General features: G+C 38.3%; 2 pseudogenes; both read left to right on the top strand.

Moving 5' to 3' along the window:
- Positions 1-4,900, top strand: part of LOC128123996 (glyceraldehyde-3-phosphate dehydrogenase-like) — an 8,128-nt pseudogene extending 3,228 nt beyond the window's left edge.
- Positions 4,901-32,714: 27,814 nt separating this feature from the next.
- On the top strand, positions 32,715-39,075 carry LOC128123997 (glyceraldehyde-3-phosphate dehydrogenase-like; annotated as a pseudogene).
- The last annotated feature ends 33,014 nt before the right edge of the window (positions 39,076-72,089 follow it).

Here is a 72,089-nt window from a genome sequence, read left to right on the forward strand (position 1 = left end):
AAAACTAAAACAACTTTTCATTTCATGGCACCTAGGCAGAATACTTAAAATGCTTATGAGATTCATAGATAAAAGACTGAACCTAGAAAATATTATCTTGAGTAAGGTAACATTTTCTGTAAAATAAATTTTCATTCTTAAATGCTGCTACATTTGACAATTTAAAGTATAATTAAGAAAACGTAATATGCGCATGTTAAAGAAATGCATAGTTCAATAAATTTGCTTGGATAAATATAACTACTTTACTCAAAACCAAATCAAGACACAAAATACTTCCTTGCCTCTGTGAGTTCCCTCTGTTCCTCCAGTCATAACTCTGTCTTGGAGGTCAGTACTGCCCATATTTGCAATTTAATGTAAATTTGAGGGTGCAAAATAAGAGTATATCATCATGTTGTGTGATACGTGATAAAATAGTTGTTAAAAGTGAACACACTAACATATAGATGTATTTACACCCAAATACATACATATATATATATATATATATATATGTACATATGTAAATTTCCTTTCTGTCAATATAGTAAGAGCTGCTTTATGAGAAAGTTCTAAATGCAATGCATTATTAACACATAGAGATCCTGTGTTGTAAATTATTTTTTTCATCTTATATATTTGTTACTTCATATTTTTACGTGTTTTTCCATTTTCTGTTACCACAAAAGTTTAGTAACCACCATCATATTATGCAGTCTGTCTGTATGTATTGACACTTTACAATAAATTACACATGTAAATGAGGTTTTAGAACAGTTTTCTCCTTATGTTGATCTTACTTCCACTTGAGTCAAATGGTAACTCCCTTTAAATTAAAACTCCATTAATATATGTATCTATTTTAGGAAGTAGTAGGTTTCAAAACAGTTTTCATAAGGCCTATAGTGTCATACTTAACCTTTCCCAAATTCCATCCTCTACCCTGCCTTCCTATTGAACTTGGGCTTTGAAACAGTGTTGGAAATGTAAGTATTTTGTGATGCTTGAAGATGGACTATCTGAGTTTTACATTATGAAATGTGCGTGACACTTCGGGATGCAGTGCGGAATGTCAAAAGTCTTCATAGACTTCTGCTTTAAGTATTTATTATTATTATTATTATTATTATTATTATTATTATTATTATCCAGCTAGTGGTTGATTATACAAACTTTAGTGCATAACTATTGGGCAGAACTCCACCCATATTTTATCCAAGGAAAAGAACTCTGCACTTTTGACAGTTGAGGAATAATGTGCTGTGTATCTGTCTCAATTTTACAATCCATTTATCTGTTGTATCATGGCTAGGTCTCCCATGTACTGAATCCTGTAACTAATGCCCCAAAAAACATACAACACTTTCTTTTACTAGCGAAAGATAGGTCTTTGTCAATTATTTTATTTTAATCTCATATGTCTTTATTTCATAGTGGGCTTCTGGCCACAATATGAATTTAGTGTGTTTTTTATTTCATTATACTTAAATTCAGTTCTCCAAGTCGCTCTGTTTCAATTATCATGTGATATGAAGAGAGGATAGAATATTGTGTCTGATGGTTTGAGTGCTTGATAAATAGCTTAATGGCTCTACAACTCTATATATAATATAATGGAGGTGGGGATGTATGGAAAGGGGGAAAGCTCACATGAAGACAGAAAACAAAATGTGGCAGGAAAAGACAAGAAATATGTATTGAAGGACACTTTTTCAGAGTCTATCACTTGAAAGAATTCATGGCAGGAACTCAAGTAAGAACTAAAATACTATGGGGTGGACACTGCTTGCTGGCTTCCCCCACTTGGCATCTCTGAGGCAATCGTTTAGATAACTTACTTATAGAGCTCCAGACCACTAGCAGAGAGAATGTCAAAACCAAAAGTAGGCTGAGTCACCCTACATCAATTAACAATTAAGATAATCCCTCAGAGATATCTTCATATGATAAACTAGGAAAGATTTTCAATTAGGACTTCTAAAGGGATCGTATTTGTATCAATATGCCAGTTTGATAACTAGGACATTCCATTTGTCAACTTACAACACAAACACTTCATTTAAAGCAATAATTTTTCTATTCCTTGTCCCTGAGCTCTCATTTTAACATCACCACATAAAATACAATCAAAATTTCAAAGTCCCATAATCTTGAAGTTTTTAAGCAATTAAAAATGGAGGGGGGAGAAAAAGGGAATCCGTGGCTGATATGTAGAACTGAATTGTATTGCAAAATAAAAAAAAAGAAAAAAAATTCAAGAACTTTTCTAAATCAAAAGTTCCTTAACTTGAAGCTCTTACAAAATAAAGAACAAACAATATGTGTCTTGCTCCAAAATGAAAGAAGTAAAGAATAGCAAAATAAATTAAAAAAATCTAGCAGTGTAAATGCAAATAATGTAGCTCCATATTCAGCATCTGGAATTCACTCAATGTATAGTTGTCTAGCTCCAAAAAAATTGTGCAGGCCCATTCTCCAGCTCTGCCATTTACAACAAACACAGTTTGTTTTGTATTCTCTATCAATTACAGCAAACACAGTTTGTCACATAGACTCAGGCTTTCTGCCCTCCACACCTGCCTTTGTCCTTGAAACCATCTGATGCCTGGCACTGTCATTTCTGATATGCTAGGGAGCATGATGGAAGAGAAGTGCCTTAGTTAAGGTTTCTAGTTGCTGTGAAGAGTTACTATGACCATGGCAACTCTTATAAAGGAAAACATTTAATTGGAGCTACCTTACAGTTCAGAGGTTTAGTCTATTATCATCATGTTGGAGAACATGCTGGGAAACATGTTGCTGGGGAAGGAGCGGAGAGCTCTACATCTTGACCCACAGGCAAAAGGAAGTGAACTGTGTGTCCCACATTGAGCATAACTTGAGCACATAAGTCCTCAAAGCCCACCTCCACAGTGACACACTTCCTCCACCATGGCCACACTTACTGTAACAAGGCTATACCTCCTAACACTGCAACTCTCTATAGGCCAAGCATTCAAACACACAAGTCTGTGAGGGCCATACCTATTCGAACCACCAAAAGAGGGGTCAAAAACAACCACAATATTAGGAAGTCTGCTGTGAAGCTGGCTTTCCAAGAAATAAGTACATAAACAATACCAGAACAATGACAATATTAGTGGATATGATAACACAGAAGGTAAAAATTTCAAAGTTCCACCCCTAGACAAAGAAAGACAGACAACTAATAAGTTCTGGCAGGGGCAGAGTTAGCTTCTCACAGGGTTAAGCCCAGAGTGGTCAGCCCTTATTTTAGTTAGGGTTTCTATTGCTCTGAAGAGACAACATGATCACAGCAACTGTTATAAAGGAAATAATTTAATTGAGGATGGCTTATTGTCATCATGGCAGGAAACATGGCCACATGCTTGCACACTTGGTGATGGAGAAGGAGCTGAGAGTTCTACATCTGGATCAGCTGACAGCAGGAAGAAAGAATAACACTGAACCTGGATTGAGTTTCTGAAACCCCAAACTCTGACTCCAGTAACATACTTCTTCCAATAAGACCACACCTACTCCTACAAGGCCATACCTCCTAATAGTGACCCTCCCTATGAGCCTATAGTGACCATTTTAATTCAAACACCACATTATACCTTTTGGCCCCCATAGACTTGTGGCTATATCAGATACATTCAGTCCAACTTCAAATATCCCTGTAGTCTACCAATCTCAACCTTGTTTAAGAATCCAAAGTTCAAAGTCTCTTCGGAATCTCATTTAATCTCTCAACTATAACCTCTTGTAAAATCAAAATGAAAAAGCAGATCACATCCTTCCAACATATAATGGCACAAATAAACATTACTCTTCCAAAATGGAGGACAAGGATGATAGTGAGGAAACATTGTACCAAAACAAGAATGAAATCCACCTGAACAAACATTACTCTTCCAAAATGGAGGACAGGGATGATAGTGATGAAATACTGTACCAAAACAAGACTGAAAACCAGCTGAGAGAACTCCAAACTCTGCATCTCATTGTCTGATGTCAAAGAGCTCCTGAGAACTCCACCTCCTTTCAGCCAATTTGACAGCAATGCACTTCTTTCCCTTTGTTTGGGGTCCACTTCCTGTTAGCAGTCAAGGTTCAGAATAGAAAGCTTGTTATCAATGGGAAGTTCATCAGCATCTTCCAGGAGCAAGATCCCACCAACATCAAATGGGATGATGCTGGTACCAAGTATGTTGTGAAGTCTACTGGTGTTTTCACCAGTAGAGAGGCCTCAAGCCACTTTAAAATTAGGGACCCAAGGATGATCATCTCTGCCCTTTGTGCTGATTCTCCCATGTTTGTGATGGGTGTGGACCATGAGAAGTATGATGATTCATTCAAGATTGTCAGCAATGCTTCTTACACACTCAACTGCTTAGCCCCTCTATCCAAGGTCATCCATGTCAAATTTGACATTGTGGAAGAACTCAAAATGACAGCCCATGCCATCACTACCACCCAGAAAACTGTGGACGGCCCTTCTAGAAGCTGTGGTGTGATGGCCCAGAACATCATTCCTATATTCACTGTTGCTTCCAAGGCTGTGGCAAGGTCATCCCAGAGCCCAACCAGAAGCTCACCTGCATGGCCTTCTATGTTCCTATCCAAATCGATCTGACATATCACCTGGGGAAAGCTGCCAAGTATGATATGATGACATCAGGAAGATGGTGAAGTGGGCAACCAAGGGTCCACTAAAGGACATCACAGGCTATCCTGAGAACCAGATTGTCGCCTGCAACTTTGAAAGTGATACCTACTCTTGTTTCTTTGATGTGGGGCTGGCAGTGCTCTCAATGTCAATTTTGTGAGGTTTGTTTCTTGGTATGATAATGAATACTATAGCTACAGCAACAGGGCAGTGGATCTCATGGCCTACATGGCCTGCAAGAAGTAAGAAGCCCTGGACCACCTACCCCAGCAAGAACACAAGAGCAAGAAAGGTCCTGGACTGTAAAGGAGTCCCTGTCCCAGGTCAGGCCCCAACACTAAGCATCTCCCTCACAGTTCTCATTCCAGAACACCAGCAGGAAGGGAGGGGCTTAAGGATCCCTATTCTCTTGAATGCTGTTAACAAAGCTCACTACACCCAAAAGAATGTGTTTGTTACTATATTGTAAATAATTATGGAAAGTTGAATATGCCTAATTATCCAGGAATAAGAAAATAGATACCTAAATTTGAGGATATTCATTCAACAAAACATATAGCGCTATAAAACAATGAACTATATCTATATACCTCATTAGGAATAAAAACATAAATGTACTAATGAGCATGAAAAGGTATTATAGAACAAAAGAGATAATATAATATAAACATGTCACTTCTTTTTAATATTTTTTATTTAAAACAATTTTTAATTCTCTTTCTTGATTGCATCTTTGTGTGTTTTTGGTATCAGGGTAATGGTAGCTTCATAAAAATAGGTTGGTACTGTTCCTTCTGTTTCTATTATGTGGGATAATTTGAAGAGTACTTGTATTAACTCTTCTTTGAAATTCTGATAGAATTCTGCACTGAAACCATCTGATTCTGGGCTTTTTATGATTGGGAGACATTTAATGACTGTTTCTATTTCCTTGGGTGTTATAGGTCTATTTAAATTATTTTTCTGGTCTTGATTTAATCTTGGTATGTGATACCTATTCAGAAAAATGTTCATTTCTTTTAGATTACCCAATTTTGTGGACTACAGAAATCTAAAAACATTTCTTTTAGATTACACAATTTTGATGTATGACCTGATGATTCTCTGTATTTCCTCATTGATTGCTGTTATGTCTTCCTTTTCATTTCTGAGAGAATTACAGACTATTCCCCCTCAAGAACATTGATGCAAAAGTACTCAATAAAATACTGACAAACTGAATCCAAGAACACATCAAAAAATCTTATCTAACATGATCAAGTAGGCTTCATCCCAGAGATGCAAGAAGGGTTCAACATATGAAAATCTGTCAGTATAATACACCTTATAAACAAACTGAAAGAAAAAAACAACATGATCATCTTATTAGATGATGAAAAAGCCTTTGAAAAATCCAACACAGCTTCATGGTAAAGGTTTTGGAGAACTCACAAATACAAGGAACATACCTAAGCATAATAAAGGCAATTTACAGCAAGCAGACAGCGAGCATCAAATTAAATGGAGAGAAACTCAAAGCCATTCCTCTAAGATCAGGAACAGGAAAAGGCTGTACACTCTCCCTGTATGTATTCAATATAGTACTCGAAGTTCTAGCTAGAGCAATAAGACAACAAAAGGAAATAAAGGGAATACAAATTGGAAAGGAAGAAGTCAAACTTTTGCTATTTGCAGATGGTATGATAGTATACATAAGTGATCCCAAAAATTCTACTAGGGAACTCCTACAGCTGATAAACTCCTTCAGTAATGTGGCAGGATACAAGATTAACTCAAACAAATCAGTAGCCCTCCTGTACACGAATGATAAATGGGCTGAGAAAGAAATCAGAGAAACATCACCCTTTACACGAGCCATAAATAATATAAAATACTTTGGGGTATGTCTAACTAAGCAAGTGAAAATACCTGTATGGCAAGAACTTTAAGTCTCTGAAGAAAGAATTTGAAGAAGATATCAGAAAATAGAAAGATCTACATGCTCATGCATAGGTAGGATTAACATCGTAAAAATGGCAATCTTACCAAAAGCAATCTAGAGATTCAATGCAATCTCCATCAAAATACCAACACAATTTTTCTCAGACCTGGAAAAAATAATACTCAACTTCATATGGAAAACAAAAATCCCAGGATAGCTAAAAACAATCCTGTACGATAAAATCACCACTGGAGGCATCACCATCCCTGAACTTAAATTCTACTATAGAGCTATAGTAATAAAAACAGCTTGGTATTGGCTTAAAAACCAGCATGTGGACCAATGAATTGAACTGAAGATCTTGACATTAAAGCACACACCTATGAACACCTGATTTTTGACAAAGAAGCCAAAACTGTACAATGGAAAAAAGAAAGCATCTTCAACAAATGGTGCTGGTATAACTGAATATCAACATGTAGAAGATTGCAAATGGATCCATTCTTTTTTCAAGCACAAAAGCTCAAATCCAAGTGGATCAAAGACCACAATATAAATCCAGCTACACACAACCTGACAGAACAGAAAATAGAAAGTAGTCTTGAAAACATTGGCACAGGGGACCACTTCCTAACTATAACACCAGTAGCGCAGACACTGAGAGCACAATTAATAAATGGGACCTCCTGAAACCGAGAAGCTTCTGTAAGTCAAAGGACATGGTAAATAAGACAAAAGAACAGCCTACAGAATGGGAAAATAATCTTCACCAATTCCACATAATAGATGAATCATCTCCAAAATATATACAGAATTCAAGAAACTAGATAACCATGTACCAAACAATCCAATAAAAAAAGTGGGGTATAGAGCTAAACAGAGAATTCTCAACAAAAGTATCTCAAATGGCCAAATGACATTTAAAAGAATTGCTCAACATCCTTAGTCATCAGGAAAATGCAAATCAAAATGACCCTGAGATACCATCTTACACCTGTCAGAATGGCTAGGATCAAAAACACTGAAGACAGCTTATGTTGGAGAGGATGTGGATCAAGGGAAACACTCCTCCACTGTTGGTGGGAATGCAAACTTGTACAGCCACTCTGGAAATCAGTATGGCAGTTTCTCAGAAAATTGGGAATAAGTCTTGCCAAAGAACCAGCTGTACCACTCTTGGGCATATACCCAAGGAATACTCAATCATACCACAAGGACACATCTTTAACTATGTTCATAGCATCATTATTCCTGCAAATAACCAAAACCTAAAAACAACCTAGATGCCCCTCAACTGAAGAATAAAGAAAATGTGATACATGTACACCATGGAGTACTACTCAACAGTAAAAAAAAAAAAAAATGACATCATGAAGTGTTCAGGCAAATGGATGGAACTAGAAAATAAAATCCTGAATGAGGTAACCCAGACTCAGAAGGACAAATATAGTATATACTCACTCATAAGTGGATACTTGATGTAAAGCAAAGGATAACGAGACTACAACCCAGAGCTCCAGAGAAGCCAGCTAACAAGGAGGACCCTAAGAGGGATGCATGGATCACACTGAGAAGGGGAACTAGATGAGATCTCCATGAGTAAACTGGGGATGAGGTGGGGCAATAGAGGTTAGGGAATGGGGGATAAGATCGTAATGAAATGGGATAGTTGAACTGGAACAGGAATGAAGTGGGAGAGCAATGAAAGATTGCTCTTTCATTGATACCATGATACATGGAGGCATCATAAGGATAGGAAGAAACTGGGTCCTAGGGACTTTCCCAGGACTCCACAAGAATTACTTCAATTTAGACTGCTACCATTATTGGAGAGGGTCCCTGAACTATTGTACTCCAGTAATCAAATTGGTGAATACTCTAAATGTCATCATAGAGCATTTCTCCAGTAACTGATGGAAGCATATGCAGAGATCCAGAACCAAACACAATGCCAAGTTCCCACAGTCCAGTTGAAGAGACAGAAGAATTCAATGAGTAAGGAGCACCAAGATTATGGTGGGGAAACCTACAGAGACAACCAAACCAAACTAATGGGATCTCATGAACTTTAGACCTATAGCTATGGAGCCTCCATGGGTTTGGACTTGGGCCTCTGCATAGGCAAGACAGTTGTGTAGCATGATCTGATTAAGGAGCCCCCTGGAAGTAGCATGAGGATCCATCCCTGATTCATGAGCTTGATTTTTTGGAGCCCACTACCTACAGTGGGACACCTTGCACAGCCTTCATGCAGAGGGGGAATCGGGGGGCTTGGACCTGACTCTAGTGAATGCACCAAGCTCTGCTGACACTCATGGGAGGCCTTACTTTCTTGTAGGAAAGAATATGGGATATGATGTGGGGGGGGGAGCGGTATGTGGAGGGTTGGGAGGAGGGAAGAGAGGTGGATCTGTGTTTGGAATGTAAAATGAAGTAAAAAATTCTCAATTAAAAAAATACAAATTTTAAACTTAAATATATTTGATCACACTGTTCCCCTACCTCAAAGTCCTTCCAGAGCCTCTCCTGTTCCTATCCACCTTTAAGTTCTTTTTCAAAAAACAAACAAAAACACAAAACCCTCTGAAACCAAGGAAACAAAAATTTAACTTCAGTGTGGCCATGAAAGGTGTTGAGTAGACCAATGATATATTTATTACTTAGTCATAAAGCCTTTGAGTGCAAGTTTATAATGCTTGATGTTCCTACCTATGATGGGAGTGCAATCAGAGAAAAGCACTTACCTAGAGGAATTATCATAGCTGGACTTTTCCTGTGTCCTGCCTGGGCCCTGCAGGTGGGATGAATCTCTATATCTCCTACTGGTGTCCCATAGCCACTTGATCCCATATAAACACACTGAGGCTTATATTATTTTCAAACTATATGGCCTAATGGCTCAGGCTTCTTGCTAGCTAGCTCTTACATCTTAAATTAACCACTATAAATCTATACTTTGCCACATGGCTTGTTGCCTACCGGTACTTTTACATCTTCCTTCTCCTGGCAGCAGCTAGCAGCATCTCTCCTGCCTCTCCTTTCTCTTCCTGTCTATCTATAATTTCCTGCCTACCTATAACCTGACTTGCCTTAGGACAAATGACATCAGATTTGATAAGTCCTTGGAAGGTCTCCAATGACACCATGACCCTGGTGATCCAACATCCAGAATAGCTTCAGGGCGATTGGCTCAGACAATGCAACCTCACAGACTATTCCAGTCATGACTTGACCATAACTCTTAATTTTCTCAGTATCAGCATTAGATTGCCAGCTCCCTCAACCAGCAGGAAGTAGTATGAGAAGCTATGCACAAATTCCCAAAACATTGTTTATAAATGTTTATTTTTATTTAAATGGGTTTGATTATAAATACAATCTCTTTCTAAAGCAAAAAAGGGGATAATATAGATATGATACAATATAAGGGTAGATTATTGAAACTACTTTTAAAAAGCAACAGCTTGTTTGAAATGTTTTACATTGCTATAGATTTTTGTTTATTATAAATTTAATGTTAATTTTGTTATATTGTATTTATAGTTCTACTCTTGTTTAGGATATTATGTTTATGCAACTCATTGAAAATTCTAGTTTACAATTATGAAATAGACTAATAATTAGTCATCTATGATAATCACACTTATACTCATGTCAGTTAAGTTTTCTAGGTGTAGATAAATATATTTCAATTAGGTAGGTAATCTTCAAACACTTCAAAAACCTACAGAATATGGCATTTAAAATGTTTTAAGAACTTAGACTTTCTAGACAATGAGACATGATTGCTCCTGGCAGCACCAATTTACTTCAGAGATGAGGATGGGCATCGAGGACACTCCATATGGAGTTTATCTTCTTCTTGGCAAAAATAACCATTTGGGCAAGAAACTGTTCTTGCCTGGACTTCTTGACAAAATGTTGCATTGACTGGACATGCAGGAACCATAGGAAGGTGACCACTGAACTTTGCAAGTCGAGATGGTTCTTCAGGGTTCTACTTCACAGAGGAGACTGCCAGACAGTCTACAGGACACAGAGAGAAGCAACTGAGAGACTCTAGACCTATAGGCTGAAGATGGATGCCCCAACATTAGTGAGGAACTTTGAGTGACTGTCCAGGTAGCCAGCTGTCTCTGTCATTCCAGATTTTCATAAGTTGCTTACAATGTTCTTCCTGTTTATATAGGTAATATTATATCCTTCTAAGGTCTTTGATGTAGTTGAAGACTAGATAGTTATAGTTATAATTTTCCTTGGTTATAATAAAGGATAAATTAGATATGAATCTTTAGACTCACAAATATAGGATAAATAGAATATTTTCTTTAATTTTGCTGAATACAAATAGACTAGATATTATAAATATAATTCTTGCTTGATAACTGTTTTTTATATGTGATTTTACTATGTTAAAATTAAAACCTTCCTTTTTGATTAGACAGAAAAGAGGAAGTGCTGTGGGATGTTATTTTGCTTGCTTTAAATGTGTTGGTCTGATTGGTGGATAAATAAAATGCTGACTGACCAGTAGCCAGGTAGGAAGTATAGATGGGGTAAACAGACAAGGACTTCTTCATCACTTGGTCTGTGCCTATTCTAATTTTTATTTTCTACATAACTTAAATCAACCAGCACTATAAATCTACATATATAAATTCATTTCTAAAAAAGAGAATACTAAGTCCTAACACAAACTAAACATGAAATTGTAAAATCATTCCCATCTTGAATTTCTGATACTCTATGAGATGTTTCCTTGTTTTTTTTTAAAGTATGTACTGTATTATATTAAAAAGAGAAACTGAATGATTCCTTTCCTTTCTCTTGATGTGTTACTTTCACAGTTTCAAAAAATGGTGAAGAAAAAAGGGATGAAGAGATGTGCTTATGTTACTCTTCATGTTAAGAGTTGATGTCATTCAGTAAGCTGCTGGCTATAATATATCACATTTACCATCTTTGGGTATCATGTTCCTGTTCCCAGTTTCTTCAGAGTGTTCATCCTGAGAAGACATTCATTTTTGCCCATGTTATTTTTTTTGGAACTTTTGAAACTATTAAATGGGTTTCTTTCTTCATTTTATTTATATATTATGTTATATTTATTAACATTTTTATGTTGAAGGATCAATACATTCTTTGAAAAAAATTATTCATTGTGTATACTTTTATCTATTTTTTAAATCCTAATCATACCTGTTGTTACTTTATTTTCAATTTCACAAGTGTAAACAATTCATTGTGAGCACATTCACTATTACTCTCTGTCATCCCCATGCTTCTGCTGATCTCTTTCTTCAACCAGTCTCTCTCCTTATTTGGTGTCATATTTTTATAATTCATTGATCATACAATCTTTATGTCTTTGCATGTTTTCTGCTGCTTCTTTGGTTGTTCATTTCTAATTGTATTTGATGTTATAAGACAGGAAGCATTTAAATTTGTTGGCCTTTATGAAGACTGTTTTATGAGCTAAAATATTTTAGAGGCATATAATCGTTTGTGTATTGCTGAGAAGGATATGTGCTCCAGAGTTGTTGGATGGAGTGCTAGGTACTTGTATATTAAGTCTTTTAGCTAAAGTGGTTTATCTTTGAAGCTTCCTTGTCAACTTATGTTATGAATAATTCATTAATAAATGTTGGAATCATTTGTAATAGCACTTGGTGTAATCCCAGTGTTCTAGAGGCAAAGACAGGTATATTTCCATTAGTTTAAGGCCAGCATGGCCTACATAGTGAGTGTCAAGCTAGCCAGGTCTACACAGTGACATTTTGTTTTGATAAAACAAATAAAGAAGTGAAAAGAAGTTGTATGTTAAGCCACCATTATGCAGTTGAATTACTGGCATGTGAATACATACAGACACACATGCACACACACATACACATACATACACAAGCATATGTAGATATTACTTCTGAGAAGGTCAAACAAATACCATGACAGGTTTCTAATAGCTCAGTTAAAAACTACGCCTCAGTTCCTACACTTACTAAGCCTGGGACAAACCCCTCCTCCCACAGGTAATATCAAAATAAGGATGAAGTCTGGGACTTGTGCATACTTGCCCAAGAATGGAAAAGCTATAGACTTAGCCCACTCTTGCTAGTACTAACCAATTAGAAATGAACTTATATGATTGTCACTTGCATACACCAATCCTAAATAGAATGTTCTCACTGCCTTAGGAATTCCTTCAGCTGTGTATAAAAGAAGCCTGGGAGCCTCTCTCAGGGTCACCATTTTGCGTTTTTGTAGGCTGTGCAGCCCCAGTACACTGATATTTTTCCTCTTGAGATAGAAAAAAATGCTCTTGTTGATTGCATCCATGCATGGTGCTCTTTTGTGGGACTTCTCGCAGACCCTACTACTTCTTGATGAATGATCCATTTAGTAGGATGCATCATTATTACTTCTGTTTTTGAACTTTATTGTTCCAAATAGGAGCACAGATACTCTCATTCTTTCAATTTCCATTCATTTAGAATATTATTTTCACCCCTTTGCTTTCATTCTATATATGTTCCTGTCAGTAGAAATGTGTTGCTTTCAGACAGTGAACAGCTGGATGCTTTGTCACCAAGTCAAGCAGAGTTAAAACAATTTACATTGAAGGTTACTATTGAGAGATATGTGTTAATCCTACAATTTGGAGGGTTCCTGAGCCAACCCAATTAAATACTTTCTTTATGATAGTTGCTGTGGTCATGCTGTTTTTCACAGCAATAGAAACCCTAACTAAGACAGAAGTTGGTACCAGGGACTTGGGCACAGCTGTGGTAGGCTGGACCATGCCTTTGTTGGAAGGAATTTAGGTTTTGGTACTTTGGGTTAGAAAATCAGTGGAATGCATTAAGCACTGCTCAATGGGCCATACTACTAGGAACATGAAACACAGTGGTGCTAAGGGTTATTTGAACTATTGGGGGCTCACTTAAAAGGATTCAGAAGGAAAGAATTTTAGTAAGTTGAACGGAGATCATTCTTGTGATATTTTGGTGACGAAGGTGGCTAACTTTTGCAATTGTCCAAAGAGTCTACCTGAGACTAAAGTGAAAAGGTTTGAATTAATTCCATTGTCAGAGGAAATCTTAAAAGAGCCTAATATAGACTCTGTAGAATAGTTATTAGTTATAATTCTAGTGAAGATTTATAATGAAAAGGAGCACGCTAAGCAGAATTAATTACCAAATGTAAAATTTAAGGAGTAAAGGAACAGCAAAAAGTGGAGTGGAAATAAGTATGGGCTCAAGGATATGAACAGATTAGAAATGCAACAGAGTAGCAACCTTAAGACAAGATCCGATCCAGCTAAGTTTCCAACTTGTGGAAAGAAACTAAAGAAAAGCTTAGTGCCAGATGTGATGGGGCACACCATTAATCCCAGCACTGGGAAAGAGAGCTTGGAAATATCTCTGAGTTTGAGGCCAATCTGGTCAACAGAGGAGGTTGCAGAGCAGCCAACCTTCAACAGCAAAGGACAGAAAGCAGGGGAAGACATAATTGAATTAGGGGCCATGGTCCATGACAAGCAAGTAGCAGAACTTTGCAGCTTTGGTCTTGTGGTTCTGGCTTTAGAATTAAGGACTAAAGAAATGGGTTATTGAATTTGTCTCCATGCCTAAGGAGAAACACTGGGGCCAGGAATGTGAAAGGGGTGTCTGTGAATGGAGGTCTAGTAGGAGGCCATTTTGTGAAGCTGTGAAATTGAAGCCTAAATTTCCTTGGAGAACCCAAGATGTTAGCGATGCCAAGTTGTGGAATACTTGCCACAGAGAGCTGGTAGCAATGAGTGGAACCAGCCCAAGAGAAAGTAGTGTGTTGTAGTCAACAAAGCTGAACAGAGTTCGAAATCTGAACTTCATTTTGATATCAGATATGGAGATAAGAGTTTGGAATTTGCCCACTTGTCTTTCAGTCTTGCTTTGGTCCAATATTTCCTCACTATGCTCCCTTCCCTGCATTTAGGAATGGTAATCATGTACCATTATATATTGGAAATATGTGATCTGCTTTTTGATATTGCTTTTACAGGTGAATATACTTAAGAGGTTGCATTAATCTCAGAGGAATCTTTGAACTTCAAACTTTTAAACATTGTTGGGACTGTGACAGACTATGGTTCTTAGGAAGTTGGACTAAATGAAATTTGCATTACGATATTGTTACAACCTTATGGGGGCCAGGGAGTGGAATGTGGTTAGTTTGAAAGTAAATGGGACCCGCTATCACTACTAGGAGATGTAGCTTTGTTAGAATGGGTATGGCCTTATAGAAGAAAATGTGTCACTGTTGGGAGGGCTTTGACATTTCTTATGCTCAGGATACCACTGAATATGTCAATTGACTTCCTGTTGCCTACAAGATATAGCACTCCCTGTTCCAGTGCTATGTCTTCCTGCATGTTGCCCTGCTCACCTCCATGATGACAATAGGCTGAATATCTGCAACCGAAAGCAAGCCACCCCAAGTAAATATTTTCTTTATAAGAGTTTCTGTGGTCATGGTGTCTTTTTCACAGCAATAAAAACCAACCTAAGACACAGGCCAAAGACTGTCCTTCAAAAGGAAAATAATTGCTGCATATGATGGTAGAGCCTTGCTCCACAATCCAATAGGTCCATATTTCTTCATACAGAGATGTGGTAGGCCTATAACAGGAAAACACCAGCACCTGGGACCAATTTCTTTCTGACTTAGCATTGCTATTTCTGTGAAGAGACACTATTACTACAGCAACTCTTATAAAGGAAAATGATTAATTGAGGTTGGCTTACAGTTTCAGAGATTTAGTGCATTATCATCATGTCACAACAAGGCAGCATACAGACAGCCATGGTGCTAGAGAAGTACCTGAGAGCTCTACATCTTGATCCACAGGCAATAGGAAGTAAACTGTCTACAACACTGAGCATAGCTTGAACAAAGGAGACCTCAAGGTCCATCCCTACAGTGACAAACTTCCTCCCACAAGGCCATACCTACTCCAACAGAGACATATCTCCTAATAGTGTCACTCCTTATGGGGTCCATTTTCTTATAAGCCAAAACATTCCATTCCCTGGCCCCCATAGGCTTGTAGAAATATCAAAATGTGAAATGCATTCAGTCCAACTTCAAAAGTCCCCATACTCTATATCAGTCTCAAACTTATTAAAAGTCTAAAGTTCAAAGTCTCTTCAGAGATTCCTGCAACCTCTTAACTGTAATCCCTTATAAAATCAAAATTCAAAAGCAGATCACATACTTCCAACATATAATGACACAGGATATACATTACGTTTCCAAAAAGTATGGAAGAGAGCATTGTAAGGAAATACTGGACCAAAGCAGAACCAACTAGGTAAACCCCAAACTGTATTTCCACAGCTGATGTCAAAACACTCTTCAAATCTCCACCTATTTTCAACTTTGTTGACTGCAACACACTTCTCTGTAGATGTAACCAACGGTCTTATAAAATAAGAAACACAGAGCCAATTCAGAGAAGAAAGCCAAGAGGTCAAAGCTAAGAGCCTCACCCTTCCTGATTCAGGGATCCTCTCCAGCCAAGAGAGCTCTCCGAAAAAGACCTACTTCCTGTGTATGTCTTTAAAGTCTTCCTGTTCTGCCTTCTCATTGGTTGTAAACCCAAACATGTGACTGCCTTGTCACTGTCTGAATGTACCACCCTCCAGGTCCTTAAAGGAGTGCGCCACCGCTGCCACGTACTTGCTATGGCTCTAATAGCGCTGACCCCCAGACAACTTTATTTATTAGCATACAATTAAAATCACATTTCAGTACAAGTAAAATACCACCACATATCCCCTTTACTATTTTAATAAAAAGGAAAAAAATGAAAAAGGTTATAACTAACAAAAGAAAAACTATATACAAAAGTACAATGACTATATACAATATATACAAGTAATAAATGTCTAAACAATGTCTAGTCCATTTGTATTTGACAAATTCAGAGAAAATAATTTCATTATCTATCCTATTTTGTTAAGTCCAAAATGTATCTAATTCACTTTCTATCCTAATTAATCTTCAACTATAACTAACTAACCTTCAACTATAACTAACTAATCTTCAACTCCCTCAGAGACACAAGAAGGAAATAATATTACCTAACAAAAATAAAAACAGAAAGTGCATGCAAGCAACTTCCAAAAAATTTGTGAGTTGACAGAAACAGCCAGCTGCCTGGACAGTCACCTGAGGTTTCTCCGCAATGCTGGGGCATCATCTTCAGCCTACAGGCTTAGCATATCTGACAGACTCATTTGTGAAGTAGGATGTACACAAGGTTACCAGTTCAACCTCATATTGGGTGAGAGCAGTCCATGTACCAGAAACATCTGAATTCCACTAGTGTCATGTCATGATTCAGGATTTTAAATTCTGGAAATTGCTGATGGTTTTTTAATTCAACTGTCCATTCTTCTTGGCTGTGTATATATGGCTTCATCTCAGCATCCCGTTCTTCTCCACATCCCTCTGTCAAATTCCAGTTTACTATTGAGAGGCGTGAGCTTAGTTACTCTTCAAGAATAACTGTTTCAGCTGCTGTTCCATTGCACATCAGAAGCCATCGGCCCACTGCCTATTCAGCTGCCTTCAAAGAAAAGGGCACTGTACCTTTTCCGAATTGTGAAGGCCATTTCAGGGATGGTGCCATATTGTCCTGGCCTCAGAAGATGCCTTTTGATAAAGCCATAACCACACTTGTTTTGGCAAGAATCAGTAGTTTTTTGTTTCGTGTCCTGTCTGTCCATTTTGTCAGCAGTTGATTCGAGGATACTTTGTTGTCCAGTGGCTAACTTTTGCCACAATGAAAGTTAACTCCATATGTAGTTTCTTCAATGCCCATATTTTCTCTGAAGTAGATTGGTACCTCCAGGAGCCGACATGTCTCATAGTCATAACAAAAAAGAAAAATTTTCTAAGTTATTAAAACATTTTAAATGCCATATTCTGTAGATCTCTGAAGGGTTTGAAGATGACCTGTCTAAAATATATCTGCTCAATTTTTAAAACATATCTAATATGGCTACAAGTTCTATTGTAATGTCTAACTACTAACTTTCATTTCTTTATATCCTAATAGTTGGTAATAATAACATTCAAGGATCAGAAAATTGCATTGTTAAATGAACGGTATAAGTACAATTAGAAATATACATATAGCATTTTCTAACAATATAAATTTCAGTATATATATAATTTGTATACAATATAAACAATCCAATCCAATGTAAAGTATTTAAAACTAGTAATTGTCTTTTTCTTCTTTTCTTTCTTTCTTTCTCTTTTTTTAAACAAGAACTTTAAATCTAATCTACTTTGCTTAGCCTTTTTCCTAACCCTTGACAACAACTTGTAACCAACCCCCTAAACAATTATCCCAGACCCAAAACCCAATAAAAAGACCAAAAAACCACCTGCCCCACACCACCTCTTTGGTAATGTGGGCATTGTATTCTTAAAATTGCTTCCTGCTGGGTATGGGCGAAGTTATCTTTATCCTGAAAGAAAAATTTTAGGTTAATTGTCAAATTCTAGGAAAGGTAACTATGTCCTTCATTATCCAGTCTGTGTATAATGCCAAAGTTCAGGGTTTATCTCAAGTCTTTATTCAAGTAGTCTTTGAGACTGGATCATCTCAGCTAGTCATCTCAAAATTGCTCTGAGCACCTTGTAGTTCAAAGCTGATCTGTAGATGATGTTTGTCAGCTTAATGATGTTATTATTGTCCACGAGGAATTGTTGTTGTTGTGGGGCCCCAAATTCACAAAGACATATATATGCAGCTAATTGAAGCCTTTTTTCTAGAATTAATTAGTACTCTATATGACCATTCATATCTTAAAGTTTAAAATGTATATATAACTATATATCTATATATATATTAATCTTGTAAATTTTGATATAAAATTTATACTTTAAGAAAAGTTTTAAAGAATCAGAATACAATCAAAGAGTTGAGATTAGTAATAGAATAGTCCCTTACTTAATTTGGCTTTTCTCCCGTCCCATAGCAGAAGATGGCTCTTTTATTCTGGCATGATACAGGGGGTTTGCATTTTCCTTTTAACAACATGCTTGAGTTTAAAGAAGGAGAGAGCCATTCTCCAACTCTAAAGTCAGCTTTAAATTTTAATAGAACTGGGACTATTAGAAGACCAATAGTGTTAAATTTTTAGAGAAAAGCAGAAACAAACATTTAGGAAGACATAAAATTTTTTAGATAATATATACCCATACGCTGCTTCACTCTGTTTCCTGGGATAGATGATTTGTCCCTTTTCTTCAGTTGTCTCATTTGTTCAGTGTTCTTCAGATTCCTTAACCTTCATTCTCCTAAAAGACAAAAACAAAAACCTTTCCCCAAGACTAATTTTGGGGATGTTCCTTTTTGGCTTGTTATTATCTGATTAAATGAAAAGACATGTATTACTGGTAAGTTAGTTTAATTTGGATGTTCATGCTGGTTGATGAACTATCACCTCCTCTAATTAAGAGGTTTCTCTTGTTCAAATCGAACCTTTATCAATTTTGATGGTACCCACAGTTTATCTTCTCCTGTAGAAACAAAAGCAAAACCTCGTCCCCAATGTAACACATACCCTGGTTTCCATTCTGAGGTCAGCACATCCTTAAAGTATATAGGCTGATTTAATTCTGTAGTTTTTTCTATTATCCAATGTCTCTCTGCAGCTGTTGTTCCTTTCTCATTGGCATTAAGAAAATTCAAAGTTAATAGAGCATTATGCAGTCTGTTTCTGGGGGTTTTTGTTACCCCTTTCTGTTTATTTAGCATATCCTTTAGAGTTCTGTTTGATCTTTCTATAACTGCTTGACCTGTAGGATTATGTGGTATGCCTGTAATATGCTTTATATTGTTATAAGCAAAAAACTCTTTCATTTTAACAGAGACATATGATGGAGCATTATCAGTTTTGATTTGTGCAGGTATACCCATGATGGCCATAACTTCTAGCAAATGTGTAATTACAGAATCAGCTTTTTCAGAACTCAAAGCAGTTGCCCACTGAAATCCTGAATAAGTATCGATAGTGTGGTGTACATATTTCAGTTTTCCAAGTTCTGCAAAGTGAAACACGTCCATCTGCCAGATTTCATTCCTTTGAGTACCTTTTGGGTTACATCCAGCTGGTAATGGCGTTTGATTGTAGAAGGAACAAGTAGGACATTTCTTTATTATTTCTTTGGCTTGTTGCCAGGTTATGGAAAAATCCTTTTTTAAACCTTTACTATTGACATGATATTTTTTATGAAATTCTGAGGCCTCCAGCACATTTCCTATCAATAATTTATCAATCTCATCATTGCCTTGTGCAAGAGGGCCTGGCAGACCAGTATGGGATCGAATGTGAGTTATAAAGGATGACTCCTTTTTCTGATTGTATCGTGTAATTGAATAAATAGTGAAGTTAATTCTGAAGCATCGTGGATAAATTCTGCAGTCTCAATATGTAATACTACTCTTTCAGCATACTGAGAGTCAGTTACTATGTTGAGAGGTTCTGAAAAATCCATTAATACCAACAGAATAGCATACAATTCTGATTTTTGAACTGAATTATAAGGACTTTGAACCACTTTACTTAAATTTTCTGATTTGTATCCTGCCTTTCCTTGTTTGTTGGCATCTGTATAAAATGTACGAACTCCAGATATGGGTTTTTCCTGTACAATTCGAGGCAAGATCCAATCAGCTCTCTTTATAAGATCAATTCTATCGCTTTTGGGATATTTGCTGTTAATTTCTCCCAAAAAATTACTGCAAGCTCTTTGCCAAGGTTCACTTTCTGTTCATAATTTTTCAATGTCCTCCTTAGTTAAAGGTACGACAATTTGTGCTGGATCTATTCCTGCTAATTGACGAAGTCTCAATTTTCCTTTCCAAATCAAGTCAGAGATTTTTCCACATAAGTTTTTAATTTTTTATTTGGTTTATTTGGTAAAAATATCCATTCTAATATAATATCTTCCCTCTGCATTAATATTCCTGTAGGAGAATGTCTAGAAGGTAAAATAACCAAAATGCAATCCAGCTTTGGATCAATACGATCCACGTGTCCTTCATGTACTTTCTTTTCTACCAAGGCCAATTCTTTCTCAGCTTCAGGCGATAATTCTCTTGGACTATTTAAGTCCTTGTCACCTTCTAAGGTTTTGAACAAATTATGCAGTTCATCATTTTTTACCCCAACAATAGTTCGTAGATGAGAAATATCTCCAAATAATCTTTGAAAGTCATTAAGCGTCTGTAGTCTATCTCTCCTAATTTGCACCTTTTGGGGTCTAATTTTTTGTAGCTCTATTTTATATCCTAAATAATTAATAGAATCTCCTCTTTGTATCTTTTCAGGAGCCATTTGTAATCCCCAGCAAGGCAAAATTTTCTTTACTTCTTCAAACATTCTTTCTAAAGTATCTGCATTTGAGTCAGCTAGTAAATTATCATCCATATAATGATAAATTATAGATTTAGGAAATTTTTTACGTATCACTTCCAATGGTTGTTGTACAAAATATTGGCACAGAGTTGGGCTATTCAACATTCCCTGTGGGAGGACCCTCCATTGAAATCTTTTAACCGGTTGAGAATTATTATAAGTAGGCACTGTGAAAGCAAATCTTTCTCTGTGTTTTTCTTGTAAGGGTATTGAAAAGAAACAGTCTTTTAAATCAATAACTATGAGAGGCCATCCTTTTGGTAACAGAGTAGGCAAAGGAATTCCAGATTGTAGAGAGCCCATTGGCTGAATTACTTTGTTAATTGCTCTAAGGTCTGTTACCATTCTCCATTTACCAGATTTCTTCTTAATAACAAATACAGGAGAATTCCAAGGGCTGGTTGATTCCTCAATATGCTGAGCATTTAACTGTTCTTCTACCAGCTCTTCTAAAGCCTGGAGATTCTCTGTTGTTAAAGGTCATTGCTGGACCCATACATGCTTGTCTGTCAACCATTTTAAAGGTAGAGCTGTTGTTGTTTTTGGAAGATCATCAGTTGTTGTGCCCTGTTCTTGTATAATATGGATGGCTGGTGACCACTCAGAATAATGCCTTCTAATATTTCTCCCAGAAACATGTGCTAGTTTATGATTTGTTTCTGAGATTGGAGGGATGTTAATCTGAGTATTCCATTGTTGTAAGAATTCTCGACCCCACAGGTTCATAGCTATGTTAGCTACATATGGTTTCAATTTTCCTCTCTGTCCTTCTGGACCTATACATTCGAGCCATCTTTCACTCTGTTTCACCTGAGATAATGTCCCAATACCTAACAGTTGAACGTTTACCTCCTGAAGAGGCCAAGTTGGATGCCAAAATTCTGGTGCAATTATGGTAATGTACGCACCTGTGTCTACCAGACCAGACAACAAAACACCATTTATTTTTATTGATAATTTTGGTCTTTGTTCATTAATAGAAGTTTGCCAAAAAATTTTCTTTATGTCTTCTCCTGAATTTTCTATTCTCTCTGTTTCATCATCCTGACCAGCATGACTTATTCCAATAGGCATTTGGTTGTTTAATTGTTCTGAGTAAGGGTTTCCTCTATGACTGCAGGAAAGGCTTGAACTGGTTTGCTATGGGGGCCTGCATGAGGCCCCTCTGGGAGTTTCCTGAAGACTGAGGCAAAGGATTACCCTGTCTGTCCCTTGTTGATCTACATTCGTTGGTCCAGTGTTTTCCCTTACCATACCTTCTGCATACTCCAGAAGGAAGGGGCATTCTGTTGCCATTGTTCCTTGAAGAAACATTGTTTCTAGGAATGACCTGTTTACAGTCCCTTTTCAAATGTCCTTGCTTTCCACATCCAAAACATCTAACATTCCTCAAACCTTTTGAAAATGCTTCTCATACCCACGTATCATCATGCTCATGAGCTTCAACATTAACTGTGTCTCTAATCCAATCTTCCAAAGGTGCAGATCTTGCCTTTAACGGCCTGATTATTGTTTTGCATGCTGCATTCGCATTCTCAAAGGCCAAAGTTTCAATTATTATCTTACTAGCTTCTGAATCCAGGACCATTCTCTTTACTGCTGAAGCCAGTCTTTGTAAAAAATCTGTGAAAGATTCTTTTGGGCCTTGTACAACCTTTGTAAATGACTCAGTTTTTTTTCCTGTTTCCTCAACTTTGTCCCATGCATTCAAGGCTGCTGTTCAACATAAAATTAGGGTTTGGACATCATATAAACATTGTGCTTGTGCTGAAGCATATTGACCTTCTCCAATAAGCTGATCCTGGCAGACTTGTATTCCTTTATCCCTCCACTGTTTTTTTCTATGTTTTTAGCTTCATCCTTGAACCAAGTTAGCCAATGAAGCCTTTGACTGGGTTCAAGAACAGCTTGTGCCAGCTCCCGCCAGTCCTGTGGTACAATCCTATTATATGTTGACCAAGAGTTTAACATTTGCTTTACATATGGGGAATGCATGCCATAAGATACTATTGCCTCCTTAAACCTTCATAAATCTAACATTTCAATTGGAGCCCAAATATTTTGTGTAGTCATTTGATCAGGCAACTGCTGTACGGTTACTGGACAAACTAAGGGTGACTGTGTGAAAACAGGCTTTCTTTCTGTAACCCTATGATCCAATCTTGAAGCAACTTCACTGTTAGTTTCTTCTGTCTGAGTTTTTACAGGTTTATCAAGTTTTTCTAAAGCTGTCACCCTGGCACTTAAATTGACTATCTTTTTAAATAGTAAAATGAGAATAAGCATAGTAATAAAATGCATAATTTGATCAACATTAATCTTCTCATATAGCTGTTCCATTGTCAGACTGTCTAAAATTGCAAACAAAGCCCAATTTTCTTCCAATGAACACAGAAAACCCATTTTTTATAATGTGGAAAAAAATTTCTCTTTTAAATAGTTTCCTTTAAGATATCTGATATGTTAAGTGACTTACCAAGTCCTTGTAGAACAGTACCAATCCGAGGGAATTTCAAAACAGCCACCTAGTGTCCAAGGTGTGAATCCAGAGAGAGAGAGAAAGAGAGAGAGAGAGAGAGAGAGAGAGAGAGAGAGAGAGAGAGAGAAAGAGAGAGAGAGAGAGAGAACACGCAAGAACCGTGGCTGCAAGTTCTGCCTAAGAGCTTGAATCCAGCCATGTGTTCCCGCTTGAGCCTAGTCAAGCCTTGGCTCTGGCTATCTTAAGCTCCAACCACGTGCGTTGGCTTTACAGGCAGGTCCCTGTTTGGCAGGGCAGGCCTGAGTTGTTTGTAGCACCAGCTTTAAGCAAGTAGCTCAAGGTTAGTCTGGCCTGAGGCCAAGCCGACCTGGGCCCGGGCTAGGGAGCCAGCTGCCCTGGCGGGAAACAGGACCTGCAGGCCACCCTGGCGGGAAACCAGACCTGCCGCCAAGCCAAGTTAAGCAGTTTTTAATGGATTCTTGTCACGTTGGGCGCCAAATGTAGATGTAACCAACGGTCTTGCTGCCACGTACTTGCTATGGCTCTAATAGCTCTGACCCACAGACACCTTTATTTATTAACATACAATTAAAATCACATTTCAGTACAAGTAAAATACCACCACACTTCTCTCTCTTGGGTTAGTTCTACTCCCTGTTAGCCACTCCCCTCAGCAGATATCCCACAGCTCTGGAATCTCCAACATCTTGTCATCTTGAAAGCAATCCAGGATTTACCTACACAACTTTCTACAATGCTTTCTATCCTCAGCTCAGGGAAGTCACTGATGCATGGCTGGCCTCAGCAACTTACCTTAGTAGCAGAGGGAGATTCCATCAACCCTTTCTTCTATCCCTCAGTCTCTCAAGACAGAATCATGTGGCCAAAGCAGCCAAGTTCCACTGATGGTTGTGACTGGAATATGTAACTCCTCTCATTCATTTACATCTTCACAAGCTTTCTGTTTTCTATGGTTTCCTTCACTTATGCAAATGGCTCTCCTGGAACTTGCCATGTAGACCTGGCTGGCTTTGAACTCAGAGATCTCTCAGTTACATCTTTACTAGCTTTTTCTTTTTAATGGTTTCCTTCACTGGATGAGCTTGGCTGTCCTGGAACTTGTTCTGTAGACCAGGATGACCTCAAATAAAGAGATACACATGCCTTTGCTACCAGAGGGCTGGTATTAAAGGCATGTGCCAACACACTCAGCTTTGAGCTTTTCTTTAATCCATTTTTAGAAGTTGGAAGCCTAGCTGGGTGTGATCTTGCCCTGATATCACCATTCCTTTTATTCCATTTCTAAATCTCTTTATCTCCTTGAACACAGGACTCAGCTCCATTATATTTCCCGGTGCTCCTTTTATCCTCAAATTGTATATTTTGTATTTTCCTTTCTCAGCTTGCTCCTTTTCAATATAAATCTTTGTTAGATTTAACACTACTAACCACATACCAGAGTCACTACTAAGCTGTTTGGAGATTTACTCTGCCAGCAGAATTAATCCAAATCCCTTCACTTTCACCTCAAGCAGACTCTTCAGACAAAGGCAAAAAGAAGCCAGATTCTTCACCAAAATATCACAAGAACAATCTCTCAGCAACATATTAATATTCTTCTCCTCTGAAACATCTTTAGCCAGGCCCTAGTCTTCTCTTCCTCAGTCAAATCATCATATGTAACACTCCATGAGGCCATAGTTGGATGTTTGGCAACAGACAGTATTGTAATAGGAGAAGAAAGTATACACATTTGGGCAACTTCTTCATGTAGCGTGCTTGTGCCTTTAGGACTTGCTCAGGCCCAGTCTCATATATACTACTTCCATTTGATAACAAAATATGGTTAATCACATCCTACTTTATGACTCAGTGGGTATAATAGCACCCAGCTCATGGATCAGCAGTTCAGGTCTTATGGTATCTTGGGTGTCCCACTGTCAATCATGCAGTTTCCATTAAAACCCAATACCAAGCTGTGGTAGTTTGAATGTAATTGGCTCCCATAATGTCATAGGGAGTTGCACTATTAGGAGGTATGGCATTGTTGGTGAGGGTTTGGCATTGTTGGAGGAAGTGTATCACTGTGGGGATGAGCTTTGAGATTTCCAATGCTAAGAATACTGTCTGATGTGTCACTTGACTTCCTGTTGCCTGCAAAATGTAGGGTTTTCCACTACTCCAGCATTATGTCTGCCTGCATACTGCCATGCTTCCCATCATGATGATAATGGACCAACCCTTTAAACTGTAAATGAGCCATACCAATTAAATGTTTTCTTCCTAAGAGTTGCTGTGGTCATGGTGTCTCCTCAAAGCAATAAAAATCCTTAACTATGACAGAAGTTGGTACCAGGAAATGGGATATTGCTGTGATGTGCCTGATCAAGTATTTGTTTGGAGAACTTTGGATCTTGGTCCCTTGAGTTATGAAAGCAGTACAATGATTTAAGCACAGCTTACTGAGCCATAATAGTAGAAACATGAAAGACAGCAGTGCTAAGAGTTAATTGAACTGTTTGAAGCTCACTCAAAATGTTTCAGTGACAAAATATTAGTAGGTTGCCTTTGCCCTTGTTGAAAGAGTCTGCCTGAGGATAAATGGAAGCAGTTTAGATTAATTTCATTGGCAGAAGAAATCTCAAAACACCCTTATAGACTCTGTAGTTTGGACATTAGTGATAACTCTAACGAAGATTTATAATGAGAAGGCACGAGCTGAGCAGTGTAAATTACAAAAAGTAAATTTTGAGGAGAAAAAGAGCATGAGAAATTGGAATGGTGCTGTATTTTGTGTTCAAAAACATAGATTAAGAAATGAAATAAAGGGAGTGATGGGCTTAAGGCAAGATCCCATCAAGCTGAGTTTCCAACATATGAATTAAAGAAAATTTAATGACAGCACTGGGAAACAAAGGCTGTCAGATCACTGAGTTGAAGTCAGACTGATCTACAGAGCAAGTTTCATGGCATCCAAGCTTAAGCAGTGAAAGACAGAAGGCTGATGAAGATGTAATTGAATGAGGGGACCATTTTCCAGCTCCAGTAAGCAGCAGAACTTGGCAGCTTGGAACATGTGGTACAGTCTTTAGAGTTAAAAATATAAGAAACAAATTATGGAGTTTGCCTGCATGCCTAAAGAAAGCCACTGAAGTCAGGCATATGTCAGGGGAATCCCTGAATGGAGGCCTAATAGGTAGGCCATTGTGTGAAAGTGTGAAGTTAAAGTCTGAATTATGCTGGAGACCCCATGATGTGAGAGATGCCAGAGTCTTGGGATATCTGCTGAGGATAGCGGCTAACAAGGTGTAGAATCAGTCTAAGGGTAAGAAGTGTGTTGCAGGCAACAAAAATGAACATAGTTGGAAATCTGAATTGCATTTGGACATCAGTCATTTAGGTGCAGAGGCTGGAGTTTCCCCAGCTGATTTTCAGTATTGTTTTGGTACAATATTTCTTTACTATGCTCCTTTCCTTGTATTTTTTAATGGTAATGTATATCATGTGACATTATATATTGGAACTATGTGATCTGGTTTTTTATTTTTATTTTACAAGGACTTAAGATGTTGCATGAATCTCATAAGAGACTTTGAACTTTTAAACATTGTTGGGACTGTGGTAGACTGTGGGGACTTTTGAATTTGGACTAAATGAATTTTGCATGATGATATTGTTATATTCTTATGGAGGCCAGGAAGTGCAATGTGCTAATTTGAATATCATTGGCCCCCATAATATCAAAGGGAGGGGCACTATTAGGAGGTGTGGCTTTGTTGGAGTAGGTATGCCTTGCTGATGGAAATGAGTCACTGTGGCAGAACTTTGAGGATTCTTATGCTCAGTATACCACTGAATGTGTCAGTTAACTTGCTGTTGCCTGCAAGATGTAGGACCCTCAGTTCCAGTGCTACATCTTCCTGCATTGCCATGCTCAACTCTGTAGCAGGAATCTTAGAGAGTCTTATTAATAAAATCAAACCTGAGCCAGGTAATGGAGTGAACACTGGAAGGTCAGAGAGACAGAACAAACCACAGCTCACCTCACCTGGCCAACTTCTCGGCTGGTCTTGTTTCCTCAGACTGGAAGCCTCTGTGTCCTCATATCCGAATGGCTCTCAGCTGAACTGTGCTCCAAAGCCTGAAAGCTTAAACAGCCCAATGCTTAACCAGCCAAATGCTTATAGTTTCTGGTCCTCACACCTTATAAACCTTTCTGCTTTCTACCACCACTCCCTGGGATTAAAGGCTGCTTTCTGGGATTAAAGGCATGAGTCACCATGCCTGGCTGTTTCCAATGCAGCCTTGAACTCACAGAGATCCAGAGGGACTTCTGTCTCTGAAATGCTAGGATTAAAGGCATGTGCTAACATTTTCTAGCCTACGTATTTTGTGGCTTTTCTGTTCTCTGACCCCAGATAATTTTATTAAAGTACACAATATTTTGGGAAACGCAATACCACCACACAACTCCATGATGATAATGGACTGAACATCTGAAACTATAATCAAGCCATCCCAATTAAATGTTTTTGTAAGAGTTCCATGGTCATGGTGTCTTTCATAGCAATAAATACCAAACTAAGACACAGCCCAAAAGCTGTCTTTCAAAGGGAGAATAGTTGTCTGCATATGATGGTAGAACCTTGCTCAAAAATCCCAAAGATCCATATTGCTTCAAACAAAAGCATGCATGGTCAGACCTATCACATCATTACCCCAGGTTCTGGGACCAACTCCTCTCTAGTTAGGGTTTCTATTACTGTGAGGAGACACCATGACTATGGAAACTCCTATAAAGGAAAACATTTAATTGAGGCTGGCCGACAGTTTCATAGGGTTAGTCCGTTGTTATTATGGCATGACATGGCAGCATACAGGCAGTCATGGTGCTGGACAAGGAGCTAAGAGTTCTACATCTTGATCCACAGGCAACAGGAAGTAAACTGCCTACCACAGTGACCAGAGCTTGAGCAAAAAGACCTCAAGAAACACCCCCCACAGTGACACACTTCCTCCAACAAGGCCACCTTCTCCAACAAACCATACCTCCTAATGGTGCCATTCCCTATGGGGGCTATTTTCTTTCAAACCGCTACATGTATATATAATATCATATCATCAGTGAATAGCAATATTTTGATTTCTTCCTTTCCAATTAGTATCCTCTTGATCTCCTTCAGTTTTCTTATTGCTCTAACTAGAACTTCAAATACTATATTGGGTAGATATAAAAAGAATGGACAGCCTTCCCTTCTTCTTGATTCCAGTAGAATTACCTTAAGGTTCTCTCCATTTAATTTGATGTTGGCTAAAGGCTTGTGAATTGCCCTTGTTATGTTGCAGTATATTCATTGAATCCCTACTCTCTCCAAGACTATTATTTTGAAAGGATGAATTTTGTAAAGGCTTTTTCTGCTCTAATGAGATGATCATTTTGTTTCTTTGTTTTGTTTTTAGTTTGTTTGTTTGGTAGCTTACATTGATTGATTTTCATGTGTAAAACCAGCCCTCATTTCTGGGATGAAGGCTATTTGGTCATGATGGATGAACTTTTTGATGTGTTCTAGGATTCAGTTTGCAAGTGTTTTATTGAGTATTCTTTCATCTATATTCATGAGGGAAACTTGTCTATAATTTTCTTTCTTTGTGGAATCTTTATGTGGTTTAGGTTTTAGGGTGACTGTGGCCACATACAATGAATTTGGTAATGCTCCCTCTGTTTCTAATGTGTAGAATAATTTGAGAAGTATTAGCATTAGTTCTTCTTTTAAAGTCTGGTAAAATTCTGTACTAAAACCATCAATGTACTCCCCATCAAAATTCCAACCCAATTCTATACACATCTCAACATGTCAATATTCTCTATCATATGGGGAAAAATCCAGGATAGCTAAAACAATCCTAAACGATAAAGGAACTTACATGGATGTCACCATCTCTTATTTCAAGTTGTACTACAGAGCTCTACTAATAAAAACCTTACGGTATAAACATTAAAAACAGACACATCCATCAATGAAACTGAATCAAAGACACAGACATAAAACCACATACCTATGGACAGCTTAATTTTTATTTTAAAAAAAGTCAAAAGCATATAATGGAACAAAGAAAGCATCTTCAACAAATGGTGCTGTCATAACTGGATGTGAGTATATAGAAGATTACTAACACATCCGTTATTTATACCCTGTACAAAACTAAGTCCAAATGGATCAAAAACATCAGCATAAAACAAAATACACTGACTCTGATAGAAGAGTAAGTGGGAAATAGCTTTGAACACATTGGCACTGGAGAGAATTCCTGAACATTACACTCATAGCACAGGCAGTAAGATCAACAAATAATAAATGGGACCTCATGAAACAGAAAGCTTCTGCAGGACAAAGAACACTGTCAATAGGACAAAATAGAATCCCAGAGCATGGGAAAAGATTTTCACCAACTCCAAATCTCATAGAGGGCTAATATGCAAAATATATAAAGAACTCAAGAAAGTAGACATCAGCAAACCAAATAATCCAGTTTAAACATGGGACACATATCTAAACAGAGAGTTCTCAAATGCTGAGAAAAAGATAAGTAAATGTTCAACACCCCTTAGCCATCAGGGAAATGAAAATCAAAAGTGTTGCTTGCTCTGCAGCTGGGGTGCCATTGTCTCTGATTCTGGGGTCAGGGGGTGAGTAGATGCAGAACCAAATGACACAGGCTCTGGGAGGTTGTAATAATCTCATTTGTTAAACAAAGGACTGAGGTATTTATGTGTGTACTTTTTGTCAGGCTCTGCTTCTAGCTGCCCTGGTGTTTCCTTCTTAGCTCTGGGCCATATGTTAACAGTGGTCATCTTGAGAGTCCAGTTTCAGAGTCCTCTGGGTCAGGATACTACTGTACATGTCAGAGCTCTTTGTTAGCTCAAGGCATGGCCCAGTGCTTTAGGCCTTATCTGCCTCACAAAATGACACTGAGAATTTATCTTACATCTGTCAGAATGGCTAAGATCAAAACACAGTAACAGCTCATGCTAGAGTGGAGGTGGAGCAAGAGGAACATTCCTCCACTACTGTTGGGTGTAAAAATTAGTACAATCACCATGGATATCAATATGGCATTTCCTCAGAAAACTGGAAATTGATCCACCTCAAGACCCTGCTATAATACTCTTGTGTATATACCCAAAGGACACTCCATCCTACAACAAAGACACTTGCTCAATTATGTTCAGTGATGCTTTGTTTATACTATCCAGGAAGTGGAAACAACCTATATGTCCCTCAACTAAAGAATGGATAAAGGAAATGTGGTACCTTTACACAATGGAGTATCTAAGTAATACTAAAAATCCAACATCATGAAATTTGCGTGCAAATTTTTGGAACTAGACAAAATCATCCTCAATTGATAACCAAACAAGAGAGATAAACAAGGTATGTACTTACTTAAAATTGGATAATAACTGTTAAGTAAATGATAATCATGATACAACCCACAGACCCAGAAAGGCTAAGTAACACGAAAATCTCTAGGGGGACATATGGATCTCCCTGGGAAGAGGAATTAGAATAGATTTTGAGGGTATACTGGAGGCTGTTGGGAATGGGAAGAGGAGAGAGCCTGTTGGAGGTGGGAGGGATGGAGGGAGACAGTATGGGAAGAGGTGTAGGGAACTGGAAGGCATTTGGGGGTCAATGTGGAAACTTAGTGCAATAGAAACTGCCAGATTCTACAAGGGTGACCCTAGAGAAGGCTCCTAGTAATGGAGGTTACAGAGTCTGAACTGGCTATCTCCTGTCACCATGCCACTTCCGTTGATGGGACTGGGATACCAACCAGCCACAAAACTTTCAACCCACAGTCTATCCTCCTTGAAAGATATGTGAGGACAATGGAGGCATAGAACATGTGGGGATGGGAAATCAATAACTGGTCTAGTTTGAGTCCTACACCAGGAAAAGGAGCCCATGACTGACCCTGTCAGAAAGACAAGGAAACAAAGGCTGGACAGCCCAGAAACCCAGGATAGAAAAAAATCAATAAAATGATTCCTAATGGTATCCAGTTATACAGATTGGTGCCTATTCCAATCTGCATTCTTTCTCCAGTAATTGATGGAAGTAGATGCAGAAACCCATAGCCCAACATTAGGTAAAGAGAGAGAACAAAGTGGAGATGTCCATCAGGTCCCTTCCCTCGGACCTTGGGAAAACCCATGGAAGAGAGAGGCAAGAAGAACTGTTGGAGCCAGAGTGGTTGAGGACCAGGAGAACATGGCCCACAGAATCAACTAAGCAGGACTCATGAGAGCTCACAGAGACTGAAGCAGCAATTGCAAAGCCTATATAGGTCTTAGATAGGTCTTCTGCAATTATGTTACTGCTGTGAGCTTGGTGTTTTTATCTGAATCCAAATATTTGGAGTGGTATTGTCTCTGACTCTACTGTCTGCCCTCGGAAGCCTTTTCCTCCTAGTGGGTTGCCTTTACCAGCCCTGATATGAGAGTTTGTGCCTAGTCTTACCATATCTTGTTATGCCATGTTTGGATGATATTCCTTGGAGGCCTGCTCTTTTCTAAAGGGAAGCATAAGTAGAGTGGATCTAGGGGAGGGAGAGGACTGGGAAGAGTGGAGTGAGTGGAAACTGCAGTCAGGATGTGTTGTATTAGAGAATAAGTTTAAAAAATGATAAGAACAATGTTGAGGACTCGACTCAGGTGGATGTAAGCCACCCATAGCCAAGCATGGGTCCTCAAGACCTGGACTGGTGGGGAGACAACAGTGTCCAGAAGGTGGGACCCATCAGGATGAGAAAGTATGTGGTGGAGAAATGGGAGAGAAAGCAAAGAGTAATGGTTCATGTGCTATGGAAAGAGGTGGAACAGAAGAATTGAGAGAAGGCAGTGAGTAGTAGGCTGATGTGGGAGGCCTTCTTGCCACCCAGGGCCATGGTAATGTCCAGGCCCAGGCTACTGCCATGGGCCATGTCTTGGTCTATGGTTCTCCCACAGAAAGGATCTTTGTGGCCATCCATGACACATGTGGCCACAAAAGACCACAATAGTGCCCAGTGTCTGGCCTGCCACCAGTGGCCATGTAGGTGTCCAAGAGTCATTTTGCTGATGGAGCCATGCTGATCTGCAAGACCATGGTGTCATCTAGGCCCAAGCTGCTATAGAGGGCCATGACTGCGTCTGTGGCCCATCAGCAGCCAGGATCTAAGTCGATGTCTGTGACTCCTGTTGCAACAGGGATCTATGTGGTTGTTAGAGGGTCTGACCAGCCAGCCACCAGGGACCATGTTGGTGCTCTGGGGCCATGGTGCATCCGGGGCCATACAGACCTAAATGGTACATACTGCTATCTAGTGCCATAGTGACATCTAGGCCAGGGCTGCACCTGGGGGCCATATCTGGGTCCATGGCCCTTACTGTAGCCAGGGTCTGGGTTGATTTCCATAGTGCCTGTCAACATGAGGGCCATTCAGATTCCCAGGGTTTGGGCCACCACCTGGAGCTGTGTGGTATCCAAAGGTCACACTGCCACTGGGGCCATGCCAATCTTGAAAGCCTGTGTTGCCAAATGGGACCTAGGTGACCTCCAGACCCAGGCTACTGTAGAGGACCAAGTCTGCGTCCATAATTCTACTGCAGCCAGAATCTATGTTGAAGTACGTGGCCCATTACGGGCCACTGGGAGTCCCAGGGCCTGGGTTACCACTTGTGGCCTTGTTGGAGTCTTGAGGCCATGCTGCAGAGGGGGCCATACAGATCTGAGTGGCCTGTGCTACTACCCAGGACCATGGTGTTGTCCCAGCCCTGGTTGCTGCCAAGGGCCATGTCTGGGTCCATTGCCCTGTAGATCAGCTCGACGACCACCCAAGGTGGGTTTGGCCCACTCTAACATCTATCCTATATAGAACCTGAAGGAGCTAGTGAAGGAACTGGTCTGTTGAAATGATACCCACAAGATCTCCATAACTCGAGATGGATGAGGGATGTCTGAGAGAGTTTTGGTGAGGATCCAGTGATGAAGGTGTACCAGAAACCAGAGGACTTGAACCCGACCAATGACTCATTGCAGTGAACATTTGCAAGTAGAGCTGATTGGACAAAAGGGTATAGTGTGTGACACACTGCAGCTCCCAAAGCCACCAGGACAAATGAAGAGGTGTTGGAGAGGTGGGAAAGATGGAGGAGCAAAGAGATTTGTTTGTTTGTTTGGTTGGTTTGTTGGTTGGTTGTTTTCTTGGGGTTTTGGGGTTTTTTTTAATTACTTTTTGTTTTTGTTTGCTTTTTTTGTTTTGGATTTGTTTGATTTTTTTAAATATTCTTTTTGGGACACTACAGGGATAAGTGTAGGATATGGAGGGGTTGGGAAGTGGGCAGAATTAGGATACATGATGTGAAGGTCCCATAGATTCAATGAAGAAATTATGTTAAATTTAAAAAACAATGGTGAGAATGGAAAAAATGCAATATACTATAGCTGCCTCAGACTTTAAAAGATTTTTTTAAAATACATTATAGAGTGCCTTATGTAAATAAAGTTGAAAAAAAAGAGATAGATGTGGCTTTGTTGGAGGAAATGTGTCACTGGTTTCAAAATCCCTTGTCAAGCCCAGTCTCTCTCTCTTGTCGAGCAAATCACAATGCAAGCTCAGAGCTTCTTTTCTCATGCTACACATGTGACTGTGCTCCCCACCATGATGATTATGGACTAAACTTCTGAAACTGTAAGCAAGCCCCAAATTGAATGCTTTCTTCAGAAGAGTTTTCTTGGTCATAGAGTCTCTTTGCAGCAGTAGAACAGTAACTAAGACACCCAATTTACCTCTTTGTTATGACAAAACACCATGACTAAGACAAGTTATAGAAGAAAGAGGTAAATTGGGTGTCTTAACTTGTCTTAGTCATGGTGGTTTTTCATAACAATTTAAGAGTAACTAAGACAAATATCCTCTCTTCTCAACAGTACATGGAAATTTCTGCTAATTTGACCACATATTATATATAACACAAAACAAGTGTCAACATATAAAAGAAAACTAAAATAATACACTAATCCTAATTGTAAACCACAAATTAAAGCTAGATATCAACAACAAAAGAAACAGCAAACTTATGAAAACTGAGTACTTACTACTTACTGAAAATTGGGTTAAAACAAAAATCAAAAAGAAAATTAAAATCTTTTTTAATTTAAAAAAATTAAAAAGCACACACAAATCTATGGGACAAAATGTAGGCAATTCTAATCATGACAGTGTGTCAAACATCATGCCTGGAAGAAACAGTAGAGCTGGTCCTGGTGATGTGAGTGTGGGTGAGCCAGCCTGAGGGCATGAGAGCAGGAGAAATGGCCCTTCTTTTTGTTGCCTGATGCTTTGGGTGAGCTAGCTGGGGCAGTGGTGGAGAGCTCACCCTGGTTATGCCCATGAGGGAAAGCTGATGAGCTGACCAACCCAGCTACCACTCAGACCTAGGGCTGGGTTAGTTAACTCACTACAACATCCACCATATCTATGAACTGCTGATCATGTGAAGGAGCAGAACCTGCTGATCCAAAGCTGCAGGATCTCTGTGACACAAGACAACAATAGGATATCCAGGAGGAGCCCCAGTGAGGGCCCAGTATCAATAGGGTAGCAGAAGTTAGAGGCCTGAAGCCAGATCAATGATCCTTTGCAATGATCATTTGCAAGTAAAGATGTATAGATTAAGGGTACACTGTGTGACTCACTGAGTCACACTACAGCTTCCACACTGAGGTTTCTTTTTTGGTTGATTAGTTGCTTTGGATTTTTTGGTTTTTGCTTGTTTCTTGGTAATGCTTTAAAATGGGGGGAGGGTGCTGTGGGAGTAAGACAGAGGCAAGGGGACAGGGAGATACATGGGATCAGGATACAAGGTATGAAATCCACAAAGAATCATTAAGAAGGTTTTTTTAAAGATGACTTCATAGCACTAAATGCCTACATAAAAACAAAAAAAACTTAAGCAATCTCATACTTAACAACTATAGACCTGAAAGCTCCAGAAAAACAAGAAGGGGTAATATGCATAAAGAGTAGATGGAACGAAATAATCAAAACCATGTCTGAAATAAAATAGAACCAAACAACAACAAAAGAAAAAACAATACTAATAATCATTGAAAAAGAGTTGGTTCTACGAGAAAATCTGTATGTTTGACAAACACACAAATTAAACACAAGACAGAAAAAAAATTCAGATTAATAAAATTGGAAATGAAAAGAGAGATGTTATAACAGACACCTGGAAATCCAGAAGATGATAACATTCTTTAAAAATCTACATTCTGCTAAGTCTGGTGACACATGCCTTTAATTCCATAACTCAGGAGTCAGAGGCAAATGAATCTTTTTGAGGTCAAGGCCTGTATTTTGTTGTTTTATTTTTTTTCAAAATGTTCTTATTTCTGTAATTGAGATTTTCACACAAATAGTTAGTTTGTTGGATGAGGTTTTTAATTTTTCCTTTTTGTTCTATTTGCCTTTTTTCTTTCAGTAGAAATGTCTATAGCTTTAAGATTGGAGCTAATTCATAGCAGGGTTAAGATGTGGATGTCCTCTCTCTGTTGGTATTTAGTGCTATAACCTCTGCCCCAGATATTCTGTTTATCAGCTACAATATGGTGACTGCAGCATCTTGGTCAAGAAGTTTGGAACAAACTTCCCATGGAGTGTGGGCTTGCCCTGGTTCTCAAGGCTTGAGAGCACAAACAAAAAGCCCTGTCCTAGTACTGGCATGACTAGGGTAAGTCTCACATGGACAGTGGTTAGGGACAGTCTCTGTTGGGGAACTGATTAGGATCACTGGAGTCTCACAGTGATGAAGGGGGGCAGTGAGCAGGTGGCAGTCTCTGGCAAACAGCCATGGAGTTGTTTGCCTGGAATGCAGTTCAGTGGATTTTGACAAAACAGAACAACATTCACTTGTCTTTATAATCTCCTGCAGAATAGTGTTGATGCGCTGAAGAGCTTGTATTCTCTCATTTCCTGCCATTGCTCCTGGTAATCACTACCTTATGTCATTGTTGAGTCATGTCTTCCAATACTTTGTTTTATTGCTTTGATCCAGCATGTGGCTCTATTAGACTAACTTCATTCTCTTTTCATTTAGACTTCTTCTGTGTTATCTCATAGTGGGCCATTTATTATTAATGATGATTAATGATTCACTTTATGTGGATATTCCACTCTTTCCTTATTCACTTACCTACAAAGAATATTTTGTACACTTCTAGATGTGGCAAAGAGAATCAGTATTGCAAGCTTTTGTTTACATTACTTTTGAGGTGATTGTGATTGATTCTGGGTCTTCCACAGGCTAGGTAAGTGCTCTGTCATGAGCTTCAGCTCAGATGCTTCTGTAAAGTAGTATGCGGTGTGGATTTTTTATTAATTTGATGAATTCTAAATTATTTGGCTCTGGTATTTAATGATAAGCCTCTTTTTTTGTAATTTTAGAAAATTTTACCTGGCTCTAAATGTTCCTAAGTACTTTTTTTATTTCACCCACTGCATGTGAGCATTTCTGCTGCTCTTTGTCAGCAGATGTTGGTGGTATCGCTGTCTATTATGTTCTAATGGATCAGTGTTTTTATATTCTATATTAAATTCTAATATATATTCTATAGTCTGGCATCGCTTTGTGTTCCTTTCTAATTTTCACTTTTAATTGATATCATGAATACTTTCCTATACATATTTTACATCTGTATATCTTCTTTTTAAAAAGTTTAATTAAAAACTTTGAGGGGTTATGTAAGTGAGTGAAGGCACCTGCAGAGGTGAAAAAAGGCATTAGTTTACCCTCAAGCTGGAGTACAGCTTATTGTGAATTATTTACATACTTGGAAATGATCCAAAGTCCTGTGCAAATGCAGTACACACTTTCAACTCTGAACCATCTCTCCAACTGGACATTGAGACCATATCCTCAATATACTTAGGATTATCCTCTGAGCTTTACCTGTTACAACTCAAACAAAATTTTCCAAGGCCACCACCCTGAGGAGAAAGCATCCATTACATGAAACCTGGGGGAGTAGAGAGTTCATCCATCCACATCCAAATCATGGCATTTTATCTATAACCACCTAAAGATAATGTCCTTGTCAATATTTGAAAGAATTCACATTTTAAAAAATTTTAAGTAGCATAAAATAATAGTAGCTTTAAGAACAAAGAGGAAAATTGTAGACAATGAGACTGAATATGTGATGTGAGAATTTACAATATAAGAACATAAAGAACAAATGTCATGAAAGAAAGTGAGGCAAAAGAAGATGTTTCATGTGTGGAATTCTGCCTTTCTTCAGGAAAGTCTCAAGTTCCATTTCATATGAACAAGTTAACAAAAAATAAGTTTGCATTTAGAGATATTAATGATAAAAGTAATTAAGTAGTGAGGTTAAGAAGTAGTGGTATCTGGAGATATAATTCAGAGAGTCTATTTCTTTATTGTTAATGTTTAAATGAAAAGTACGTATTGCAGATACTATTTCACTCTCAACAGCTTAAAAAATTAAAAGGAAAATATTTGTCAACATAGACATAAGAAATACCACCTCAAAATTATGGGTGGTACTATAATTGTTAGTGTTACTGTGTAATCGTTTAGTAATTACTTATCTAGCTACTTAGTTTGATAAAACTTAGTAGAGTTGAAAATATTCATATATAGCTTCATAAACTATCATATATACACAGTAAAGGCTGAGAATGGGAAGATTGTTATCAACAGGAAGGCTGTCATCTTCCAGGAGCAAGATCCTGCCAATATTAAAAGGGATGATGTTGGGGCCCAGTATGTTGTGAAGTCTACTGATGTTTTCACAAATAGAGAGGGCTGGAGCCCATTTGAAAGATGGTACCCAAAAAGTCATTCATCTCTGCCATTTCTGCTGATGCCCTCATGGTTTTGATGGGTGTGGACCATGAGAAGTACGAAAATTGAGTCAAGATTGTCAGCAACTCTTCCTGTATCACCAGCTGCTTAACCCCTCTGGCCAAGGTCATCCATGACAACTTTGGCATTGTGGAAGAACTCACGACAATAGTCAAAGCCATGAATGCCACCCAGAAAACTGTGAATGGCTCTTCTGGGAATCTGTGGTGTGATGGCTAGAATATCATCCCTGCATCTACTGGTGCTGCCAAGGCTGTGTCAAGATCATGCCGGAGCTGAACTAGATGGCATGGCTTTCTGCATTCCTATCTACAAGATATTTGACATGGACCTGACATGTCACCTGGAGAAAGCTGCCAAGTATGATATGATGACATCAAGGAGATGGTGAATCAGGCAACCAAGGGCCCACTAAAGGACATCCCAGGCTACACTGAGGACCAGGTTGTCACCTGAAAATTTAAGTGATATTGACTCTTCCATCTTAGATACTGAGGCTGGCAGTGCCCTCAATGTCAACTTTGTAAAGGTCATTTTTGTTATGCTAATGAATACAGCTATAGCAGCAGGGCAATGAACCTCATGGCCTACATGGCCTCTGAGGCATAAGAAGCACTGGACCACTCATCCCAGCAAAAATACAAGAGTGGTTATGAGCCGTGAAGGAGGTCCAGACCCAACTCAGTGCCTAACACTGAACATCTGCCTCACGTTTTCCATCCCTGAACCGCAGAGGAAAGGGAGGGCCTGAGGGATCCATTCTCTCTTTAATGCTATCAGTAAAGTTCACTACAGCCACACCAGAAAATAGTGTTTATTATTATAATGTAAATAATTATGCAAAGTTGAATATGACTAATTATACAGGAATAAGAAAATAGATACATAATTTGAGGACATTCATTCAATAAAACACAAAGCAATTAAAACAATGAATTATACATACATACATCATTAGGAATAAAATATAAATATACTGTTGAGCATGAAAGAATATTACAGAACATCACAGATAATACAATATAAACTTGTCACTTCCTTCTTAATATTTTTTATTTAAAACAATTCTTAAATTTAGATACAGTTGATCATATTCTTTCCCTTCCCCTAAGTCCTTTTGGATCCTCTCCTGCTCCCTACATATCCTTAAGTTCTTTCTCAAATAACCAAGAAAAACACAAAACAACAAAACCCTCTGAAATCAAGAAAACAAAAGTTTAACTTCAGTGTGGCCATTAAGAGTGTTGAATAGACCAATGATAAATTTATTGTTTAGTCAGATAGCCTTAGGACACAAGTTTATAATGCTTGGTGTTCCTACCTTTGATTGGAGTACAATCAGAGCAAAGCACTTACTTAGATGGATGATAACTACTTTCCTCTGCTGAGCAATCATCTCAGATGAAGATCCCATTGTCATACTGTGCATCTAAGTGCTTCCTGCTGCTCAACAAAGATGTGTTTGGTCTTTATTTCAATGTCCTGCCAACAAACATCAATTATTTGTTAATTGAATATACTCAAGGTTGTCCAGCAAAGACATTTAGGAATATTGAGAATTTTGCATCACTTTGTGCCTACTCTAATGTCTTCTCTTGCATTTGCATTTTTATTTTCTATATCACCCAAATCATCTAACACTATAAATCTTCATACATATATTCAATCAAGAAGAGAATATCAAGACCAAACACAAACTAAACATGAGGTTGTAAAATTGTTCCTATCTTGAATTTCTAATACTCTTTGAGATGTTTCTATATTTTTAAAATATGTGATTTTGTTATATTAAAAAAGAGAAACAGTGAATGGTTCTTTTTCTTTTTCCTGATTTATTACTTTTACGAAGATTTCATAAACAATGATGAATAAAAAGTTAGGGGATGTGCTTGTATTATTCAAAATTTTAAGAGCTGATGTCATTCAGAAAGCTGTTGGCTGTATATATATCAACTTTATCATCTTAGGGTATTATGTTCCTACTCCAAGTTTCTTCACAGTTTTCATCCTGAGGAGACATTCAATTTGCCAATGTCATTTTTTGCATCTTTTGAAATTATCAAATTAGGTATCTTATTTTTATAATTCATTGATCATACAATCTTTATATATTTGCATATTTTCTGTTGTTTCTTTTGTTGTTCATTTCTAATTGTATATGATTTTTTGTTTTTGTTTTTGTTTTTCAAGACAGGGTTTCTCTGTGTAGCTTTGTACCTTTCCTGGAACTCACTTGGTAGCCCTGGCTGGCCTTGAATTCACAGAGATCCGCCTGGCTCTGCCTCCTGAGTGCTGGGATTAAAGGCGTGCGCCACCACCACCCAGCTGTATTTGATTTTATAAGGCAGGAAGTATTTCAATTTGTTGGACTTTATGAACACTGTCTTCTGAGCTAAAATATTTTAGAGGAACATTTGTGTATTGTTGAGAAGGATATGTCCTCCATAGTTGTCTGATGAAGTGCTTGGCACTTGTGTATAAAGTATCTTTCAGCTAAAGTGGTTTATCTCTGAAGGTTCCTTGTCAATTTATGTTCTGAATGATGCATTAATAAGAATTGGAATCAGGTGTAATGGCACTTGCCTATAATCCACTTACCTATAATCCCGGCAGTCTAGAAGCAAAGACAGGTAGATCTTAAAGAGTTAAGGCAATATTATTACTTATATTTTTGGAAGTTTATTGTGTCAAATAAACGCTCAGTCTTTCATATTCTATTCATTTAGAATATTATTTTCCTCCTGTGTTTTCATTCTATACATATTTTTGTCAGTAGAAATGTGTTGCTTACAGACAGTGAACAGCTGGAGGATGCTTTGTCATCCAGTAAAGCAGAGTTAAAACAATTTACATTTAATGTTACTATTCAGAGATATATACTAAACCTATAATTTGGAGGGTTTCTAGTTGATTTGAATACCAACTCTGAGTCATACCAATTAAATGTTTTCTTTATAAGAATTTGCCAAGATCGTGGTGTCTTTTCACAGCAATAGAAACCCTAAGTAAGACACAGATTGGTACCAGGGACCTGGGTACTGCTATGATAGATTTGACCATGTTTTTGTTTGAAGAATTTGGACTTTGGGTTAGAAAAAGAGTGGAATGCATTAAGCACTGCTTAATGGGCCATACTAATAAGAGTATGCAACACAGTGGTGCTAAGAGTTATTTGAACTACTGGGGACTCAGTCAAGAGGTTTCAGAGAAGCACTTTAGTATGTTGCCTAGAGATCATTCTTGTGATGTTCTGTAAAGAAAGTGGCTGTCTTTTAACCTTGTCCAAAGAGGCTACCTGAGGCTAAAGTAGAGAAGTTTGGATTAATTTCATTGTCAGAGGAAACAGCCTAGTATAGACTCTATAGTGTGGTTATTAGTGGTAACTCTAGTAAAAATTTATAATGAAGAAGATCATGCCTAGCAGGATAAATTACAAAATGTAAAATGTAAGGAGAAAAGGAACACCAAAAGGTGGAATGGAACTAAGTTCTGTGTTCAAGGATATAAACAGATTAGAAATGGAATAAAGTGAGTGGTAACTTAAAGGCAATATTCACCCAGCTAAATTTCCAACCTGTGAATTAAAGAAAAGTTTAGAGCCAGGTATGTTGGCACATGACTTTAATGACAGCACTAGAAAGAAGAGGCTGGCTGATCTCTGAATTGGAGGCCACCATGGTCTGTGGAGCAAGTTTCAGGACAGCCAACCTCATGCAGTGAAGGGAAGAAAGCTGGTGAAGATTCAATTGAACAAGGGGGCTATGTTCCAGACCCAGCTAGCAGCAGAACTTGGCAGCTTTGGCCACATGATTCTGGCTTTAGAGTTAAGGCTAAAAGAAACAGGTTATTATGGTGGTATTATTTGTACTGAAATGTGATTTTAATTGTATGTTAATAAATAAAGTTACCCAGGGGTCAGAGCTATTAAAGCCATAGCAAGAGCATGGCGTGGTGGTGGCGCATGGCTTTAATCCCAGCACTTGATAGACAGAGCTAGGTAGATCTCTGTGTGTTCAAGGATACAGCCAGCATTGGAGACACACACATTTAATCTCAATACCAACCATAGAAGACCTGGATGTCTCTACAGACAGGCAGTGATGAGACAGTCATGTGTTTGGGTTTACAACCAATGAGAAGGCAGAAAAGCTAGACTATATAAAGACATACACACAGGAAGTAGGTCCCTTTTAGAGAGCTCTCTTGGCTGAAGCAGGAAGGGTAAGGCTCTTAGTTCTGACCTCTTGGCTTTCTTCTCTGAATCGGCTCTGTGTTTCTTATTTAATAAGATGGTTGGTTACATCAACAGGTTATGAAGTTTGCCTCCATTCCTAAGGAAAGCCACTGAAGCTAGGCATGTGCCAGGGGTGTCCCTGAATGGAGGCCTAATAGGGAGGCCATTTTGTGAAGCTGTGAAGTTGAAGCCTGAATTTTCATGAACACCCCAAGACATTAGAGATCCCAGAGCTGTGGAATACCTTCCAAGGAGAACTGAAAACAGAGAGTGCTACCAGCCCAAGAATAGAAATGTGTTGTTGTCAGTAAAGATGAATGTAGCTAGAAATCTGAAGAGCGTTTTGGTATCAGACATGGAGATGCAGAGTTTGGAGTTTGCCTTGCTGGTATTCAATCTTGCTTTCATCCAGTATTTCCTCAATATGCTGTCTTCCAGAAATTTTGAAATGATAATGTACATCCTGATCCACTGTATGTAGGAATTATGTGATCTGCATTTTAATTTTGATTTTAAAGGTGATTATAACTAAGACATTACATGAATCTCAGAAAAGACTTTGAACTTTGGACTTTAAAACATTGTTGATGCCGTGATAGACTATGGGGACTTTTGAAGTTAGACAAAAATGAATTTTGCATTATGATATTGTTACAAGCTTATGGCACCCAGAAAGTAGAAAGTGGTAGTTTGACAGTAATTGCCCCCCATAATCTCATAGGAAATGGCACTATTAGGTGTGGCTTTGTTTGCATGGGTGTTGCCCTGTTGAAGGAAGTGTGTTACTGTGGAACAGATTTTGAGGTTTCCTATGCTCAAGATACTATCCAGGTTCTCAACCATTTCCTGTTGACTCACAGCTCCAGCACCATGTCTGCCTACATGCTGCCATTCTCGTCTCCATGATGATAGTGGACTGAACCTCTAAAACTGTAAGTGAGCCACACCAATTAAATGTATTATTTATAAAAATTGCTATGGTCATGGTGCCTTTTCACAACAATAGAAACCCTAACAAAGACACTGACTTTGAACCCAAAGGGTCATGCACATTTTATAGTGTAAAATTCATGTAGCCCATCTTTAAGAGTTCCCCAAGTCTTATTGGTTTGAACATTGTTCAAAAGTCCAAGTTCAAAGTCTCCTCTGAGATCAATGTCTGTGGTCTTCCATGAATAATAAAATACAACACAGTTCTTTCTGAGCTACTGTGAAAGATAAAGCACTACCATTCTTTAAGGGGAGAACAAGAAAATATCACACTAAAGCAAAACTAAACCACAGGAAAAAAAAACATTAAATTCCATAGATCTCTGTTTGGCACCCATGTCACATGCTACCATGACATTAACTCCAATAAGCTCTGACATTGCAGCTTCTAGTGCTTGGCTTTTATAGCCACATGGCTTCTCTCTGTGACTCATTCCATTAATAACCTGTATATTTGTTCTTCAGACATTCCACACTCCTGTCCTCTTCAACATCCTTGGGTCTCCACTTCAGCTTTAAATATTACCTGTTGGGGGGTTCCGCAGGAATCCAACCATGTTGCTCATGGCCAAGAATCCCAGGTCTCCTATAAAAATCTATGACTCCACCTCTTGTAAACATAACATCCAAACAATACACTTCACTTCTAATCCATACCCTTCCATTCCTCAAATCCACAGCCTCATGATGATCTGGTAATACAAGAAGAATTTAAGAAAGCACCATATTGATTTCCAAAGTGGCTATACAAGTTTGCATTCCCACCAACAGTGTAGGAGTGTTCCCCTTGCTCCACATCCTCTCCAATATAAGCTGTCTTCAGTGTTTTTGATCTTAGCCATTCTGACAGGTGTAAGATAGTATCTCAGAGTTGCTTTAATTTGCATTTCCCTGATGATTGAGGATGCTGAGCAATTCCTTAAATGTCTTTCAGCCATTTGAGCTTCTTCTGTTGAGAATTCTCTCTTTAGCTCTATAGCTCCTTTTTTAATTGGACTGTTGGGTATTTTGATGTCTAATTTCTTGAGTTTTTTATATATTTTGGAGATCAGCCCTCTGTCAGACTTAGAGTTGGTGAAGATCTTTCACATTCTATAGGTTGTTGTTTTGTCTTGTTGACCATGTCCTTTTTCCCAACAAAAGCTTCTCAATTTCAAGAGGTCCAATTTATTAATTTTTGCTCTCAGTGTCTGTGCTACTGGTGTTATATTTAGGAAGTGAACTTCTGTGCCAATGCACTCAAGACTACTTCCTACTTTCTCTTCCATGAGGTTTAGAGTACCTGGATTTATACTGAGGTCTTTGATCCACTTAGATTTGAGTTTTGTGCATGGTGACATATATGGATCTATTTGCAGTCTTCTACATGTTGCCATCCAGTTATGCCAACACCATTTGTTGAAGATGCTTTCTTTTTTCCATGGTACAGTTTTGGCTTCTTTGTCGAAAATTGTATGTTCATAGATGTGTGGATTATGTCAGGGTCTTCAGTTCAGTTCCATTGGTCTAAAAGTCAGTTTTTATGCCAGTACCAAGCTGTTTTTATTACTGTAGTTCTATAGTAGATCTTGAAATAAGAGATCATGATGCCTCCAGAAGATGTTTTATTGTACAGGATTCTTTTGGCTATCCTGGGTTTTTTTTGTTTTTCCATATGAGGTTGAGTATTGTTCTTTCAAGGACTATGAAGAATTGTGTCAGGATTTTGATGAGGAATGCATTGAATCTATGGATTGCTTTTGGTAAGATTGTCATTTTTACTGTGTTAATCTTACATATCCAGGAGCATGGTAGATCTTTACATTTTCTGATAACTTCTTCAATTTCTTTCTTCAGAAACTTACCTCCCTCAAGACCCAGCTATACCACTCTTGGGCATATACCGAAGGAATGCTCAATCTTACTACAAGGACAATTGCTCAACTATGTTCATATCAGCATTATTTGTAATAGCAAGAACCTGGAAACAACCTAGATTCCCTTCAACTGAAGAAGTGATAAGCAAAATGTGGTACATATATACAATGGAGTACTATTCAGCAGAGAAAAACAACGACATCATGACATTTGCAGGCAAATGGATGGAACAAAAAATATCATCCTGAGTGGGGGTAACCCAGACTCAGAAAGACAAACATGGTATGTACTCACTCATAAGTGGATACTAGACATAAAGCAAAGGATAACCAGAGTGCAACTCACAACTCCAGGGAGGCTACCTAGTAAAGAGGACCCTAAGAGAGACACAGGGATTGCTCAGCAACAGAGAAATGGATGAGATCTACATGAGTAAACTGGGGGTGAGGGAGGGAAATGGAGGGCAATGCTTGGGGAAAAGAGAGCTTAGGGGAGCAGGAGATCCCAGCTGGATCAGGAACAGAGTGGGAGAACAAGGAAAGAGACACCATGATAAATGAAGATACCATGGGAATAGGAAGAAGCAGAGTGCCAGAAAGGTCCCCAGAAATCCACAAAGATACCTCCACTATATACTACTGGCAATGGTTGAGAGAGTGCCTCATCTGACCCACTGTGGTGATCAGATGGCCAAACACCCTAACTGTCATGATAGAACACTCATCCAGTGACTGGTGGAAACAGGTGCAGAGATCCATGGCCAAACCCCAGGTGGAGCTCCAGGGGTCCAATCGGCGAGAGAGAGATTATATGAGCAAGAGATTGTGGTGGTATTTTACTTGTACTGAAATGTGATTTTAATTGTATGTTAATAAATAAAGTTGCCTGGGGGATCAGAGCTACTAGAGCCATAGAAAGTGCGTGGCAGCGGTGGCGCGCGCCTTTAAGGACCTGGAGGGCGGGACATACAGGGAGTGACGAGGCAGTCACATGTTTGGGTTTACAACCAATGAGAAGGCAGAACAGCTAGACTATATAAAGACATACACACAGGAAATAGGTCCCCTTTTCAGAGAGCTCTCTTGGCTGAAGAGAATCCCTGAATCATGAAGGGTGAGGCTCTTAGCTCTGACCTCTTGGCTTTCTTCTCTGAATCGGCTCTGTGTTTCTTATTTAATAAGACCATTGGCTACATTGACATTTGGCGCCCAACGTGACAAAAATCCATTAAAAACCACTTAACTTGGCTTGGCGGCAGGTCCGGTTTCCCACCAGGGCAGCTGGCTCCTTAGCCCGGGCCCAGGTCGGCTTGAACTAACCTTCAGCTACTTGCTTAAAGCCTGTGCTACAGACAGCTCAGGCCTGCCCTGCCGAACAGGGCCCGTGCCTGTAAAGCCAACACACGTGGTTGGAGCTTAAGGTAGCCAGAGCCAAGGCTTGACTAGGCTCAAGCGGGAACACGTGGCTGGATTCAAGCTCTTAGGCAGAACTTGCAGCTACGGTTCTTGCATCTTCTCTCTCTCTCTCTCTCTCTCTCTCTCTCTCTCTCTCTCTCTCTCTCTCTCTGGATTCACACCTCGGACACTAGGTGGCTGTTTTGAAATTCCCTCGGATTGCTACTGTTCTATGAGGACTTGGTAAGTCACTTAACATATCAGATATCTTAAAGGAAACTATTTAAAAGAGAAATTTTTTTCCACATTAAAAAAAATGGGTTTTCTGTGTACATTGGAAGAAAATTGGGCCTTGTTTGCAATTTTAAGCAGTCTGACAATGGAATAGCTATATGAGAAGATTAATGTTGATCGAATTATGCATTTTATTACTATGCTTATCCTCATTTTACTATTTAAAAAGATAGTCAATTTAAGTGCCAGGGTGACAGCTTTAGAAAAACTTGATAAACCTGTAAAAAGTCAGACAGAAGAAACTAACAGTGAAGTTGCTTCAAGACTGGATCATAGGGTTACAGAAAGAAAGCCTGTTTTCACACAGTCACCATTAGTTTGTCCAGTAACCATATAGCAGTTGCCTGATCAAATGACTACACAAAATATTTGGGCTCCAAATGAAATGTTAGATTTATGAAGGTTTAAGGAGGCAATAGTATCTTATGGCATGCATTCCCCATATGTAAAGCAAATGTTAAACTCTTGGTCAACATATCATAGGATTGTACCACAGGACTGGCGGGAGCTGGCACAAGCTGTTCTTGAACCCAGTCAAAGGCTTCAGTGGCTAACTTGGTTCAAGGATGAAGCTAAAAACATAGAAAAACAGTGGAGGGATAAAGGAATACAAGTCTGCCAGGATCAGCTTATTGGAGAAGGTCAATATGCTTCAGCACAAGCACAATGTTTATATGATGTCCAAACCCTAATTTTATGTCGAACATCAGCCTTGAATGCATGGGACAGAGTTGAGGAACCAGGGAAAACAACTGAGTCATTTACAAAGGGTATACAGGCCCAAAAGAATCTTTAACAGATTTTTTACAAAGACTGGATTCAGCAGTAAAGAGAATGGTCCCAGATTCAGAAGCTAGTAAGATAATAATTGAATCTTTGGCCTTTGAGAATGCGAATGCAGCATGCAAAACAATAATCAGGCTGTTAAAGGCAAGATCTGCACCTTTGGAAGATTGGATTAGAGACACAGTTAATGTTGAAGCTCATGAGCATGATGATATGTGGGTAGGAGAAGCAATTTCAAAAGGTTTGAGGAATGTTAGATGTTTTGGATGTGGAAAGCAAGGACATTTGAAAAGGGACTGTAAACAGGTCATTCCTAGAAACAATGTTTCCTCGAGGAACAATGACAACAGAATGCCCCTTCCTTCTGGAGTATGCAGAAGGTGTGGTAAGAGAAAACAATGGACCATTGAGTGTAGATCAACAAGGGACAGACAGGATAATCCTTTGCCTCAGTCTTCAGGAAACTCCCAGAGGGGCCTCATGCAGGCCCCAATAGCAAATCCAGTTCAAACCTTTCCTGCAGTCGTAGAGGAAACCCCTATTCAGAGTAATTAAATAACCAAATGCCTATTGGAATAAGTCATGCTGGTCAGGATGATGAAACAGAGAGAATAGAAAATTCAGGAGAAAACATAAAGAAAATTTTTTGGCAAACTTCTATTAATGAACAAAGACCAAAATTATCGATAAAAATAAATGGTGTATTGTTGTCTGGTCTGGTAGACACAGGTGCAGACATTGTCATAATTGCACCAGAATTTTGGCATCCAAATTGGCCTCTTCAGGAGGTAAACATTCAACTGTTAGGAATTGGGACATTATCTCAAGTGAAACAGAGTGCAAGATGGCTTGAATGTATAGGTCCAGAAGGAGAGAGGGAAATTGAAAATGAGACAACTGAAGAAAAGGGACAAATCATCTATCCCAGGAAACAGAGTGAAACGGCGTATGGTTTTCTGCAGAAAATCACGGCCAGGCCTAACATCAACTGAAGTCTCCAGGAAGAAGTTGGGGCCCCACAACAACAGCAATACCACGTGGACAATAATAACAACACTAAGCTGACAAACATCATCTACAGATCAGCTTTGAACTACAAGGTGCTCAGAGCAATTTTGAGATGACTAGCTGAAATGATCCAGTCTCAAAGACTACTTGAATAAGGACTTGAGATAAACCCTGAACTTTGGCATTATACACAGACTGGATAATGAAGGATATGGTTACCTTTCCTAGAATTTGACAATTAACCTAAAATTTTTCTTTCAGGATAAAGATAACTTCGCCCATACCCAGCAGGAAGCAATTTTAAGAATATGACACCCACATTCCCAAAGAGGTGGTGTGGGGCCGGTGGTTTTTTGGTCTTTTTAATGGGTTTTGGGTCTGGGATAATTTTCATTGTTTAGGGGGTTGGTTACAAGTTGTTGTCAAGGGTTAGGAAAAAGGCTAAGCAAAGGAGATTAGATTTAAGGTTCTTGTTTAAAAAAAAAGAGAGAAAGAAAGAAGAAGAAAAAGACAATTACTAGTTTTAAATATTTTACATTGGATTAGATTGTTTTATATTGTATACAAATTATATATATATATATTTATTGAAATTGATATTGTTAGAAAATGGTATATGTATATTTCTAATTGTACTTATACCGTTCATTTAACAACGCAATTTTCTGATCCTTGAATGTTATTATTACCAACTATTAGGATATAATGAAATGAAAGTTAGTAGTTAGACATTACAATAGAACTTGTAGTCATATTAGATATGTTTTAAAAATTGAGCAGATATATTTTAGACAGGTCATCTTCAAACCCTTCAGAGATCTACAGAATATGGCATTTAAAATGTTTTAATAACTTAGAAAATTTTTCTTTTTTGTTATGATTATGAGACATGTCGGCTCCTGGCAGTACCAATCTACTTCAGAGAAAATATGGGCATTGAAGAAACTGCATATGGAGTTAACTTTCATTGTGGCAAAAGTTAGCCACTGGACAACAAAGTATCCTCGAATCAACTGCTGACAAAATGGACAGACAGGACATGAAACAAAGGACTACTGATTCTTGCCAAAATAAGTGTGGTTATGGCTTTATCAAAAGGCATCTTCTGAGGCCAGGACAATATGGCACCATCCCTGAAGTGGCCTTCGCAATTCGGAAAAGGTACAGTGCCCTTTTCTTCGAAGGCAGCTGAACAGGCAGTGGGCTTCTGATGTGCAATGGAAGAGCAGCTGAAACAGTTATTCTTGAAGAGTAACTAAGCTCATGCCTCTCAATAGTAGACTGGCATTTGATAGAGGGATGTGGAGAAGAACAGGATGCTAAGATGAAACCATATATACACAGCCAAGAAGAATGGACAGTTGAATTAAAAAACCATCAACAATTTCCAGAATTTAATATCCTGAATCATGACATGACACTAGTGGAATTCAGGTGTTTCTGGTACATGGACTGCTCTCACCCAATGTGAGGTTGAACTGTTGACCTTGTGTACATCCTACTTCACAAATGAGTCTGTCAGATATGCTAAGCCTATAGGCTGAAGATGATGCCCCAGCATTGTGGAGAAACCTCAGGTGACTGTCTAGGCAGCTGGCTGTTTCTGTCAACTCACAAATTTTTTGGAAGTTGCTTGTATGCACTTCCTGGTTTTATTTTTGTTAGCTAATATTATTTCCTTCTTGGGTCTCTGAGGGAGTTGAAGATTAGTTAGCTATAGTTGAAGATTAATTAGCTATAGTTAAAGGTTAGTTAGTTATAGTTCAAGATTAATTAGGATAGAAAGTGAATTAGATACATTTTGACTTAACAAAATAGGATAGATAATGAAATTATTTTCTCTGAATTTGTCAAATACAAATGGACATTTATTACTTGTATATATTGTATATAGTCATTGTACTTTTGTATATAGTTTTACTTTTGTTAGTTATAACCTTTTTCTTTTTTTCCTTTTTATTAAAATAGAAAAGGGGAAATGTGGTGGTATTTTACTTGTACTGAAATGTGATTTTAATTGTATGTTAATAAATAAAGTTGCCTGGGGGGTCAGAGCTATTAGAGCCATAGCAAGTGCGTGGCGGCGGTGGCGCACGCCTTTAAGGACCTGGAGGGTGGTATATTCAGGCAGTGACGAGGCAGTCACATGTTTGGGTTTACAAGCAATGAGAAGGCAGAACAGCTAGACTGTATAAAGACATACACACAGGAAGTAGGTCCTTTTTTGGAGAGCTCTCTTGGCTGAAGAGGATCCCTGAATCAGGAAGGGTGAGGCTCTTAGCTCTGACCTCTTGGCTTTCTTCTCTGATTCAGCTCTGTATTTCTTATTTAATAAGACCTTTGGTTACATCTACAGTTCAGTTCAGGCACCCTCTCCACTATTTCTAGTAGTTCAAACTGCGGTCATCCTTGGGGATTCCTGCCAGCTTCCCTAGCACCAGGTTTCTCTTTATCCCCATTATATCTCTCTCCATCATGGTATCTCTCTCATTGCTTTCCCACTCCACTACTCTTCCAGCTCAACATCCCATTCCCTTATATTCTCATCCGCCATCCCCTACCCTCCAGTGCCCATTCCTCACCCCCAGTTCACTCATGGAGACCTCATCTATTTCCTATTCCCAGGGTGATCCATGCATCCCTCTTTGGGTCTTTCCTGTTAGTTAGCTTCTCTGAAGTTGTGGATTGGTGCCTGATTATCCTTTGCTTTATATCTAGTATTCACTTATGAATGGGTACACACCATGTTTGTCCTTCTGAGTCTGGATTACCTCACTCAGGATGACATTTTCTAGTTCCATCCATTTGCCTGCAAATTTCATGATGTCATTGTTTTTTAATGCTGAGTAGTACTCCATTGTGTAAAAGTACCTCATTTTCTTAATCCATTCTTCAGTTGAGGGGTATCTAGGTTGTTTCCACATTCTTGCTATTATGAATAATGCTGCTTTGAACACAGATGGACATGTGTCTCTGTGGTATGATTGAGCATTCCTAGAGTATACACCCAAGAGTGGTATAGCTGGTTTTTGAGGACAATTGATTCCCAATTTTCTTAGAAACCACCACACTGATTTCCAAAATGGCTGTACCAGTATGCACTCCCACCAACAGTGAAGGAATGTCCCCCTTGCTCCACATCCTCTCCAACATAAGCTATCTTCAGTGTTGTTGATCTTATCCATTCTGACAGGTGTAAGATAGCATCTCAGAGTTGTTTTGATTTTCATTTCGCTGATGACTAAGGATGCTGAACAATTCCTTAAATGTCTTTCAACCATTTGATATTCTTCCTTTGAGAATTCTGTTTAGCCCTATAGCCCATTTTTTGATTGCATTGATTGTTATTTTGATGCCTAGTTTCTTGAGTTCTTTATAAGTTTTGGAGATCAGCCATCTGTCAGATGTGGGGTTGGTAAAAATCTTTTCCAATTCTGTAGGCTGTAGTTTTGTCTTATTTACTGTGTCCTTTGCCTTACCAAAGCTTCTCAGCTTCAGGAGGTCCCATTTATTAATTTTTGCTCTGTGCTATTGATGTTTATTTAGAAAGTGGTTTCCTGTGTCAATGCATTCAAGACTACTTCCTACTTTCTCTTCTATCAGATTCAGTGTAATTGGTTTTATATGGAGGTCTTTGGTCCACTTGGACTTGAGTTTTGTGCGTGGTGATAGATATGTATCTATTTGCAATTTTCTACATACTGACCCCAGTAATGCCAGCACCATTTATTGAAGATGCTTTCATTTTTCCATTGTACAGTTTTGGATTCTTTGTCAAAAATTAGGTGTTCATAGTTGTGTGGGTTAATATCAGGGACTTCAGTTTGATTCCATTTGTCCACATGTTGGTGTTTATGTCAATACCAAGCTGTTTTTATTACTATAGCTTTTTGCTAGAGCTTAAAGTCAGAGATGGTGATGCTTAGAGGTGGCTTTATTGTACAGGATTCCTTTAGCTATCCTGGGTTTTCTGCTTTTCCATATAAAATTGAGTATTGTTCTTTCCAGGTCTGTGAAAAATTGTGTTGAGATTTTGATGGGGATTGCATTGAATCTGTAGATTGCTTTTGGTAAGATTGACTTTTTTACTATGTTAATCCTGCCTATCCATGAGCATGGGAGATCTTTCCATTTTCTGATAACTTCTTCAATTTCTTTCTTCAGTGACTTAAATTTCTTGTCATACAGGTGCTGTGGGATGTTCTATATGGCAAATGTGTTGCTGATTAGTCAATAAATAAAACACTGATTGGCCATTGGCTAGGCAGGAAGTATAGGTGGGACAAGGAGGAGAATAAAGCTGGGAAGTTGAAGGCTGAGAGAGAGAGACACTGCCAGTGCCACGATGAGAAACAGCATGTGAAGATGCCGGTAAGCCACGAGCCATGTGGCAAGGTATAGATTAATAGAAATGGATTAATTTAAGCTTTAAGAACAGTTAGCAAGAAGCCTGTCACGGCCATACAGTTTGTAATCAACATAAGTCTCTGTGTTTACTTGGTCGGGTCTGAGTGGCTGTGGGACTGGCAGGTGAGAGAGATTTGTCCTGACTGTGGGCCAGGCAGGAAAACTCCAGCTACATACAGGTCTTTCACTTGCTTAGTTAGAGTTACCCCAAGGTATTTTATATTATTTGTGGCTTGTGTAAAGGGTGATGTTTCTCTTCTTTCTTTGTTTATCATTTGTATATAGGAGGGCTACTGATACTTTTGAGTTAATCTTGTATCCTGCAACATTACTGAAGGTGTGTATCAGCTGTGGGAGTTCCCTGGTAGAATTTTTTTGGATCACTTATGTATAATATCATATCGTCTGCAAATAGTGAGAGTTTGGCTTCTTCTCTTCCAATTTATATTCCCTTGATCTCATTTTGTTGTCTTATTGCCCTACCTAGAACTTCAAGTACTATATTGAATATATATGCAGAGAGCTGACAGCCTTGCTTTGTTCCTGATTTTGGTGGAATCACTTTGAATTTCTCTCCATTTAATTTGATGTTGGCTGTTGGCTTGCTGTAAATTGCCTTTATTATGTTTAGGTATGTTCCTTGTATTCCTGATCTCTTTAGAACCTTTATCATGAAGGAGTGTTGGTATTTGTCCTTTTAAGCATCTAATAAAATGATCATGTGTTTTTTTTTCTTTCTGTTTGTATATATAGTGTATTACATTGACAGATTTTTGTATGTTGAACCATTCTTGCATCTCTGGGATGAAGCCTACTTGATCATGGTGGACAATTTTTTTTGATGTGTTCTTCTAGTCAGTGTGCCAATACTTTATTATTTTTGCATCCATGTTCATGAGGGAGATTGGTCTGTAGTTCACTTTCCTTGTTGCATGATTGTGTGGTTTGGGAATCAGAGTAACTGTAGTCTCATGAAAGGAGTTTGGTAATGTTCCTTTTGTTTCTCTAGTGTGGAATACTTTGAAGATTATTGGTATTAACTCTTCTTTGAAAATCTGGTAGAATTCTGTGTTGAAAACATCTGGTCCTGGGCTTTTTTTGGTTGGAAGACTTTTAATGACTGATTCTATTTCCTTAGGGGTTATTGATCTATTTAAACAATTTATCTGGTGTAGTTTAAGAGTTTTCTCTCTGGGTTCCACCAAGCCCCGGTAGTCCCTTAGCCCATTTATAAAATAAACATACAGACATTGTATTATTTAAACTGTTTGGCCATTAGCTCAGGCCTATCATTGTCTAGCTCTTACTCTTATATTTAGCCCATTTTTATTAATCTATACTTTGTCACGTGGCTCGTGGCTTACCCGTATCTTAACATCTTCTCATGGCAGCGGCTGGCAGGGTATCTCTGCCTCAGCCTTTCACTTTCTAGAATTTTCTCCTCTCCTTGTCCCACCTATACTTTCTGTCTGGCTACTGGCCAATCAGTGTTTTATTTATTAACCAATTAGTGCAACATATTTAGCATACAGAACTTCCCACATCACTTTTTATTTTTCTTTTTTTAAAAAGGAAGGTTTTAAGTTTAACATAGTAAAATTACATATATCAAAACAATTATCAAACAAGGATTACAGTTACAATATAAAAGAACATATCTATCTTATATTTGTGAGTCTAAGGTTTTATATTTAACTTAATTTTTATCATAATTGATTAAATTATAACTTTAGTCTTTAACTACATCAAAGAACTTAGAAGGATATAATATTACCTGAGAAATGAGAGAAGGATGCAAGCCATTTTGGGGAGTCTTGCAAGAGTAGACAGAGACAGCTGGCAGCCTGGACAGTCACCTAATATTCTTTTGTAAAGTTGGGACATCTGTCTTTAGCCCAAAGGCCTAGAGTCTCTCAGTCACTTCTCTTTGTGTCCTGTAGAATTTCTGGCAGTTTCCTCTGTGAAGCAGGAACATGAATGACCATTTTGTCAAGAAAAGTTCAGTGGTCACCTTCCTATGGGTCCTGTATGTTCAGTTGATCAAACAGTCCAGGCAAGAACAGTATCTTGCCCAAATGGCTATTTTTGTCAAGGTGAAGATAAACTCCATATGGAGTGTCTTCAATGTTCATCTTCCTCTCTGAAGTAAATCGGTGCTGTCAGGAGCAGACATGTCTTACTGTCCAGAAAGTCTAAATTTTTTAAAAATATTTTAAATGCCATATTCTGTAGGTCTTTCAAGTGTTTGAAGATTATGTGTCTATCTGAATTATATCTATGTATACCTGGAAAATTGTTCTAACATGCTACAAGTTTGACTATCACAGAACACTAATTATTAATCTGTATTTTTAATTATCTATTACAATCTAAATAAGCTACATAAATATAATATCTCATATGAGAATAGAAATATATATACAGTATAACAAAATTACCTTTAAATTTGTGTCAAAAAACTAAAATCCATAGCAATGTAAAACATTCTTAAACAAGTTGTTCTTTAAAAGTAGGTTTAACAATTTACCCTTTTATCCTATCATATCTATATCTTACATATCTTTATCAATCTGGTCTTGATTTAAATTTGGTATGTGGTCTCTGTCCAGAAAATTGTCCGTTTGTTTCAAATTTTCCCAATTTTGTGGAGTACAGGTTTTTGAAGTATGACCTGATGATTTTCTGGATTTCCTCATTGTCTGTTGTTTTGTCTCCCTTTTACTTTCTGATTTTGTTGATTTGGATGCTCTCTCTCTGCCCTTTGGTTAGTCTGGATAAGGGTTTGTCTGTCTTGTTGATTTTCTCAAAGAACCAACTCTTTGTTTCATTGATTCTTTGTATTGTTCCCTTTGTTTCTATTTCAGTGAATTCAGCTCTCTATTTGATTATTTCCTGGTGTTGATTACTTCTGTTTCTTCTGCGTTGAGATGTTCAGGTCTTGGTGATGTAGAATGACTAGGTTCTGATGGTGCTATGTTGGTATTTATGTTGTTGATTGTATTTTTGCACTGGTGTCTACCCCTCTCTTTTTCCACTCAGCTCAATCTGTGTCTGTGTCTGAGAGAGCGTCTCTTGGTCCAATTGATACTCTTGATCTAGTGGAAACTTTTGGTCTAATCAGAGCTGTTGGTCCAATTGGTGATTATGGACTCTGTGTCTCAAGGAGCAGCACTTAGTCCAACTGGTGCTGGTGGTCTCTGTCTCAGGGAGTAGCTGCAGTCTCAGGGGTGGGGGTGTTTGGGAGGGGTGGGACTTGTGGAATACAGGGTCTGGTGGGGGATGATGGTAATCAAAACTGTCTGTAGGCTGCCTGCCTACTGGCCTGAAACTGGGACTGCAATAGATGGTGGTGTGGGGATGCAAAGTTATGCCCCTGGGCCCAAAGCCTAGAGGCTGCAGTGTTCAGGTATGAGGACAAAGACTCACCTATTAGTCTAATCAGCGCTGGCAGGCTCTGTCTCAGGGAACAGTTGCAAACTTGGAGGATGGATGGGGATTGTGGGTTATAGGGTCTGGTGCAAGATGGTGGTAGTCTGACCTGTCTGCAGGAGGTCTGCCTACTCGGATAGTTATTGTTTAAATCTGGTTTTATCATGTAATATTTTGTTTACTCTGTCTATGGCAATTGAGAGTTTTGCTGGGTTTAATAGTCTAGGTTGGTATCCAAGGTCTCTTAGTGTCTGCATAATGTCTGTCCAGGACCTTCTGGCTTTCAGAGTCTCTATTGAGAATTCAGGTATTATTCTGATGGGTCTGACTTTGATAAGTCACTTGGCCTTTTTCCTTTGCTGCTTTTAATATTCTTTCTTTATTCTGTATGTTTAGTGGTTTAATTATTATGTGGAAAGGGGACTTATTTTGGGGGTCTAGTCTATTATGTGTTCTATTGGCTTCTTGTTTCTTAAGTATTTCCTTCTTGAAGTTGAGAAAGTTTTCTTCTATGATCTTATTGACTATATTTTCTGTGCCTTTGAGTTGGTATTCTTCTCCTTCTTCTATCACTATTATTCTTAGGTTTGGTGTTTTCATGGTGTCCCAGATTTCCTGGACATTTTCTTATGACTTTTTTGGCTTTGGTATTTTCTTTGACTAATGAATCTATTTCCTGTATTGTATCTTCTACATCAGAGATTCTTTCTTCCATCTCCTGTATTCTGTTCATTATGCTTACATCTGTGTTTCCTGTTTCTTTACTCAGATTTTTATTTCCAGCATTCTGTCTGTTTCTGTATTCTTCATCACTTCTATTTCACTTTTCAGGACTTGAACTGTTTCCTTCACATATTTAATGGCTTTTCCATGTTTTTCTTGGCTTTCTTTAAGGGATTTATTTATTTCTTCTAATTTTTGTTTGTCTTTTCCTCAGTTTCTTTATTGATTTCTTCCAGTTTTTTGTTTGTCTTTTTCTCAATTTCTTTAAGGGAATTTTTCATTTCCCCTTTAAAGGCCTCTACCATCTTCATGAAGTTATTTTTAAGGTTTCTTTCTTCTGCTTCTTTTATATTGTGATATTCAGGTCTAACTGTTGTAGAAGGGCTAGGTTCTGGTGTTGCCATATTGCTCTTTATGTTGTGTGTGGTTTTGCACTGGCATCTTCCCATCTCTTCCTCCAATAGGTGCAAGAGGTGTCTGTGTCTGAGTGAACTGCTGTTGGTCCAATCTGTGCTTGCTGTGTCTATGTCTCAAGGGGGTCCTCTGTGTCCAATCTTAGCTCTTAGTCTAATTGGAGCTGGAAGATTCTGTATCTCAGGGAGCTACTCTTGGTCCAATATAACTAGCTGATTCTATATCTCAGGAAGCCTCTTTTGGTCCACTGAGAGCTGGCAGAATCTGTGTCTCAGGAAGCCACTCTTGGTCCAATGAGAGCTGATAGATTCCGTGTCTCAGAAAGTTAGTTACTCTTGGTCCAATGAGAGCCCTTTGTCCAATGAGAGCTGGCAGATTCTGTGTCTGAGGAAGTTACTGGGGTCACAGGCAGATGGGTATTGGGTATGGCATGGGTCTTTTACATTGCAAGTTATAATGGGGGGTTTGGGTTGCTGGCCTGCAACTGGGGCAGAGTTGGGTAGGGGTTCCTGGGTACTGCTCAATCAAGGATTTGACAGGGATGCATAAGACAATGGGGAAATGAAGAAACAGCTTGCATCTATCTTAAGCTTAAAAGTCAAGTTAAAGTAAAGTCAAACTAGGTTCAGTCCCGTTTATGATTAAACCTCTGCTTCTTAAGGATTGAGTTATGTCTAATCTGTAATCATAAGTTCAAATGGTTCTGTACTGACTGTTCCAGGAATGATAATCAGGCCTTTGTTTAAAAAAGTTCTTTATAACCACCATGCAAAACTACCTTTGTTTCAAAAGGTCACATGACCACCTATGACAACTTTGTTATGACTACCTGTTGTGATTACCTTGTTTTGACCACATGTTATATTCTGATCCTGCAACCATGCCTATTTCCCCAATTTGGAAACACCCTACACTTGAGATCTATAAAAGCCTTGTCTTCCTCACATCCAATGCTGATTCTTGAGCCCCATCTTAGGGATCAGCAACCTATGTACATGAAGCAAAATGCTTGCTTCAATTTATTGCTAGCTTTAACTAATTTGGCCATGATGATTTGGGTCAGTGGTCTTTTTCCTCCCATCTTTGGGATTAATATTAGCACCTCTGAACAGAACTGTGCCTTTTATTTTACTTCATCAATATAAAGATGTGTATTGGCCCACCAACCTCATTAAATGTAGATTTTAGTGTGTGTACCAGTTCGTATAACCTACTTCATAAAATTTGTTAATTTTTTTATTCTCAGTGTGTAAATGCTGTGAATATTAAGCATTTTTCTATGACTTAATATTACATCCTTCAAATCATAGGTACCTTGTGTTACAGTTATTAAAAATGTATTTCATTTGGAAGACAAGAGGGACAATAAATGAAGGCTGTGGGGAAAATGCTATGTTTTGAATGTGGCTTAACTGTGTCAACCAAGTAGTGTACACTAGTTCAGCAAGGGTAATGTCTTTGGGAGGATCTGTGGGGCTTTTAAGGGGTGAATCCTAATGGCTGGTCCTTAGGGGACTTGGTCTTGGGTTCATATGTGATCTATAGTAGTGTTTGAGGGTTGTCATAAAAGGAGCATTCCTGGCCTTACTTGGGTCTCATTGCTTCCTGTATGGAGACAGGATCTTTCCTGTGCACATGCTCCAATATCTATCTTACCTTGGCAATGCCTAGAACCCTGCAACACATGAGATGTTCAAAATAATGCAGTCTCAGTGGGGTCTATAGCATAGATAATTTTGTTTTAACAACATCAAGTACCCTTTTGTAGATGTCATTCAGTGGTCTTATTAAACAAGAAACACAGAGCCGATTCAAAGAAGAAAGCCAAGAGGTCAGAGCCAAGAGCCTCACCCTTCCTGATTCAGGGATCCTCCTCAGCCCAGAGAGCTCTCTGAAAAAGGAGCCCTCCTTCCTGTGTGTCTGTCTCTATCTCTCTGTTCTGGCTTCTGATTGGTTGTAAACCCAATCATGTGACTGCCTCATCACTGCCTGTATGTACTGCCCTCCAGGTCCTTAAAGGCATATGCCACCACTGCCACGCACTTGCTATGGCTCTAATAGCTTTGACCCCAGGCAACTTTATTTATACCACCATATTTCCCCTTTTCTAATTTAATAAAAAGGAAAAAAAAGAAAAATGTTATAACTAACAAAAGAAAAACTACATACAAAAGTACAAAAACTATACACAATATATACAAGTAACAAATGTCCAAATAATTTCTAGTCCATTCTTCTTGGCTGTATATATATGGCTTCATCTCAGCATCCCGTTCTTCTCCATATCCCTCTGTCAAATGCCATATTCTGTAGATCTCTGAAGGGTTTGAAGATGACCTGTCTAAAATATATCTGCTCAATTTTTAAAACATATCTAATATGACTACAAGTTCCATTGTAATGTCTAACTACTAACTTTCATTTCTTTATATCCTAATAGTTGGTAATAATAACATTCAAGGATCAGAAAATTGCATTGTTAAATGAACAGTATAAGTACAATTAGAAATATACATATAGCATTTTCTAACAATATCAATTCCAATATATATAACTTGTATACAATATAAAACAATCCAATCCAATGGAAAATACTTAAAACTAGTAATTGTCTTTTTCTTCTTCTTTCTTTCTTTCTCTCTCTTTTTTTTAAACAAGAACCTTAAATCTAATCTCCTTTGCTTAGCCTTTTTCCTAACCCTTGACAACAACTTGTAACCAACCCCCTAAACAATGAAAATTATCCCAGACCCAAAACCCATTAAAAAGACCAAAAAACCACCCGCCCCACACCATCTCTTTGGGAATGTGGGCGTCATATTCTTAAAATTGCTTCCTGCTGGGTATGGGCGAAGTTATCTTTATCCTGAAAGAAAAATTTTAGGTTAATTGTCAAATTCTAAGAAAGGTAACCATATCCTTCATTATCCAGTCTATGTATAATGCCAAAGTTCAGGGTTTATCTCAAGTCCTTATTCAAGTACTCTTTGAGACTGGATCATCTCAGCTAGTCATCTCAAAATTACTCTGAGCACCTTGTAGTTCAAAGCTGATCTGTACATGATGTTTGTCAGCTTAGTGATATTATTATTGTCCACGTGGAATTGTTGTTGTTGTGGGGCCCAACTTCTTCCTGGAGACTTCAGTTGATGTTAGGCCTGGCCGTGATTTTCTGCAGAAAACCATACGCCGTTTCACTCTGTTTCCTGGGATAGATGATTTGTCCCTTTTCTTCAGTTGTCTCATTTTCAATTTTCCTCTCTGTCCTTCTGGACCTATACATTCGAGCCATCTTGCACTCTGTTTCACCTGAGATAATGTCCTAATTCCTAACAGTTGAACGTTTACCTCCTGAAGAGGCCAAGTTGGATGCCAAAATTCTGGTGCAATTATGGTAACGTCCGTACCTGTGTCTACCAGACCAGACAACAAAACACCATTTATTTTTATCGATAATTTTGGTCTTTGTTCATTAATAGAAGTTTGCCAAAAAGTTTTCTTTATAGTTTCTCCTGAATTTTCTATTGTCTCTGTTTCATCATCCTGACCAGCATGACTTATTCCAATAGGCATTTGGTTATTTAATTGCTCTGAGTAGGGGTTTCCTCTACGACTGCAGGAAAGGTTTGAACTGGATTTGCTATTGGGGCCTGCATGAGGCCCCTCTGGGAGTTTCCTGAAGACTGAGGCAAAGGATTATCCTGTCTGTCCCTTGTTGATCTACATTCATTGGTCCAGTGTTTTCCCTTACCACACCTTCTGCATACTCCAGAAGGAAGGGTCATTCTGTTGCCATTGTTCCTCGAGGAAACATTGTTTCTAGGAATGACCTGTTTACAGTCCCTTCTCAAATGTCCTTGCCTTCCACATCCAAAACATCTAACATTCCTCAAACCTCTTGAAATTGCTTCTCCTACCCACGTATCATCATGCTCATGAGTTTCAACGTTAACCGTGTCTCTAATCCAATCTTCCAAAGGTGCAGATCTTGCCTTTAACAGCCTGATTATTGTTTTGCATGCTGCATTCGCATTCTCAAAGGCCAAAGTTTCAATTATTATCTTACTAGCTTCTGAATCCGGGACCATTCTCTTTACTGCTGAAGCCAGTCTTTGTAAAAAAATCTGTGAAAGATTCTTTTGGGCCTTGTACAACCTTTGTAAATGACTCAGTTTTTTTTCTTGGTTCCTCAACTCTGTCCCATGCGTTCAAGGCTGATGTTCAACATAAAATTAGGGTTTGGACATCATATAAACATTGTGCTTGTGCTGAAGCATATTGACCTTCTCCAATAAGCTGATCCTGGCAGACTTGTATTCCTTTATCCCTCCACTGTTTTTCTATGTTTTTAGCTTCATCCTTGAACCAAGTTAGCCACTGAAGCCTTTGACTGGGTTCCAGAACAGCTTGTGCCAGCTCCCGCCAATCCTGTGGTACAATCCTATGATATGTTGACCAAGAGTTTAACATTTGCTTTACATATGGGGAATGTATGCCATAAGATACTATTGCCTCCTTAAACCTTCATAAATCTAACATTTCATTTGGAGCCCAAATATTTTGTGTAGTCATTTGATCAGGCAACTGCTGTACGGTTACTGGACAAACCAAGGGTGACTGTGTGAAAACAGGCTTTCTTTCTGTAACCCTATGATCCAGTCTTGAAGCAACTTCACTGTTAGTTTCTTCTGTCTGAGTTTTTACAGGTGTATCAAGTTTTTCTAAAGCTGTCATCCTGGCACTTAAATTGACTATCTTTTTAAATAGTAAAATAAGAATAAATATAGTAATAAAATGCATAATTCGATCAACATTAATCTTCTCATATAGCTGTTCCATTGGCAGACTGTCTAAAATTGCAAACAAAGCCCAATTTTCTTCCAATGAACACAGAAAACCCATTTTTTTTAAATGTGGAAAAAATTCTCTTTTAAATAATTTCCTTTAACATATTGGATAACCAAGTCCTCATAGAACAGTACCAATCTGAGGGAATTTCAAAACAGCCACCTAGTGTCCGAGGTGTGAATCCAGCTCAGCAGTTAAACGGTTTTTAACGGATTCTTGTCATGTTTGGCGCCAAATGTAGATGTAATTCAGTGGTCTTATTAAACAAGAAACACAGAGCCGATTCAAAGAAGAAAGCCAAGAGGTCAGAGCCAAGAGCCTCACCCTTCCTGATTCAGGGATCCTCCTCAGCCCAGAGAGCTCTCTGAAAAAGGAACCCTCCTTCCAGTGTGTCTGTCTCTATCTCTCTGTTCTGGCTTCTGATTGGTTGTAAACCCAATCATGTGACTGCCTCGTCACTGCCTGTATGTACCGCCCTCCAGGTCCTTAAAGGCATATGCCACCACTGCCACGCACTTGCTATGGCTCTAATAGCTTTGACCCCAGGCAACTTTATTTATACCACCACACCCTTTCTGTTAATGTATTATATCAGTGTGGGGGTTCACATGACTGCAGGGTAGGTAGAGGGTACATCAATATAATATCTATCATTTCCAATTTTGTTTTACTCTATAATTAATTTAGATTAAAATGTTACAGAACAACTGAAAAGTTGGTGTGTGGGATTGAATCCTTATATGTATGTCACCATTATTATGAGTAAAGTTATTTGAGTGGTAGGGGAGGTGGTTTGCTAGACCCATTACCATAAAGAAACAAAAGTATTCATATATGCCACTACAATTAAGCAAAATTTAAAAATTTGCCATATTTTCTTCTACTTTTCCTTTGAAAACGATAAATAAAATTTAGAAGGAGATATAGGGTCTCACTTGTGTTTCTGTTTCCACAGCCCACTTCAGAATTTCTAAACTAGATAAGAATCATTCTCTTCCACATGGAACTGGATGCTAAAATAAAAAATCCTTATGAACATTGAGATAGTATACAGCTGAATTCTTCCACTGGTAAGAAACTTGGCTAGAATGTGAAAACATACATCATAAAATAACACAATGATATATTAATGCTAATTAATAACAAGGTACAAGTGACACACACAATTAAAATCAAGCTATCTTAGAACACGTTGCCTTATTCCACCCTCTACACTACAGATATAAAAATTTATAGTTAATTTTTATCTGAAGAATAAGGTTTTTAACTCGTGAAGATAGAAGCTCATCCATGTTTTAAATTTTGCTGTATACATAAACACAAACACAGAAATCAAGATATACCAGTTTTAGGCATAACCCAAGAGTCTGTATCCTACTTCAGAGAGTTGCTCATTGATTGATGTCTATTGTTGGTTTCTTCACAATAGCAGGAAATAGAAAAAGCCTGGATAGCATTCAGCTAAAGAATGAATGATGAAAATGTTGTTCATATACATATGGTATATTATTCATCTATAAATAAATATGAAAATTTAGGTAAATGGATGGAGTTGCAAATGATACTTCTGAAGGAGATAACCCCAACACAGAATGTCAAATGTCACATTCTCCATTGTGTATGTAGATAACACATTGATTCTTCAGATATTTGTGTTTAAATTGGAGTAACTATATAATTGAGGAAACTAGTAAGGGACTGTGTGGGTAATAGGGCAGGAGAATTCAAGGGCAGGTGTCATGAAGGGGAAGTAGAATAATGGGACAGAAAGGTTGAATGAAATAGAGGAGGGGAGGGCAGGGAAGAGATGGGAAACTGAGAAGTGTACCTAACATCAAACACCTTTGAAAAAGGCACATGGAAACCCACTACCATAGTCACATTTATATACATATATATGTATATATATATATATGTATATATACATTTGTAAATGGAGTTACTCTACAGTGGAGGAGACAATGTCTCCCCAGACAATATAGACTGTCAAAAATGATGCTCAGTGCTAGTTATAGGTTACCCCTTTTTAAGTTGTTGGTCAGCAGGGTTCTATAGGCTCCCAACCCCAAACACTGCAGGTTATTGCTAATGCCCTTGATAGTTCTCCAGAACTTGATGCTAAGAAGCTATTGATGATGATACCACATACTTGAGTCACAGAGCATGGAGAAATCAAGGTGATTTATTCTGGCTTAGATTTTGAAGGTCTATCCCACCATGGTGGGGAGGCATTGCAGCAGGAGTTTGAGGCTGGCTTGTCACATTTAATTGGCAGTTTAGAAGCAGAGAGTGAGCAAGAAGAGAGACCCCTTCTTTTGTAGTGACCCACTTCTGCCAGTGAGGCTCCACCTGCTGAAAGTGCTACACCCTTCCCATCTGCCACTCCAGCTGGGAACAAGTGTTCAAATGCAGAACCTGTGGGACACTTCACATTGAAACTGCCACAGTCTAACATTAACAGATTGATGGATGAGCATTTCTCACAAAAGTATCCCCTCATACTCCAGGCTCGAGTATAGAGGTTCAGTTGACATCAGTCCCCTTCTAAGCTTCAGTTCCCCATGTCCAGGAGTTTATATAACCCAATATTAAGATTTTAGTTTTCTTCTAGAGCCCTCAGTCTGTTCTTTTGTTTGTTCCCTTAGAACATGATATTTGTCTTCTAAATCTTGCTTAAATTTCTGTCCTGACTCCTTTTGAAGATGGACTCTTACTTAGAAGCATAAACAAAGTAAATCCTTTCTTTCCCTAAGTTGCCTTTGGTCAGAATGTTTGTCACATGAACAGAAAAGAAACTTGAACATCTAGGAATAAAAGAACTCTGAGGAAGTTGCAAACAGTGGAACCTAGCTGATGGGGCTTCTGAGGGGAGCAAAGACCCTGTCTAGTACTGGGCTAGGGACCCTTCCTGCAGTATTTCCTTCAAGATTCTGCATCATTCCTTCCATGTCCTTTGAGCTTTAATCAAGTTGAATTTAAAGATAATGGACTAATTTCTGTGATGAAGAAAAATGTGTTAAACTTGCTTAAATTATTGGAAAATAGCATGTAGACAATGTAGAAGATGTACATGCCACAGAGATTCAGATCACTAAGCAGAAACCTGGGGTTCATCATTGGGAAAACAGGACAGTGTTTCTTTGGTGTCTGTATACAGATGCTGTTAACAGCTGTGGGCCCAGAAGATGAGGCTTCATGTCAAACTGGCATCAGAAGTTCCCTGTACTTGTTTTGAAGTCATGAATGACAAAATATACAGGGGAAATTAAAATGCAGCTGAGGTCAGGCACTGTGTGATAGGATTGGACCCTGAGTGCATTACCAGGAAAGGTACTGTGTGATATTGTGAAGGTGACATTTAAGTTGTCATGGAAATTCCAGGATAGTAGAGTTGCCAGGACCATTGGATATCAGTCAAGAAAGGCTTTGGGCACATAATGGAGCTGGTTGAGGAAGCTATGTTTCTTCAACATTCCTCCCTGCAGCAGGTTTGGAGGGATGAGGCCCCCCAAATCTTTTGGGGCCTGGCTGATTATGAACTTCAGAAGGTGCACTTTGTTTGTTTGTTTTTGTTTTTGTTTTTGTTTTTCGAGACAGGGTTTCTCTGTGTAGCTTTGCGCCTTTCTTGGAACTCACTTTGGAGACCAGGCTGGCCTCGAACTCACAGAGATCCACCTGGCTCTGCCTCCCGAGTGCTGGGATTAAAGGCGTGCGCCACCACCGCCCGGCCAGAAGGTGCACTTTGAACTGAAGAACGCTGTGTTTACACTGCTGGGTTTTGTTTGTTCTTTGATCTTATCAGTTTTGGAGTTCATAATTAGGAAATGTTAGACTGTGAGTTGTGTTGTGCCTGTTAATTCCTGGTTTGAGACTGCAGCACTAAATGCTTCTTGTTTTTTTAATAAATATTTTTATTTTATAATTAATTTAATTTTACATATCAGCCACAAATTCCCCTGTCCTCCCTCCTCCCACTTCCTAGCCTTCCCCCCACCAAATCTACCCCCCATTCCCACCTACTCCAAGGCAAGGTTTCCCCTGAGGAGTAAGCGTAGCCTAGTAGATTCAGTTGAGGCGGGTCCAGTCTCCTCCTCCCTGAACCAAGGCTGAGCAAAGTGTCTCAGCATAGGCCCTAGGTTCCAAAATGCCAGAGCATGCACGAAGGACAGGTCCCTTTCCTACTGCCTGGAATCTCCCAAACAGTTCAAGCTCATTAACTGTCTCACTTATCCAGAGGGACTGGTGCAGTTGCAGGGAGGCTCCTCAGCTATTGGTTCCCAGTTCATGAGTTTTTGCTAGTTTGGCTATTTGTCCCTGTGCTTTTTCCAATCATGGTCTCAAGATCTCTTGTAGATGTAACCAACGGTCTTATTAAATAAGAAACACAGAGCCAATTCAGAGAAGAAAGCCAAGAGGTCAGAGCTAAGAGCCTCACCCTTCCTGATTCAGGGATCCTCTTCAGCCAAGAGAACTCTCCGAAAAGGGGACCTACTATCTGTGTGTATGTCTTTATATACTCTAGCTGTTCTGCCTTCTCATTGGTTGTAAACCCAAACATGTGACTGCCTCGTCACTGCCTGAATGTACCGCCCTCCAGGTCCTTAAAGGCGTGCGCCACCGCCGCCACGCACTTGCTATGGCTCTAATAGCTCTGACCCCCCAGGCAACTTTATTTATTAATATACAATTAAAATCACATTTCAGTACAAGTAAAATACCACCACATTTCCCCTTTTCTAATTTAATAAAAAGGAAAAAAAAGAAAAAGGTTATAATTAACAAAAGAAAAACTATATACAAAAGTACAATGACTATATACAATATATACAAGTAATAAATGTCCATTTGTATTTGACAAATTCAGAGAAAACAATTTCATTATCTATCCTATTTTGTTAAGTCCAAAATGTATCTAATTCACTTTCTATCCTAATTAATCTTGAACTATAACTAACTAACCTTTAACTATAGCTAATTAATCTTCAACTATAGCTAACTAATCTTCAACTCCCTCAGAGACCCAAGAAGGAAATAATATTAGCTAACAAAAATAAAACCAGGAAGTGCATACAAGCAACTTCCAAAAAATTTGTGAGTTGACAGAAACAGCCAGCTGCCTAGACAGTCACCTGAGGTTTCTCCACAATGCTGGGGCATCATCTTCAGCCTATAGGCTTAGCATATCTGACAGACTCATTTGTGAAGTAGGATGTACACAAGGTCAACAGTTCAACCTCACATTGGGTGAGAGCAGTCCATGTACCAGAAACACCTGAATTCCACTAGTGTCATGTCATGATTCAGGATATTAAATTCTGGAAATTGTTGATGGTTTTTTAATTCAAATGTCCATTCTTCTTGGCTGTGTATATATGGCTTCATCTCAGCATCCCGTTCTTCTCCACATCCCTCTATCAAATGCCAGTCTACTATTGAGAGGCATGAGCTTAGTTACTCTTCAAGAATAACTGTTTCAGCTGCTGTTCCATTGCACATCAGAAGCCATCGGCCCATTGCCTATTCAGCTGCCTTCAAAGAAAAGGGCACTGTACCTTTTCCGAATTGTGAAGGCCATTTCAGGGATGGTGCCATATTGTCCTGGCCTCAGAAGATGCCTTTTGATAAAGCCATAACCACACTTGTTTTGGCAAGAATCAGTAGTTTTTTGTTTCGTGTCCTGTCTGTCCATTTTGTCAGCAGTTGATTCGAGGATACTTTGTTGTCCAGTGGCTAACTTTTGCCACAATGAAAGTTAACTCCATATGCAGTTTCTTCAATGCCCATATTTTCTCTGAAGTAGATTGGTACTGCCAGGAGCCGACATGTCTCATAGTCATAACAAAAAAGAAAAATTTTCTAAGTTATTAAAACATTTTAAATGCCATATTCTGTAGATCTCTGAAGGGTTTGAAGATGACCTGTCTAAAATATATCTGCTCAATTTTTAAAACATATCTAATATGACTACAAGTTCCATTGTAATGTCTAACTACTAACTTTCATTTCTTTATATCCTAATAGTTGGTAATAATAACATTCAAGGATCAGAAAATTGCATTGTTAAATGAACAGTATAAGTACAATTAGAAATATACATATAGCATTTTCTAACAATATCAATTTCAATATATATAATTTGTATACAATATAAAACAATCCAATCCAATGTAAAATACTTAAAACTAGTAATTGTCTTTTTCTTCTTCTTTCTTTCTTTCTCTCTCTCTTTTTTTTAAACAAGAACTTTAAATCTAATCTCCTTTGCTTAGCCTTTTTCCTAACCCTTGACAACAACTTGTAACCAACCCCCTAAACAATGAAAATTATCCCAGACCCAAAACCCATTAAAAAGACCAAAAAACCACCCACCCCACACATCTCTTTGGGAATGTGGGCGTCATATTCTTAAAATTGCTTCCTGCTGGGTATGGGCAAATTTATCTTTATTCTGAAAGAAAAATTTTAGGTTAATTGTCAAATTCTAAGAAAGGTAACCATATCCTTCATTATCCAGTCTGTGTATAATGCCAAAGTTCAGGGTTTATTTCAAGTCCTTATTCAAGTAGTCTTTGAAAGTGGATCATCTCAGCTAGTCATCTCAAAATTGCTCTGAGCACCTTGTAGTTCAAAGCTGATCTGTAGATGATGTTTGTCAGCTTAGTGATATTATTATTGTCCACGTGGAATTGTTGTTGTTGTGGGGCCCCAACTTCTTCCTGGAGACTTCACTTGATGTTAGGCCTGGCTGTGATTTCCTGCAGAAAACTGATAAGAGACTCGAACACAAAGACATATATATGCAGCTAATTGAAGCCTTTTTTCTAGAATTTATTAGTACTCTATATGACCATTCATATTTTAAAGTTTAAAATGTATATATAACTATATATCTATATATATATATTAATCTTATAAATTTTGATATAAAATTTATACTTTAAGAAAAGTTTTAAAGAATCAGAATAGAATCAAAGAGTTGAGATTAGGAATAGAATAGTCCCTTAATTAATTTGGCTTTTCTCCTGTCCCATAGCAGAAGATGGCTCTTTTATTCTGGCATGATACAGGGAGTTTGCATTTTCCTTTTAACAACATGCTTGAGTTTAAAGAAGGAGAGAGCCATTCTCCAACTCCAAAGTCAGCTTTAAATTTTAATTGAACTGGGTCTATTAGAAGACCAATAGTGTTAAACTTTTAGAGAAAAGCAGAAACAAACCTTTAGGAAGACATAAAATTTTTTAGATAATACATACCCATATGCCGTTTCACTCTGTTTCCTGGGATAGATTATTTGTCCCTTTTCTTCAGTTGCCTCATTTGTCCTGTGTTCTTCAGATTCCTTAACCTTCATTCTCCTAAAAGACAAAACCAAAAACCTTTCCCCAAGACTAATTTTGGGGATGTTCCTTTTTGGCAAGTTATTATCTGATTAAATGAAAAGACATGTGTTACTGGTAAGTTAGTTTAATTTGGATGTTCATGCTGGTTGATGAACTATCACCTCCACTAATTAAGAGGTTTCTCTTGTTCAAATTGAGCCTTTATCAATTTTGATGGTACCCACAACTTATCTTCTCCTGTAGAAACAAAAGCAAAACCTCGTCCCCAATGTAACACATACCCTGGTTTCCATTCTGAGGTCAGCACATCCTTAAAGTATATAGGCTGATTTAATTCTGTAGTTTTTTCTATTATCCAATGTCTCTCTGCAGCTGTTGTTCCTTTCTCATTGGCATTAAGAAAATTCAAAGTTAATAGAGAATTATGCATTTCTGGGGGTTTTTGTTACCCTTTTCTGTTTATTTAGCATATCCTTTAGAGTTCTGTTTGATCTTTCTATAACTGCTTGACCTGTAGGATTATGTGGTATGCCTGTAATATGCTTTATATTGTAATAAGCAAAAAACTGTTTCATTTTAACAGAGACATATGATGGAGCATTATCAGTTTTGATTTGTGCAGGTATACCCATGATGGCCATAACTTCTAGCAAATGAGTAATTACAGAATCAGCTTTTTCAGAACTCAAAGCAGTTGCCCACTGAAATCCTGAATAAGTATCAATAGTGTGGTGTACATATTTCAGTTTTCCAAATTCTGCAAAGTGAAACATGTCCATCTGCCAGATTTCATTCCTTTGAGTACCTTTTGGGTTACATCCAGCTGGTAATGGCTTTTGATTGGAGAAGGAACAAGTGGGACATTTCTTTACTATTTCTTTGGCTTGTTGCCAGGTTATGGAAAAATCCTTTTTTAAACCTTTACTATTGACATGATGTTTTTTATGAAATTCTGAGGCCTCCAGCACATTTCCTATCAATAATTTATCAATCTCATCATTGCCTTGTGCTAGAGGGCCTGGCAGACCAGTATGGGATCGAATGTGAGTTATATATAAAGGATGACTCCTTTTCCTGATTGTATCTTGTAATTGAATAAATAGTGAAGTTAATTCTGAAGCATCAGGGATAAATTCTGCAGTCTCAATATGTAATACTACTCTTTCAGCATACTGAGAGTCAGTTACTATGTTGAGAGGTTCTGAAAAATCCATTAATACCGACAGAATAGCATACAATTCTGATTTCTGAACTGAGTTATAAGGACTTTGAATCACTTTACTTAAATTTTCTGATTTGTAACTTGCCTTTCCTTGTTTGTTGGCATCTGTATAAAATGTACGAACTCCAGATATGGGTTTTTCCTATACAATTCGAGGCAAGATCTAATCAGTTCTCTTTATAAGATCAATTCTATCGCTTTTGGGATATTTGTGTTAATTTCTCCCAAAAAATTACTGCAAGCTCTTTGCCAAGGTTCACTTTCTGTCCATAATTTTTCAATGTCCTCCTTAGTTAAAGGTATGACAATTTCTGCTGGGTCTATTCCTGCTAATTGACGAAGTCTCAATTTTCCTTTCCAAATTAAGTCAGAGGTTTTTTTTTTTTGTTTTTGTTTTTTGGTTTTTTGAGACAGGGTTTCTCTGTGTAGCTTTGCGCCTTTTCCTGGAACTCACTTGGTAGCCCAGGCTGGCCTTGCACTCACAGAGATCCGCCTGGCTCTGCCTCCCAAGTGCTGGGATTAAAGGTGTTCGCCACCACTGCCCAGCCAAGTCAGAGATTTTTTCCACATAAGTTTTTAATTTTTTATTTGGTTTATTTGGTAAAAATATCCATTCTAATATAATATCTTCCCTCTGCATTAATATTCCTGTAGGAGAATGTCTAGAAGGTAAAATA

This window comes from Peromyscus californicus, unplaced genomic scaffold, assembly GCF_007827085.1.
Source record: "Peromyscus californicus insignis strain IS unplaced genomic scaffold, ASM782708v3 Scaffold_4__1_contigs__length_199733344, whole genome shotgun sequence".
NCBI classification, from domain to species: Eukaryota; Metazoa; Chordata; class Mammalia; order Rodentia; family Cricetidae; genus Peromyscus; species Peromyscus californicus.